General features: G+C 32.2%; 8 protein-coding genes across 10 annotated transcripts in view; 4 read left to right on the forward strand and 4 right to left on the reverse strand.

Annotated features, from left to right (window-relative positions):
• Positions 1–234: 234 nt before the first annotated feature.
• On the forward strand, positions 235–3168 carry LOC108914653 (nucleolar protein 56). Its single transcript, XM_018720500.2, has 5 exons — positions 235–494; positions 600–972; positions 1063–1261; positions 1501–1958; positions 2382–3168. Exons 1-5 carry the CDS (start codon positions 492–494, stop codon positions 2888–2890), a joined length of 1542 nt encoding a protein of 513 aa, XP_018576016.1. The 5' UTR covers positions 235–491; the 3' UTR covers positions 2891–3168.
• Positions 3169–10998: 7830 nt separating this feature from the next.
• LOC108914665 (clathrin interactor 1) lies at positions 10999–26757 on the reverse strand. 2 transcript variants are annotated; one of them, XM_018720515.1, is made up of 5 exons: positions 26589–26757; positions 26224–26425; positions 25902–26172; positions 23620–24564; positions 10999–12381 (listed from the first exon to the last, which is right to left on the reverse strand). In XM_018720515.1, the coding sequence occupies exons 1-5, from the start codon at positions 26636–26638 to the stop codon at positions 12041–12043; spliced, it is 1809 nt and encodes a 602-aa protein (XP_018576031.1). In that variant the 5' UTR covers positions 26639–26757; the 3' UTR covers positions 10999–12040. The 2 variants fall into 2 exon arrangements, with proteins under 2 accessions (XP_018576031.1, XP_018576030.1); XM_018720514.2 differs by lacking the exon at positions 10999–12381 and adding an exon at positions 16517–19337.
• Positions 26758–27364: 607 nt separating this feature from the next.
• Positions 27365–29490, forward strand: LOC108914656 (transmembrane protein 115). Its single transcript, XM_018720503.2, has 3 exons — positions 27365–28132; positions 28645–28818; positions 29176–29490. The coding sequence occupies exons 1-3, from the start codon at positions 27426–27428 to the stop codon at positions 29384–29386; spliced, it is 1092 nt and encodes a 363-aa protein (XP_018576019.1). The 5' UTR covers positions 27365–27425; the 3' UTR covers positions 29387–29490.
• A 3537-nt stretch (positions 29491–33027) lies between these two features.
• On the reverse strand, positions 33028–37752 carry LOC108914651 (protein aurora borealis). Its single transcript, XM_023455916.1, has 4 exons — positions 37559–37752; positions 37205–37491; positions 36711–37151; positions 33028–33401 (listed from the first exon to the last, which is right to left on the reverse strand). The coding sequence occupies exons 1-4, from the start codon at positions 37750–37752 to the stop codon at positions 33028–33030; spliced, it is 1296 nt and encodes a 431-aa protein (XP_023311684.1).
• Positions 37753–38254: 502 nt separating this feature from the next.
• LOC108914658 (E3 ubiquitin-protein ligase Hakai) lies at positions 38255–43339 on the forward strand. The gene is made up of 3 exons (XM_018720504.1): positions 38255–38573; positions 38630–38817; positions 42522–43339. The coding sequence occupies exons 1-3, from the start codon at positions 38357–38359 to the stop codon at positions 43215–43217; spliced, it is 1101 nt and encodes a 366-aa protein (XP_018576020.1). The 5' UTR covers positions 38255–38356; the 3' UTR covers positions 43218–43339.
• A 1301-nt stretch (positions 43340–44640) lies between these two features.
• Positions 44641–46801, forward strand: LOC108914661 (cytoplasmic tRNA 2-thiolation protein 2). The gene is made up of 6 exons (XM_018720508.1): positions 44641–44781; positions 44837–45114; positions 45170–45416; positions 45480–45615; positions 46007–46279; positions 46563–46801. Exons 1-6 carry the CDS (start codon positions 44708–44710, stop codon positions 46761–46763), a joined length of 1209 nt encoding a protein of 402 aa, XP_018576024.1. The 5' UTR covers positions 44641–44707; the 3' UTR covers positions 46764–46801.
• Positions 46802–47391: 590 nt separating this feature from the next.
• Positions 47392–49740, reverse strand: LOC108914663 (ATP-binding cassette sub-family B member 10, mitochondrial). The gene has a single exon (XM_018720511.1). It carries the CDS (start codon positions 49475–49477, stop codon positions 47459–47461), a length of 2019 nt encoding a protein of 672 aa, XP_018576027.1. The 5' UTR covers positions 49478–49740; the 3' UTR covers positions 47392–47458.
• Positions 49741–50480: 740 nt separating this feature from the next.
• LOC108914664 (serine/threonine-protein kinase STK11) overlaps positions 50481–59738 on the reverse strand; it is a 23428-nt gene continuing 14170 nt past the window's right edge. Inside the window, exons 3-6 of one of the 2 annotated variants that reach the window (XM_018720512.2) lie at positions 56613–56749; positions 56004–56189; positions 54192–54361; positions 50481–50907 (exon numbers count right to left, since the gene is read on the reverse strand). In XM_018720512.2, the coding sequence (XP_018576028.1) occupies positions 50768–50907; positions 54192–54361; positions 56004–56189; positions 56613–56749 (633 nt within the window). In that variant the 3' untranslated portion in view covers positions 50481–50767. Of the gene's footprint in view, positions 50908–54132; positions 54362–56003; positions 56190–56612; positions 56750–59738 lie in introns of both variants that reach the window. The other variant, XM_018720513.1, reaches the window with a different exon arrangement.

Genomic DNA, 59738 nt, shown 5'->3' on the forward strand with positions numbered 1-59738 from the left:
GTTTTTTTTTTTTAGCTACGCTTATAAGTAATATATGACTAATACAAACATATTTGTGCGCCGCTGGGATGAAAACGACCAATATCTCGTATCTCGAGTGATCACTCGATTATTAGAAGTACTCGATTACCGATAACTCGATTATCAAAATTGGTCGATTATGCCCATCACTAATTCGAATAATACGATCCGGATAAAAGATCCGTCTGTGGTAGATGATAGCGACATCTAGACTACAACTTAAATCTAGGTTAATTTTGTTTTACGGCGTGAGAAATATTTTTCATCTATAATTTATAATACTGATATTATAAATACAACAGAGATGTAACTTTTTCTCACTTACAATTTTATTTTATATTTTCTGTCCAGCATCTATATTTACTGTGAACTTTGAACCACAAATTTCTCCAATCTTTTCGTCCAGACGCGTGGCGCGTGGATGCATTCACTCTTTTTGCACGTGCCATTATTGGATGAATTAAATTAAAATGGTAAGTAAATACTTAATTTATTGAAAGAAGTTGCTTTAAAATTGAAAAAGTTAAATAATCTTAAATCATTGTTTGTCAACATAACCTCATTTTCGCATATTTTAGACGAAGTTGTACGTTTTGTTTGAACATGCAGCCGGGTATGCCGTATTCAAAGTTGAGGAATTTGAGGAAGTTGGCATGTTATTACCCCAACTAGAAGCTGCCGTACACGATCTGGGTCGTTTTAATAGTATTGTAAAACTCGTCGGGTTTTCTCCCTTTAAAACTGCTGTGGCAGCTCTAGAAAATGTAAATGCCATTTCTGAGGGAATTCTACCAGAAGATTTGCAACAATTTTTGGACATAACGATTCCTAAGGGTGGGAAAAAGAACAAAGTCACTTTAGGAGTTAGTGATCCTAAACTGTCTGCTGCTATAACTGAAGGTCTGGGTTTAAATTGTACACATGTTGGTGCTGTACCTGAAGTCATTAGAGGTATGTATTTCAACTTTGAATAAATTGAGGCATTTACAACTTTTAGTAAATAAAACATTAGTAAATGTAAATTGATTGAATGCTTTGCAGGTATTCGTCATCATTTCCATAATCTTGTAAAAGGTTTTACTGCGAAAAGTTCTGCTGTTGCACAATTGGGTTTAGGTCATTCATATTCTCGTGCTAAGATAAAGTTCAATGTACACAGAGTCGACAATATGATTATCCAATCTATTGCGCTTTTGGATCAATTAGATAAGGATATTAATACATTCTCTATGAGAATCCGGTAAGTAAATTACATGAATTTTTTTAAAATTTTGAAAGTATCGTAAAGGATATGTCGCTATAGATAAAAATTTAGCAGTTAAGTTGAGTTTTTTTAGGAGTCGACATTTCAACTTCAATCGTTTAATGATCTTAAATCAATGCGCGAGAAGCTTTTTGTTAAATGATGTTCACAAATTTGACTAATTTAGTCCTAAAGATGACAAATAATGCATAAATCTGTAACCCTTATATTTCCAGTGAATGGTATTCGTATCATTTCCCAGAATTGGTAAAAATAGTGCCAGAAAACTACACATACGCGAAACTCGCCAAGTTTATAAAAAATCGTAAGGAACTTAGTGAAGAATCTTTAGACGGACTTGAAGAAATTACAATGGATTCTGGAAAGGCTAGGGCTATTCTAGACGCGTCCAGATCCAGCATGGGGATGGATATCAGTGTGGTCGACCTACTAAATATCGAAATGTTTGCCGTGAGAGTGATTTCATTAGCGGATTACAGGAAACAATTGGCGGAATATCTCAGTACGAAAATGGGTGACGTCGCGCCAAATTTGGCTACTTTGATCGGCGATCAGGTCGGTGCCAGGCTCATAGCTCATGCGGGGTCTTTGACGAACCTCGCTAAATACCCTGCCTCCACCGTTCAGATCTTGGGAGCTGAAAAGGCATTGTTCAGGGCACTAAAAACGAGAGGTGAGTAACTCTAAGTGGAGATTAGGTTTTTTAGGCTGTTTCCGTCCAACATTTCGCATATTAAGCTCTTATAATATCTTTATTATTGAACCAATTTTACAAGCTTTCGTATTCGGTACTTACAGCTCGGGATAATCCATCTGATTTCGTCTTCTCGCAACAACATCGTTTTCTACTGACAAAAAGTAGGCTCCGACCATATCAACTCTGAATAAGAAAAATGGATAGTACTATTAGAAATTTATTTTAATCATTCGTTTAATCGTTCATTACTTGTGAAATGCTCCTACACCTTTATTATTTGCCATTTGGATTTATTTGACGATTAACGGATTGTAGGTACATTTTCTAAGTAACGGGAATGGGAATGTCACAAAAAATGTTCATAAATCACCGTATACTTACACATTTCTACGGTTTCAGGAAATACTCCTAAATACGGGTTAATTTACCACTCGACTTTCATCGGCAGAGCGGGATCCAAGAACAAAGGCCGCATTTCCAGATACCTCGCTAACAAATGTTCCATAGCCTCCAGGATCGACTGTTTCGCAGAAACACCCTCGCATATATTTGGGGAAAAGTTACGACAGCAAGTTGAGGACAGACTTAAATTTTACGAAACCGGCGACGTCCCAAAGAAGAATGTCGAGGTGATGAAGGAGGCCATGGAGGAATTCCAACAGGAGTTGCAGGTGCAGTCCGAGAAGAAGAAGAAGAAGAAAAAGAAGCGAAAGGCAGAAGCGTTAGCCGCCACGGCTGAAGACGAGGTTAACGGGGAAATAGACACCGAGCCTCCCAAGAAGAAAAAGAAGAAGAATAATCCCGAGGTTTCAGAGGAAGTTCCCGAGGTTAATGGAAGTGTCGAGGGAGGGGAACAGTCTCCAAAAAAAAAGAAAAAGAAGAAGAAGAAGGTTGCCGAGAACGAGTAGTTTTTTTGGTAACGATTATGAGATAACAATTTTTATTATTATTTTTTTTATTTCAAATAACTATAATTTTATGCGTATGTGAATTAAACATATAATAGGTACAGCCGTGAACGGAGGATTGAGGAAATATTTGTTTTACTATACAGGGTGTCTTGTGAAGGAGTGCACAAATTTTAAGGCTAAAAACAAGCAAAACATTTATATAGACGTAGATCCTGAAATGTATCGTTTTTCAAATATGATCCTTCAGATTTAAAAAAATATATATTTTAAGAATATGTAAAGATTTTTATTGAAACAGAACATATTTGAGACTAGAAATTTTTCCTGCAACATTTTCGTGTTCTTTGACTTTGGACTAATTTCATAAAAATGATTAACTTTTATTTTAGAATACAGAAACTGCAAAGAACAAAATAAGTAACGGATTAACAGCAAAATTTGTATTTTACGAATAAATTTAAAAAAAACTTCAGACTTTTGTGTCCAATCTTTTAATCAATAACATTTTTAGGGGTTTGAGCAAATACAGGGTGTTTCTAAATATCATGTATATAAGGGAGGAGGTAATTCTTTGGCTTATTTCACGACAAAAAATTCATACGAACATAGGTCCGCAAATGCTTCGTTACCGATCTACAGGGCGTTGAAATTTTAAGATTCTTTTAGTTTTTTCTCCATAGCTCCCACAATTTTTGAGATATTTAGCTCAAATTTGGAATATAGTTTGCGCTGTAGGACTTACATCGTTGGGCGTGCCAAATGGTCGTGATATTCTACAGAGCGATATTTTTTCGGGGGTCATAACCCCTTTTCTTCCCCTGAAATTTTGTGCGGTGCACCGCTGGTACATTCTAAATTCAAAATTGAATTTTATGTTTTGTTGAGAAACTTTTTGTCTCTTATGATTTTTTCGTATCTGCGAACGTTATCGAAAAAAAAAATAAAAAATGATTTGTGTACATTTAATTTATAAACATTCAAACCCAAGTTACGATTTCAAATACGAGATTATGCAAATAAATCCAGGACCTACTGGACCATTTTAAGAATTTCAATTACGAATTACACAAAATCATTTTTAATTTTTTTTTTTCTCGATAAGGGTCACAAATACGAAAAAAATCATAAGGTACCAAAAAGTTTCTCAACAAAACATAAAATTCAATTTTGATTTTAGAATATACCAGCAGGGCACTATAAAAGTTCAGGGGAAGAAAAAGGGGCATGACCCCCGAAAAAATATCACGACCATTTGGTATGCCCAATGATGTAAGCCCTACAGCGTAACCTATATTCTAAATTTGAGCTAAATATCTCAAAATCTGTGGGAGCTATGGAGAAAAAACTAAAAAAATCTTAAAATTTTAACGCCCTGTAGATCGGTAACGAAGCGTTTGCGGACCTATATTTATATGAATTTTTAGTCATGAAATAAACCAAAGAATTACTCCCTCCCTTATGTACATGATATTTAGGAACACCCTGTATAAATTGGTGTTTGGTGGAACTTTATCATAAATTATGCTTTCAATAATGATTTCATATTCGAATAGTTACTTCAATATTTATTCGAATTATTTGAATAATACAAATAATGCTCGAAATTAGGTGGCGTGTAGTCAAATATTCAAATAATCCAGAAAATTCAGATATTACACTATTATAAAATGTAATCCGAGGTCCAAATTTCTCAATTGACTCTGGTTTTCGAGATATCCTAACCTGAAAGTACAAAAACCGCGATTTTTTGACATATTTGAGGTTATGTTACAAAAATCGCATTTTTTTTTATTGGTATTTAAAATAATAACGAAGATGTAGAAGTAGTTACTGAAATAAGTGAAAACAAAGGTTACAATAAACGTTCAAAATTACGACAGCATTAATACACAATGTTAGTCTTCTCGTTAGTTCGACATTACAGGCTCTTAATAATGTGTCACGATCTAAAGCCGTCATAACTGCATAAATTTTATTGTACAAATCTGCCATGTCTTCTATAGGGTCCTGATATACAGTGTTTTTTAAATGACCTCATAGAAAAAAATCCAATGGGGTCAAATCTGGTGAACGAGCCGGCCACCCTATAACTCCGTTAGTTCCTAACCACTTTCCCGGAAACCCCTGATTTAAGTATTCTCCATCCTGTCAGAACCATAAATCATTTGTTTTTTTTTTATAATTTATTGTTAATTAGTATGCGGTGTGAATAAAGCCATTACAACAATATTTTAAAAGAAATCGAAGAAGTCGAAATATTTCGACGCTTTAGTACGAAAACATGCTAGCTCAGATCTTTAAGTAAAAACATGCTATCTCAGTTTGATTAGAAATTTAAGTTGGCACATTGAATGATTGAAACCGTGCATTTATAATAAACTTATATAATATATTTTTCAAAAAGTAAGGAATATTTATGTTCAGGTACACTGTTTATTTTATTTTTTTTATTCAACATTTTTCAATTAATTTTAATTAAGTTACTGTTATAAACGACAAAATTGTTAATTAAAAAAATAGAATAATATGCAGTATGCTGCAACATGTACATTACTCGACGTTTTTTGAAATAACAAATTATAAAAAACATATATGAAAATGTTTGTTATTACTAAAAATTATTCGATTTTTTTCATACAAGTTTGCTTTGATATAAAAATTAATAGGGCACTCTTACCTGATTTATAGTCACTACTCTTACTTTTATTAATAAAGTTAACATAATAATCAGAATATAAATATAATGTATAAAGTTGAATGATATGTATATATCGATGTGAAGGGCGCGTATGATATGCACGTGCACATTTCCGCGGTTCTTTATGCACACATGTTTATCATTAGCAGATCATAAAGTACCGGTAATAAAAGTGTCGCATACCTGCATTTCATTTCCAAAGTCTATGCAAGGACGCGGCTACCCTGTTTTTATTGAGGTGCAGTAAAAACGATTCGGCTCCGGAGTTTGGGGCCTAGCCTGGTCCACTATATAATTATTTTTATTGCAGTCTGCATTAGACACACAAAATTATTTTCAGAATAAATTCTGCAGAAAAATAAGTATCAAGAGTAGCGACTATAAATCAGATAAGAGTAAGCTATTAATTTTGATATCAAACCAAACTTGTATGAAAAAAATCGAATAATTTTTAGTAATAACAAACATTTTTATATATTAAGGTATACTCTATTTTTTTATGTTATTTCAAAAAACGTCGAGAAATGTACCTGTTGCAGGATACTGCATATTATTCTATTTTTTAATTAACAATTTTATCGTTTATGATGGTAACGATAGCATGTTTTTACTTAAAGATCTGAGATAGCATGTTTTCGTACTAAAGCGTCGATTTTGTCTCAGTGTGATTTAAATAAAATAATAGATTTTCCTGTTACATCATACATTGCATATTGAAGTCGACATGTCTCGAAAACAAGTAAATACTGGGAAAAACTTTATATTACAAAAATTACTCAAAATTTAACGATCGTTCAGACGGATTGTATTTTCACGTTCCAGCGAAAAAAAATTTTGTAGTATCGCCACGCCATCTATACAGAAAGATTTGAACTAACAATTAAACAATTCTAACTGAAATTTGAAGCTATTCGAGGGACCTAACGACCCCAGTTCCCGGAACTAAAATAAATTTCTTCATTTCGGAGATGGGAGTGTCAAATAGCACACCCTGTATACTTAATTTTTTTTTGTACATCATGGTGTTAGGATTTATTGTTTTCGATTTATCTGTACTTTTGCTCTCGATGCGTACCAAGTGCAAAAATGCCATTAGTTATTTCTTATAAAAATTCTTTTGAAAAACTGAAACGGAAAGGGTTATCTAATTAATTCCAACGTATTTTCCTCAAAAGACTTTTATGTCGTTGACGGTACATTTCTGATGTTTTATATAAACTTTCGTTTGCTTGTATTTACCAAATCGATTTAAAATTTGAGCTCGTTCTTTGCCGAACGTCGTGTGTGGTATATTTTGACTTTAACAATACGATCTACTTAAAACTGTTAAGAATTGACAAAATATATATATACAAGGTAATAAAAGATAATTCTTTTCACAATAGTTTATTTTTTTTTAAATATCTACAACAAATCTGCAGAATGTTGCGTGTATAACTTTTCTAATAACATTTCTTTCGTTCCTTTCATAAGGCACAACGGTTCCTTAATTTTCTACGCAGAATTAACAAAAAAAAAAAAGAAAAACAGAATTGAAGTTATTTTTTTATTCTTTATAAGAAAAACTTAATAACAATAATAAAATATTGCTCTATATCGTTTGTTTAAGAACTTATAATAGGGAAGCGTCTATAATAGTAAAATTTACAACCCTCTACCGACTGTACAAGTAGCCCACATAAATAATAAAAAGTACAAATCTAATCAATAATCAAATACTAACAGTGTTTAAATACTTAAATATAAAATGTTCCGACCCAGCACCCTGCGATGAGCATTGTTGTTACTTTTATACAAAAAAATATATATGTGCAATAATTCAAAAGTGGACGATTAGACTAGGCGGTATCTGTTTTGGTTTGTGTGAATCGTATATCCACGGAGATTTCTGGCTTTTTGGCTTTCAAATATCACTAGAAATGAAAATTTTTCTATGCGCATAAAAAAAAACGTGGGCTTAACTTTTGACGGCGCATTATGTTAAAAAAATTTGAAAAATGTCATATTTTTCTTCCTCTTTAATTACGTATCTCTTCAAGAGTTGATTTTAGGCAAAAATGGAAGAGGAAAAAAATGTTTGTAATTAAATTTTACAAAATTTCACTAGTTACAAATCGAATGAATCATGATTATTATTGTAAAAATCGAAAAAATCGACAAAAATGGGGTTAAAAACATAACTTTTTAGGGAAATTTTTTGGGGCATTTAAGTTGGGTATAGCACGTTCATACTTGGCTCAAGAAAAGTTCATGTTATGTGGAATCATCTCACCAAATTTCAGCAAAATCGTTCGATATATTTTGCATAATAATTTTGCAATCCAGATTTTGAAAAAAAAATTGCAAATTTTCAAAATTTTGCACAGCAAAAACCAAGACCCTTCGATACTTGAAAATTTGATCACATATAGAAGGGCTCTCAAGCTTTCAAACGCTTTTTGAAAAATTCGAATCCCTCAATTAGGAGAGCTCTGGCGCTTGTTTAAACATTGGTCGAATTTTTGTACTTACAAACAATTAGAATAACTTTGTGAATACTCAATCAAATCAAATTTTTTAAAGCAGGTTTAAAAAGTTATTGGAAAGACTCTTATTTAAAAAAAAACAGATCGATTGGTCAATTAGTTACATAGTTATAACAGGTCTAAGTTTGCAATATTGTTCTTCATTGGCAACCTACTTTAAAACACTTTTAAAGTTATTTATGCAAGCAAGAAACTCAAGAAAATCGTACGGGTGGTGGTGGTGGGGGAAGCAGAGAGCGCGGCCGCTTCGGCCTGCTCGAAATTGAATCGGCGAGTTCAAAACCGCGACGCCCTTAAAAATTTTTAATGTCTCAGCTTCTAGAGGTCCAATTTTGACGACTTTTTTTAAATCGATGTCTCGCGATTTAAAATAATTGTATTTTCAAATGCTTATCATTAAAAATTATTGGTCTTTCAACAGTCCGATAATTATTTATCTTTAAACTTCCTTTAATTATCAATTTTATTTTTTTATTGTATGAAAGGTAAGTACATAAACTTATATACTGTTTATCAAACATCAAAAATAAATTTATTTAAATATTCTAAAATTGTTTAACCAACAATTATTTTCAAAATATGTCGAAAATTAGCAATTAATTAATTAATTATTATTTAATCATCATTTCATTTTTTTTGTGATTAAAGTATAATTCAAATATTATTTACTTTTTCAAATATAAGCAAATGAGAAATTCACTCATTATATTACAAAAATACAAAATTATAGTACAAAGTTCGACCAATGTTTAAACAAGTGCCCCTAATTGAGGGATTCGAATTTTTCAAAAAGCATTTGAAAGCTTGAGAGCCCTTCTATATGTGATTAAATTTTCAAGTATCTAAGGGCCTTGGTTTTTGCTGTGCAAAATTTCAAAAATTTGCAAATTTTTTTTCAAAATCTGTATTGCAAAATTATTATGCAAAATCTATCAAACCAATTTTGATGAAATTTGGCGAGATGATTCTACATAGCATGAACTTTTCTTGAGCCAAGTATGAAGGTCCTATACCCAACCTAAAGACCCCAAAAATATTTCCTAAAAAGTAATGTTTTTTAAACCCATTTTTGGCGATTTCTTTGATTTTTACAATAATAATAATGATTCATTTGATTTGTAACTAGTCATATTTTGTAAAATGTAATTACAAACATTTTTTTCCTCTTCCATTTTCGCCTAAAATCAACTCTTAAAAAGATACATAATTAAATAGGAAGAAAAATACGACATTTTTCGAATTTTTTTAACATATTGTGCCGCCGAAAACTAAGTCTACGTTTTTTTTATGCGCATAGAAAAATGTTCATTTCTAGTGATATTTGAAAGCCAAAAAGCCAAAAATCTCTGTGGATATACAATTCACCCAAATATGGAATCTTTGAAACAGATACCGTCTGGACTAAATTCAGCTTGAGAAAAATAATACATCTTTGGAATTTCTGTGATTCACACAAAGTAATTAAATAAAAATTATTAAATTATCATAAAAATTTATTATACAAGCTCAACCCATACAAAAAACATTACGAGGATGGAAATAATTCTAATATTGGAGGCTGTTCCTTTTTTTTTGTCTTACATTTAAAATTTGGCCTTTTATACCTTAGTCACCGTTTAAAAAATTAGGATCGCTTATTAGTAGGGCTAATAACTAAGTTCACAGTGCAGTGTATCATCCTTAACTTATTTATTGATGAGTAGTCGGGTACCCTGGACATTTTTCAAAAATAGTTACCGAGAAAATGTTTCGATTCTCAGTATAATTACGGTGTGATTAAAACCTAATCCTTATAAAATAGGAATTTTACTGCCATCAAAGTACGATTTCGGTTAATGGAAATTTAAAGCGTTAGTGATTTTCGGTGGCGGTCGATAAAAATTATAGTGGTCGTAGTGTGGGAGCCAAACTGGTTTTTAAGCGACGATTTCTAAAGCGACTGTATTTTTCGTGTGCTTGCACCATCTAATCATGTAAACTATAAAACAGGCAACACTTTTATTTACGATTTAAAAAAAAATATTTTTAGTAATTTTTACTTGTCTCAATACCAAATAAAGGTAGATAGAATATGAGGTGTTTGGTTAAGGAAAAAATTACAGTAAGTGTGATGGGGTAAATTAGAATCATTTTTAATTCAGTATAAACATTTATCTTCGACTCCTACTACTTTTGGTTGTTATGCCATCATCAGGCAAAAACAACAATGACAATAATTGGAAAGGAATTAGCTGCATAAAATTACTAATAATTGACATAATTATTGTGTAAAAATGAAAATATGTCATTTATTTGTAGTTTTATGCAGCTAATTCTTTTCCCATTATTGTCAATTTTCTTTTTTGTCTGATAATGGCATAATGGCGAAACTAGTAGGAAAAGCAAAAAAAAGTTCACACTGAATTAAAATTGTCTCTAATTTACATAATCACACTTACCGCCACTCAATATTGCAATGGATTTTCATACACAAAAAATTACATTGTTTTAAATTAGCTAAAATGAAAAAAAAAAAAAATACATTTTACATAAAACTTGTGGAATATGTGGTACAAAATCATCAAATATTATTTTGGACAAATTATTAGAAACTCGTAAAGTTGTATTCTAATTAAAATGTGTGTAAGGAGCTGAATTTAATAATAAAAACATCACCGTTAAAAAATTTAAAAAAAAAAGATTTTTTTAATCTTGACTTATATTTTTAATTTTGGCCGAATAACAACCTCATTTTCTACTAAATTAAAAATTGACCAATATATTTAGGTTACGCTGTGCATAATTGTAGTCCGACTGAAAAAGAACCATTCGGATATAATTTTTTGCATTGTTTTCTCCGGCATAGTTAGATTCTTTTTTTTAAATCAACATTTTTGTGAAAATAGTGCTACAATGCATTTTCCAAAAAAAAGAAATAATCACTATACAATTTTTAAAAAATTTAAAAATTTTTTCAATTGGTCTGCAAATATCGAAGCTGTTGGATTTTTCTGATTACGATAATGTCATAAACGGTTTGTTTTTTGTTTCAGAGTGCTTTAAAAACAAAACATCCAAATCCAAACAAAATTTTGACAGTTCAGTTAAAATTTCATTGATGTCAAAGTATATAAAACTGAAAAGTAGCTTTCGCTTGAAGAAAAGTGAAATATGTTGCAAACTTATTAATTTATTCGATCCGACTTTTTTTCACTTTTTTTTCATATGTGCTAAACTTAGACGTTAACGAAACTTTAACTAAGCTGTCAAAATTTTATTTACATTAGATTTCAGTGGATGTTTTGCTTTCTAAGCACTCTTTCTAAGAATGAATAATTTGGTATTTCGACGAAAACAAAAGAACTATATCATATGACATGTCATTGTGATTAGAAAAATGAACCGTTCTCAAAAATATGCAAATCAAATACAATGTCGCCCGTAATAAAAACAAAAGTTGAATGTTAATGTTTCAGTTTAAAAGTCAATCTCTTTCCGGTTTCGATTAAAAAAAATCAAAACGAGAAGCAAAATTTCCACTTTTCACTGCTGAAAATTTTCGACTTGTTACTTACCATCTAATTTCACGACTTAGCCCTAATCTGATCGACTTTGTATTCCTTAATATAACCGAGATCCTCATGATCCAGTTCGAAAAATAGACACCCAGTATACGTGCAACCCTTTTCGAGAGGGTCAGCAATCCCTATTTAATTTTTTTTCACGCTTTTCGTAAAAAAATCCTCAGTTCGGGCATAGCATTCACAAATCCGACGCTTCATTATTATCAAACCGTGACCGCTCGAATTCCCACCAACCGCCGCCGCAGACTTTATACAGAAACCTACTAAAATCACTAAGACGATAAAACATGAGTATTGCCTAGCTTACTTGGTGATGTGTATGGGTTAGCCAGTCTAAGTTAATGCAAATTTAAACATGCGATCATTTGAAACTCGCAAAGAATTGGTTGTTGTGTTGCATGTTTTGCATGTTGTTAAAGTTTAATTGAGTACCGAATCCGGGGGACATCACGCCCTGACTGACCGGCTTGGGTTGGTTCACGGGCGATGTCGGATTGCTCGCTAGTTGGTTCATACTGGGAGACGGTCCCGTTTTCGGTTTACCACCTAATAAATTGTCTAAGTCTATGTTTATGCTCCCGGAATTTTTCCACGTCGAACCCACGGCAAGATTCTTGTTTGTCGTTTGCTTTTCTGTGTTATTGTTTGTGATGGAAGACATCGGCTGGAGGGGTTGGAGTGAAGTAGGGGTCAGCACCGAACCTAGAAATGTAAACGGAAAGAATACACATACATGACATTACAACAAGCTTATTAGTCCAATAGAATTAGATTTTTACGTGCCAAAATTTAGTTCAGTAACCAGACACGTATAAATTAAGAAAAAAAAGATTCTGTGATTTCTAAATAAAAATTGAATGAACTACTTGAGTGTTAGGGCTTCGTTTTCAAAATGGCGTCTAAAGTTTGTAAAAAAGTTTTTCTTTCATTAAAAAACTAAACATTTTAGAAAAAAATGTTTTGGGTAAAAATTGTATAACAAAAATTTTGGGCGCAGCCCAATGTCATCTGAACAAATTATTGCAAAAAAATGGTTAAAAAACGCATTTTTTAAAACTTCAATATCTAAACCGAAAAAAGATGTTTTCGAAACTTTTGGAATATGTCGTAGTCCTTGACAAGTAGTGCATTTTTGTAAAATTGCAAAATATTTGATAGTAATTTTTGCAAAAATTGAGTTTTTCGAAAAAAAAAACATTTTTTTCAAGTTTCAATAAATCATACAATAATGCACTTACGTGACCCATTTTGGGCTTAAAATTTTTTTTAAGAGTTGTACTTTCCTGTGCAAATTGTGTACGTATTGCAAAATTATTGGAAATATGCGAAAGATATACCGAAATTTTAACTTCTCTTTTCGTGTCAAAAAAATGTAGATCTTTTTCTTATCGTTGAAAGAGTGACCGCAAAAATCGCCTGTGTTTTCACAATTCACAGAGAACTAAAGAAAATAGACAAAACTGTGTTTTTGGTCTCAAATTACTCGTCGTAAAAAATTAAGATGAGCATAACTTTTAGTTTTTTGAAAATTTTCAAAAATCACTCCTATTTAAGGGTTGAAAAGACGCCCAAAATGAAGAATTGAATATTGCCAATAAATATAAAAACTATTAGCATGTGAATTTTTCTAACGAATGATTCTTGATACAAAGAAAGATTTATTCTCACGACTGAAATAATAAGCATGTTGAATTAGAAAATCCACCCTTAAGCGCGCTCAGGGGGTGGAATCATCCCCAAAAATAGAGAATATCAGAAATAATTGTAAAAATTCCAAAAAAAATATAATTCACATGCTAATAGTTTTTATATCAACTGGTAATATTCAAATTCTTCATTTTTGACATTTTTTCAACACCTAAGTAGGGGCGATTTTTAAAATTTTCAAAATACTAAAAGCTATGCTCATTTCAGTTTTTTACAAGTAATTTGCGACCAAAAACATATTTTTGTGTATTTTTTTTTATTCTCTACGAATTGTGAAAAAACGGGTGAAAATCACAGGTTTTTGCAGTCACTCTTTAATTAGAATGGCAAACGTTCTACAAACAACAGGAGCCAAGAAATTTTTTTTAAAATCGCTACGACCTCATTTATTAATATTAAGGTCTGAAATTTACACAATCATGTCGTTGAATATTTTTACTTCAATATAAAAAATAGTCCACAATGTTGACCCCCTTTTTTACAGTAAACTTAATTTTGTTGGGCCCCGTTAAATGCTTGCTCCGCTCTTGACAGTTTCTTTGGAATACTGAGGTACAAAAAAAATCCTTAGTATGTTCAGTATTTGTAAATAAAAGAAAAAACAAGAATCAAAATGATCATCAGAGCAGGACTAGAGGTTCTGATAGTGGCTTCATCCCCATAGAACCTAGCCCGAGAACAACAAGGGCAGGTTAAAGATTCCCAGCTAAGACTAAGTAAGCCGGCAGCGATCAGGTACACAGACCGTGGCATAATAACCGAAAAAAATTACATAGGTACTTTATAATTGTTTTTAGAATCTTATTACATTTTCAATTGATAAACAAATTTTCGAATTCCTCTTAATCCCCAATTAATTTGCATCATTTGTAACCAGTAATGTGTCTGTTTAATATACAGGGTGTCTTGTAGGACCATATAATCATATTTTCATAAAAAATTATGGCTTTTTTGGCAAGAAATTTATTTATACATTCTTGCGACCATTTTTCTAACATTTAGATATTTTTTACATTAAATGATGCTGAAACATAATTCCCACAACCCATATCAATTGTGAAAACTCTATTATTATGCGGTTAGCCATATTTTAATTTAGAAATATAGCAATGAAAAATATGAAAAATGCGATTATCTTGCAAATTATAAGAAACAGACCCCAAATAAAATCGAAAAGAAATAAAATTTTGCATCTCTCCATTAAATTTAATATACGGTTCCATTTAAAAAAAAATCAAAATATCTGTGATTGAAGGCTTTGAATCTCTAAGATTCGTAATTACTATTTTTCTACTTGAAATAATGTATCAAGTCAATAATGTATAATAGTTTTTAAGTCATAAAATCCAAATTGTTCTATTATTGAAATTACCAGAGCTATGAGTATAGTTGTTACGATATCAATTGGAACCTGTAAATCTTAAAGCACAGAACCGTCTGCATTTCTCCTGAAATTTCTTCCTATGCTTTGACCATGATGTGTCTCTTAATTTATACTCAAATAGCAATTCGACGAGTCCGGTATTGGTAAACTAGTTCGCTGATGTAGAATTGACGGCGGGGCGATGGTTGTCAAAGCAAACTTGCATTGGTCCACTAGATCGTAAATAATTTTTTTGTATGGTACACGGGTTCACTTGGCTTTGCCAATGCAATGCAGAGCATTGCTTGGCGTGATATGTTGTTGGTATAATACGTATTATTATTTGTTCATATCCTAACCAGTAAAGGGTAATAGTTATTAAAATAAATATTACATGTAATAATTATCTAGTAATTTACCATAGCTCTCTGGGGTGGTATTCTGTAACATGGTACGGACTACAAAATGGACTACAAGAGATAACCTTGAACTTTTATTATTTTTTTTAGAAACTGTCGTTAATAATATAACAAAAAGTATTTATCAGATTTACTTAAAATATCACAAAAAATCTAAATGTTTCTGTAAAAGTTACGCTTTATCTTGCGATATTTTTTATAGCACTATAAGAAAGTTACAGAATACGGCTACTGGAGACTCTTTGAAGCGGAGGATAACGAAATAACTCGGGAAAATCCCCAAATAGTGGAACTGGTTTTTGTCGAAAGCATCGAAACAAACTCAAAAGTTTAAAAACAAAGATTTACATGTACGAAGTCCAACGTATTATTTTAAATATATATGAATGTTTGAAAATAGAGAATAGTGAACAATGTGATAAAAAAGTTAGGAAACGGATTAGCGAATTAACTAAAATATCAAAAACGACAATTTATAGCGTAATTAAAAAAGGAGACGTTATTGATCACGGTACAAAGAAGAAACGGAAAAATACAAAGTTAAAGAATATTAACAATTTTACCATAGATGTAATATGACGCACAATTTATAACATGTATAAAGAAAATAAAGTTCCTACTTTAAACATGATTCGAAATAAATTAAGCGATTATCCTGATTATAATTATAAATCTTTAGATATTTTACAAGCTTTATTACAATGCAATAAGAAACTTGACAATCATATGGTAATATAGCTCGGAGTAGTATATCTAGATGAGTCGGCAAAATTTTTCTGGACGCCTATGGATACCGTAGAATTTATGAGTTAAGTGTTTTTATATGGTTCCAATTGAGATCGTAACAACTATAATATGAAATCAATTTTAACTTGAAAACTGTTAGGCTTTTTAATATTCAACTAGTGTAACGTTTTTAGTATCTCCTCTACCAGTAAGCACAAAATGAATATTAATTCTGAAATTCTTGTAGTAAGAAACATGATTTCTCACATTTTCCGTTTGACAGTTAAAACGGTTTTCAAAATACTGAAAATTCAAACTGTTTTTTAACTTTGACCCCCTGTAGATTTAAAAGAAGCAAATTTTGGCTAAAACATTCTCATTCTTAATAAAACATCCTGTATACTTCATTTAAAAAAACAATTATATATTCACTATTAAATGTATTAGGGTCAACCTATTTCAATAAACAGATGTATTATTATTATTTAAATCAGAATTGGAAAGAATTCAATTCAAGCTCTATCACTTAAAAAATAGTAAAGCATTTCTATTAGAAAATTGTGCGTTAATCATATCGAATTTAATAAAAGAACACTTTGTTATACTGTACTAAATTTTATTAGAAAGCATAACACATTTTTCATACAAAAATCTAAATTACAAACTTAAATTTTAATTTTCATCGACATCAACTTTAAGGATATTTTCTATAAGAACCATGGCGCACCCGGCTAAATTTCTACACTCCGAATTAGGTTCTCCTCTGGCTGGGTTTAGCAAATCGCCCAACCACAACCGTATCTCCAGCAGCTCGTTAATAAAATCTTGCAGTAAAATACTCTGCGGAACGTTCAGAATGGCACTAGAAATAAGACTTAATATCCCCATCCTAACTTTAACGTCGACATGGAACCGTAAATACCACGAAAAATGGAAAATTTCCTTGCCCATCCTGGGAGCTACCGGACAATTTTTTGCCGACCACATCAACACAGCCAAAGTTTCCACGAAGTGTATCAACAGAATATAATCGCAATCTTCCTTCGTCGACTGACAAAGCATTTTATTCTGGTTGAAGCCGTACAAGAGCGGGAAAAAGAAATACCCCGCCACTTCAGCGAATTTGTTCGGTTTTTCCAATCGGGAATACTTGTGTTTTTTGAAATACCTGGTTTTGCTTTCCAATCTTTTTCGTATGACTTCCTCCGCGCTACTTAATTCTCTGGTTCTCTTGGTAACGTTACCCTGCGGTTCGTCAGGCTTTAAATTCGAAAGGCTTCCAGCCGCTCGTCTCAGAACGTCCAACATAAAAATGCGACGAGCTATCGAATACGTGCCTAAGTCCGCGTGGATCTGTTTACACAGATATTCGGCATAAAAGGCGGGGTAAACGCACGTGATTGCAACACAACTTTGAAAAACTAAACCATCAAAGTTATCTACGTAGAATCTGGGCTCCAAGGAAATCAATATTTCCAAAATTTCTAAACCGATAGCAGCGTCGTCGTCGGGTAACTGTGTAACAATCAGGTTCTCGCAGTTTTCCAAACTCAGCGCAAACGTTTCATGATCCTCGGTTTCTAATAATCCGTCTCGTAAGTCTCTTAAGTAGGCGGGAGGGTTTTTCTTCGCTACTTTAACATCGTTTGATAAGTCGTAAGGCTCCAAGTCATCGTCGGAGTCTAATTCGAAATCGGTATTGTCTATTATTTTAATACCACGATTCGGTTTAAGAGATTCAGACAATACAACTTCGTTTTGCGGTTCCAACGCTTTCCTACTCCTAAATTTACGTTCCGGGGGAATATATTCGAAGTTTTGATCATCACTTGCTGTAAGTTTTGTTATTAGTTCATCTACCGTTGTATTAAAGTCACATTTTTGTTTAAAATATTGTTGCATATCCTCGTCGATTATATTTTGCAAGTTGGTGACGATATTTTTACTCTCCTCTTTTAAAGTATCGTAATCGAATTTTAATTCCATCTCTGACCTATTTTCCGATTCTTTATACAAAAAGTTTATCACTATTTCTCCGGTTTTCATTCCAGAACTTCTAACTAGGTCTACCGTAGATTCCAGGTGCACCGAAATGCCAGAGAAAATTAATTTTTGAATTTTTGACCTATCGTGATCGTTCAAACCGATATTTTGCAGGGAGTTTATAATATACACGATAGTTTTGGAAATAAATATATGCTGCTCGACGCTAGTATGGCTTATAGACGATCTATCTGCCCAAATCGTCAGTAAATTTATTAGCAAGTTTACTAAATGGAATTCGGAAGAAGAACTGAGATAAACGACTAAATTTATAACCAAGTTGGAGTAATCTTTTTCGAAACAAGTCAGAAGAGGTATCTTGGTGCATAAAACGAATTTCCAATTATCGTTTTTTATTAATTGTTTCCCCCAAATTTCCGTAATAGTATATTTTTCCGGATTTACATTCAACAGAAACAATTTCGCCGCAATTTCCACTGCGGGTTTATCGAAACACTTGAAAATGTTTTGAAATATTTTTTTATACAAATGTGTTTTGTTCGTTACTTTATTAGTTAATACAGCTGCAATTTCTGTAAATACTATTAGCACTTCAGAATTCAATCTTTCATTGAAATTTACAAAAACTTTACTTAATATGTTGGAGATATTTTGAAAACTTACGCAAGATTCGTACTTCGGGTCCAACTTTATACATTCCGATACAAATTCTATTAGTTGTAGGATGTTTGTAATTAAAAATTTTGTGAAGTTCTTCGGAACGAAAAAATTTGGTACGTCACCCTCCAAAATATTAGCGACCCTATTGGGTAAAGAAATTAACATCTTTAAGATATTATTAAAAGACGTCAGTCTGTCCTCTTCAATAAAATTATCGTTTATATTGATATCAGATATGTGATGAAAAACGCAGGCAAAAAATCCTTCGGATTGCAATGAAATTTGTAACAAAGACACAATTACGTTGGCTACTTTTTTCCGATCTGCCCGTAAATGTTTCATAAGACATTCAAAGTTTTCTCTAAAAATCGTACGGTCTTCAACGCAAAATAAATTTTTGACGGATTCATACAATTGACCTCCCCTAAACGGAAAATTATTATCGAAAAGATTAACGAGTGTGTCTATAAATACGACGTAACAGTTTTCAGCGTAAGATGCAGCACAAGATAACTCATCGACATTGATTAATTTCTGAACCGTTAAAGGTCCCGGTAAAAATTCCAACAACAAATCGATTAGTGACAGAACGTTCTCGATGTCACTCTGTGACGTCAATTTCTCGAAGCTTTCCAGAGACTTAATGCCGTTGTATGTCAGTTCCTCCAATTTTTTTTGGGACGGCGTTTTCTTTGTCATTCTCACTTCCCTTCTTGAAACTTCACTCACGCACTTACTTATCAAACTCAAAGTGACCCGCGCCTCGTCTTTATTGGTATCTGTAATGGGGAAAGCTCTATGAGTTTCCCGATTTGATAACATAGTCTTTTTATTCAGTAAACTAAACACTGAATACGTAAATATAGTGCGTGGAAGAAAAATATGAAATAAATTCGTTATTTGAGATAAAGTTTCATGACGTTTTCTCGAAATTTGGGTATCGTCATCATGTATAAACAGTTTAACACGGGTACATGAAAAATTTAATATGTAAATCGTCATGTTACAGAGAACATCATCAAACCGCATTGTTCCTGATATAATAAGTTTATTTCATACTTATCTTCCACAATGTATAGTTTAAAAATAATTAATTTTTTTATCTAAAGCTTGTTGTAAGCATAAGTAAATCACTAAATCTAGTTACGGTGTACAACTTTTTAAGAAATATTATGTACTTATTCCTTGGAATGTAATCATTAATAATCGTAATCATTTTGTAGTTTAAAATTGTACAATGTTACTCATTTCAAATGGAAACACCCTTGTACAGATATAAAAATTTTGTTGAAATAAAAGTTGTAGTGATTTTTATGAAGTTTCTGTTTGTAGCAACAAAAAAACAATTCAAATTTAAATGTCGATGTGACAGATACAACTTATTATTTTAATGAAGCACCCTGTAAATTATTACATTTTTAGATGGGAAATTTTATTCTGAACAAACGTATATAACATATGTGGCACTTATTTTTAACAGTTTTATTATAAAATATGGGGAAACGAAAACAGAAAAACAAACAGTAGTTCCAACAAATAAAATTACAGAAACAGTATGAATATTAACAGAACAAGAAAAACATACATTATTTTAATAATAATTGTTCTATGTGAACCTCACTCCTCTGGACGAATAATGATTATTGATGTGATCCCATTTTCTAATAACATCGGGATTATTATCGATATTCGCAATTTCATTTCAGCCCTGTTTGAGGTGGTATTGAAAAGTGATGAACTTTTTGCCCTCTATCGAATGTCATAATTAATTTTTATATGTAATGTTTCATCTCTCCAGGACCATTATCAACTTAATTTTTTAACCCTAGAAATTTTATTACATCTTTTTGCAAGCCTTTATCACCCCCAATACTGTACTGCCACAACCCGAACCAGATTCAGACGTTTTGTCTCAAAAAATTCATCTTCAGTGTATTCGTTCCTTTATCTAATTTTTTTTTAGATTTCTATGTTTATTGAATATACACTCTAAGTATCATTAGACCCTGTGAAATCCACTTAGTTATTTAAAATATCACTAATAAAAAATTTAGATAAATTTGGAACGAATACATTGGGATAAATTTTTCGAGACAAAATGTCTGAGTCTGCTCGGGCTGAGGGGTATTAGTATTAGGGGTCGTGAAGGCTTGCAAAAAATGTTATAAAATTTCCAGGGTCATATTAAAAAAAAATTAAGTTGATGATGGCCCTGAAGAGACGAAACGTTACATATAAAAATTGATTATGCCATTCGATAGAGAGCAAAAAGTTGTCACACGACAGTGTCTTTCTTTTTTCAATATTACCTCAAACAAGACAGAAATGAAACTAAACGATTTCCAAAATTTAATTTTTTTTCAAATATTTCGAAAACTAATCATGTTAGCCTTGATTTTTTAGAGGCATAATGTTAAATTATGCAACTTTGCCCCATTTAAGCTACTTCGTATCTCTTACCGTTTCCGAGATCCCTGTAGAGAGAAGCGAATTTGTAACAGCCTGTATAGCTGTTTTTCCTAATAAATATGCCGGCTGTTGTGAATGTTGCCTCATCCGTCCAAAATTTTTGGGCGGGTATTACTTTAAAGGGTTTTAAATTATCCTTTTTCAGAACTCTGAATGCATGATTTAGAAATACCAAAATCTTATGGAAAATCTAGGATTTTCTTGGAAATAAAAAAGAATATTTAACTCCATTTTTTGATTATTATTATTATTTCTAGTCCGCTTTTTGTCTTCCAATTGATGAAAATGTCCGAACTTACGTGCCATATTCAAGAAAGTTTTTCTTGAAGGGGTGTGCCTATCAGGATACTTATTTCAGTAATCTCTGACAGCGGTGCTAGCATTATTGTTGTTATTGAAATATACTTTGACGATATTCCTACGTTCTTTGGTATAATGTATATTTTTCACTTTAATTTAACGAAAATTAATTCACAACTACTGTTTATTGTTATTTTAATTGTCATAAACCTCAAAATAATTATTGGAAACAAAATATCAATAAAATCATGGCAATCTTGAATATGCAATATGGCGGAAACATTTTTACGGTTAAATGCAAATAAAACAAAAACTAACTGTCAAAAATAAGTGCCACATATGTTATATGCTTTTGTTCAGAACAAAATTACATCGAAAAATGTAATAATTTACAGGGGGTTTTATCTGTCACATCGATATTTAAATTTGAATTGTTTTGCTACAACAGAAACCATAAAAAACTACAACTTTTATTTCAACAAAATTTTTATATCTTCAAAACTAACCGAGACAAGTGGGGTGGGAAAATTAAGTGGGACACCCTATACAAGAGGTATTTTTGACCGACTTATTCACATTTTTTTATTTAAAAGATTGAGCTTAAAAAATTGTATGAAGAACATAAATTAATTTTGTAATAGACAATGAATATTTTTTCACTAAATTTGGTATATACCACATTGAGGAGGTGCAGAATCCAGTGGCATAGTCAGATTTTAAATAAAAAATTAACTAGCCGATTTTTGTCAAATTTGATAAAAAAAAAATAATTAAAAAATTGGTTTTCAAAAAAGTTCCATTGTAGAAATTTTTCAGGATGATTTTTGCAGTAAAATCGCATTTTCTAAATGTACTTTCAGCTTTTTAACAAAATTGATTTAATTAAAAAAATCAGTGTGGTGCAGATAAAATGATTATTTTTCCAAATTTCAGGTGATTTTTGCAATAGAAAGTATGCTTGAGCTTTTCTTGTTTCCGAATAAGATGTAACGAGCGTTCAAATAAAAACGTGGTCAAGTTGGTTCTGAAAATTTGGACGTAGGGCGTAGCGTATAGCAAATGAACTTAAACGTCATCTGTCAAAGCGCTGTATCGCCGCTTTGTTATTGAAATTGACAGCTGCTATACAGCTCGTTGAGAAATGAGGTTAAGTTGGTCGCTATAAGCTACGCCCTACGTCCAATGTGTCAGAGCCAACTTCGACCACGTTTTTATTTGAACGCTCGTTATTTATTAAAAAAGTTTCATTGTTAATAGCCATGTTTAAAAGAAATTAATAAAAATATGACTTAGACACAGCAATTATTTATCAAAGTAGGGCTTAAAATCACATCGAAATTAAAAAATGTCATAATTTTTGAAAAAATAAAAGTTAAGTGTCATCGTAAGAACAAATAGAAGAGAAAATAATTTTAAAACGCACAAAAACTTACTCGAGATCAATTTTTATGACAAAATGAGAAGAGATTTTGAAAAAATGATTATAAACATTTCAAACAAAGTTTGTAGAATTTTGAATGACAAATGATTTGACATTCACCAGCGCGTTCCATTTAATATTCTCAAGTTGACTTTGGTTTGATCTTGGAGCTTAAAATTAAAGTCAAATCCAAGGTCATCAACGGTTTCTTTTCTCAATCCTGAAATGTTATTGGGGCATTCAGGACTTTTTGGGACACCCTATACAGGGTTTTCAAAAAGTTTGGAACCCCCCCCTCTATCTCCGAAAATACTGCTCAAATAAAAAAATTATTAGGACAAAAGTTGCAGGGTTTTGAGTGAGCAATCCAACGGTGACCTTGACTATGACCTTGAAGGTCAATTAGAGGTCAAGTTGAAAATTTTAAATGGAACCGTATACTTTCGACCCCAGAAATGGTAAGAGCGAAAAATTTTACGTTCGAACGTGACTGGCCATGACCTTCAAAGTCGTTTACAGGTCAAATCGATTTTTAATAAATGACCCGATATTCCTCGCTCTTTTCATTTCCGGGATCAAAGGTATACGGTTCCATTTAAAATTTTCAACTTGACCTCTAAATGACCTTCAAGGTCACCGTTGAATTGCTCACTCAAAACCCTGCAACTTTTGTTCTAATTTCTAATTTCTGATACAGAGGGGGGTTTCAAACTTTTTGAAAAACCCGTATATCAATCAATATTTATTCAAAGATCGTTCAATGACTATAAACGATGGAAAGTATTTACTCATTACAAAGCTTCGTTTACCAACGGCCAAAAAAAATTTACGCTTTCACTACTACAGTTAAACGAATATGTTTTGGAACTTACCCGACCCTAATCCGTCCAAGAGATCATTATTTGAGCTGCCAAGTAACCCTAAATTATTATTCGCCGGCGTCGAAATCGCCGACTGAGGCTGAATACTCAAACTGCCGAAATCCGACAGGTCCCCTAACAAATCGTTGCTGTTGCCCTTCTGGGGTTGTTGGGCCGGTAGCTTGGCCGCGTTTACAAAACTATTCCCTAGAAGGTTTTGGCTCTGAGCGGGACTACCTACTTGCGGCGCGCCTCCGATATAATTATTGCCGGCGATATTCGGGTGAGTACCGCCTCCCACGTTCAAGAACAGATTAGGAACGTTCGCAGTCGTATTCGGTGGCGGTATCACGTTCGGCACCACATTCGGCGTAGGGCCTAGTAAGTTAGGCAAGGCGGAGAATTGCTGGTTGCTTTGAGCTACGTTGTGTGAGAAGGCCGAGCTGAAGTCGGCGAAACCGTCGTCTTGCTTATGTGCGGCGACAGCAGCAGCGGTGTTGTGCTCGAAGGCAGTCTCGAAATCTCCGAATTCCGATGCGGACTTGGACTCTTCTTGCGCTTCGCTGGCTCTCGGGTTGAAATCATCGTTTAGTAAATCTCTATCGCCCTGGGGCATCGGGCTTTGACTAGTCGCTCTACCGAAATTAGCTGCTGCCCCTAAATCGACTTTTTTCAGCGGTTTGTTTATTTTTTTGGGGGAATTCGTTAAAGAAGTGTTTATGTTGATATTGACGCGCTTTTCCACATGCGTTGGGCTATTGGGCTGTTCGGTATCTTTGTATTTCTTTATGTTGTTTGCATAATTGTTTTGCTTCGTCTCTGTATCGCTATCTTCTTTGTCTACGTCGTATTCTTCGTCGAAAGTACGATCTCTGTAACGATTCGTGGAATTGTCGTCCCAATCCTCGTATCCCTCTTTATTGTAAGACTTATCGTCCCAAGTTTCCCGACCTGACCCTAAAATGCACATCTACTTTATTAATTAAATAAAACTTTGTTTTTTTTGTTAAAACCGTGTATAAAAACAAATCTATTATGCAACACTTCTCACTGAATTAAAAAAAACTTACTTTGGATAATTTTGTAATGTCTATTATTCAAAAAACAAGTTTTATTAACGAAATCCATACCCACGGTTCTGTTTTAGTTGCTAAATTATTTTATTGAGGAGTTAAGTAAGTTTTAACAATTTTACGGTTTGATAAAAAAATGACAGGAAGTGTGCAAAGTGATGACTATCTACCCATACAATTATCCTTCGCATTTAATTTGCACGATAATATCAGACCCAATTGTAATTGGAATTGTACCTGTATAGCTAAATTGTTGCTACTTATTTACAATATTTATTTAACAATAAATTTAGTTATTCCTTCAAGTAATATAGAAATTTTAATTAGTGGTTTCAAATTAAATACTAATCGTAAATGCTGTAATTGCAAGTTAATATACTGATAAATATGAAATTACCAGCCATTATATGAATTATTATTTAATGAGGTACTGTTTTTGGGAAAGTATATTAAATGGTCTGTATTGAGAAATCGACAAGGTCGAATTCCGTTCAATAAAAATTGCCCCACAGCCGTTTGCATGCAACAGAAATTATTTTAAAAATTACACATACTTAGGTGTTATTATAATTAATATGAAGTATCGGCAATAGTACATATAGCCACTACATTTTTCTGAGAACTATTAATTGTGATAATAAACGTAAAAGCAAAAAAATATCACCATACACGACCATTTGAAAGAAAATTAATAAGAGCATAAATCAAAAACACGATTAGTGAAATAATTACCAAACAAGTCCCTTTTCTTTTCAATCTGTTCAATGAAACAAATTCTTTTATATTCCATTTTAGTGAAATAATTAAAAAAAACATCAATAATTGAATATTAAGAGATGGGACATTTTTTAAAAAGAATATGCAAATTATTACTATGAATTGCATATCTAAATGAAATGTGATATACATAAATACATATTTATTGCAGATTGAAGGTTGAATTTCATTTATATCAGGTAATTTAGGATAATCTATACAAGTATTAAATATTATATATTAAATCATTAATTTTTAATGGCAGAAATCAACTTTCTTTTTCAATACAAAGCCATAAACAGGTTCAATGAAACCAATACCTTCAAATATATTTTTTAAACATAATTTGCATACTTTAAGCATAAAAAATATTTGTGTAAATATTCTTTTCAATGCCATTTAAAAAAAAAACAGTAAACTTTAAATAAAAACCGCCACCAAATTTTTTACTTAAATAGAACTTACCAAATCTCATTCCAATCGTGTCTGAACTCATGCCAATATATTTGTCTTTATTTTTCTTAGCTTTCTTGCGTTCCTCCCTCAGTCTGTCATCATCCTGTATGAAGTCTATGAGTTCTTTCACCTTATGTCTTATATTAACACCCTGGTCTTTTCCTATTTCATCGATATATGTATAATTTTCTAAGGACCTTAAATCATAGATATGTTCTCTAGCCGAGGTCACCACTCGTTCTGATCCATTTTTAATTAAATAATTTAGTACCAAAAGTGACTAAAAAAAGATTGGTATTAAATAAAATATTAAACAATAGAAATTTTGTACTTTGTATGTTCTTCGCCAGTGTTGCTTGTTATCTTGGAGCATTCTTTTCCACAGCATTGACATCACTTCTGGGAAATGTTCATATGTGAAAGTAGAATGAGCTAATTCTTGCATTATTTGTCCGGTGGGGCCCCACGCTTCGTCGTTTGTGGCCTCCCTGACTTTTGCCTCGATCTCGGTATAATTCATAACAACATTTGTCCTAAAACAGAAATAGACTAGTAAACTATAATGTCCAAGTTCCACAAATTAAAATTGTAGTAAGTACTTCTACTGTGTTAAACAAAGTAAATAGTCGAATGACAAGTATATTAAAAGAAAAAAAGATAAACATCTGTTTTTATCATTATTTTTAATTTACTTACACCTTATCTGCGAGTTCTCGCACTTTCCACATACTAAAAAGATTTTCCATTTTCAAATTTTTGAGATCTAAATATTTATAACATATATATTTCCTACTTCACTTATAAAAAAAAATAGTACACTGCCTAAAGTTTGCAAAAACGGTGACTTGGCCAGCTTTCAGCCATATTAACTTTAATTACTACGTCATGAAAAGACTGCCAATGTTATAAAACAAAATATGAATTGGAAATAATATTATTTGAATATTATGGCGGATCTGTAAATCTTTCGAATTCTTTTTTATATCTCTAGCACATATTCGAGTAAGTGATGGATTTTTTCAAGAATTGTGATTAGCCAATGATCCACAATTTCAAAATGAAATAGTTAATTCATTTACAAAATACATAATTCCCGGAATTATGTTTTTTTTTTCTTCCAGTTTTTATACTTTTCAAGCAATTCATTTCCTTCCAATGTGGAAATTACTTTTTTGCTTTTTATTTAATCAGTTTATTTATTTGCGTTAGTGTAAGTTGGTGTAAAGTGTAGAGACACCAAGTACACTTTTCTCTAGGGAAGAAATAAGAATACCTATAAAAATCATCTTCAAATATTAATATTCTGCTGCTTCCTTTTTTTCCACAATGTTGATAATTCAAAATTATACTTTACATACTTAGTTATCAACTTATAACACAATTTTAGTTCCTTGTGAGCACTATTCACTAATTAGTGATTTTCACTATTTGTGTGATGTGATTTTTCTGTGTGGTGGCCATAGTGTCACAAAAATCACTTGTCACCTGTCACTCCTGTCATTTACACAAAAACATAACCTAAATGATTTGACAATGGCTATGTTTAGGGCCCTAGGTAGAAATATTCCATATTTAAAGCAACAGTTTGGTGCTCTCTTGGGCAATACAAGCACCTCTGTAAAATTTATCTGTGGTGTAGTTCTATTAAGTTATGGACTGTCATATTCCGATGAAGCTGTGAGAGTCATATCAGTAACTCCTGGATATCTTATGCCGCCTTCCTTTTGGCTGTGGACAGCATTCACATTCTGCTTCTTAGAAATACATTTTTGGGAAGTGTTAGTAGACATTATCACAGTTGGTTTGTGTGGCAAATTAATCGAGCCGCTATGGGGACAAATGGAAATGTTGACATATTTCGCCATTGTTAATTTTGGTGTGGCAGTTATAACGACTGCATTCTACTTTATTTTGTACTGTTGCACTTTTGATGCGGAATTTTTGTTTACAGTACACATACATGGGTTGGCTGGATATATTGCAGGGGTATCAGTAGCTGTGAAACAAATAATGCCTGATCTAGTAATAATTAAAACACCACTTGGAAAACTAAGCAATAGAAATATACCTTTGACTGTATTCTTCCTTTCTGTCATATTTAAACTTGTAGGATTAGTGGATGGTACTTACCCGACTATGTTTTTTAGTGGTTTAATTGTAAGTTGGATTTATCTACGGTTTTATCAAAAGCACACGAATGGCTCGAGAGGTGATATGGCCGATTATTTCACATTTGCAAGGTACATATCTTATATTAAACAATTGTTAGTATGTTTCTGTGTAATAATTAGTTAATTTATTGATTTTGAAATATATTATTCAAAATAAAGACAGAGTTTTAAGTGTTAAAAACAACTTATACAGTATCAATCCGATTTCCTGTACTTACAACTTTAGCAATAAATTGGGCTGTATCTTTACATGGATAATTATTCAACATGAAAAAAAAAGTAATTGGGTGTGTAAAATTATTTGGATTGGAGTATAGATCTTTCTCATTTGAATTTAAATAGTTTTAAATCGCCAAACAAGATTTAACTTCAATTCCTATTCCTTTAAACATAATGATAAACACTATGCAGAAATAGACATTTTAATTTATAATTTGTGTTAAATACTTGGTGTTTTTTAATTTTTTTGTATTCAAAAGGAATTTCATATCTTAGCAGAATGAATAGAATAGATAATTGCTGAAGTTGTGTTTGAATTTTGGAGTTAGAGTGTGTAAATAGTTACCTTGATCTCTTTTTAGTTTCTTTCCTAACGTTATACAACCTCCAATCGCCATAATAAGTAACAGCGTTCATAGCGGCTTGGTGAGGATCGGAATATGTAGAAAAGTTGTCAGAAAATTTGACATGTCAAATCCAACGGGTGTTACCATATCTCTACCCGGCACGGATCAGCACGATATGGAGAGAAGAAGGTAAACCCTCATTTTAAGCATAATTTTTTAAAACATATATTTTATAAATTTTTCACAAGTTTAAACTTGGAAAATACGTTACTTTAATTAAAAAAAAAATACAAGTGAAATAAAAATAATTTAAATATTTGAAGTTTTAAAATCAAGGTATATATTTTTGCCAAACAAAAAAGGCGGTGCATAAATAGAATCTGTTATAAATGAAAATTAATAAACCTTATCTTATCAAAAACAATAACGGTAATTTAATTCATCCTACAATATAAGTTTTACGACATATGATAAATACAGAAATTCATATTTAATTAATAGAAACTTAGACCAACTTTTTGAACTAAATAATATTTTTCATTTCAGACAAATCGCTTTGAAAGCATTGAGCGAACGGCTCTCAAAGTCATACAGTGACAAACAGCCGCTGATTCCGCCGAAAACGCACCCGAAATCGTTATTGCCTTCGAATAAACTACAAGAACCTTCTTCGTCGCAACAACCTCAAACTTCACCTGCACAGCATTTAAAAATCGACATACCTCCATCAAATTTACCCTCCAAATCTGATACGTAATACGTTGACCCTTAATCATAGTTATTTAACTTATATACATAGATATTATATGATTGTTACTTTATTTTGTAATATATGTCAAAAAGAAATTAATAAATATTTAATTTATAGTTTCGATATAAAGACCTCGACTTTTCAGAAACTAATTTACTCCCTTTAATAATTCTACAGGGGGTTTTATATGTCGATGCCTTCAAGAGGTTGTTCCTGACTACCATATTGTTGGTTTAAACTTATTTACGTTTCAAGAGACAAGTGCTCACTGCTGCAAAAGAAACTATATCAGGATTTCTTTTAAACAAGACAAAAACCTTTATTTTGGATGTAACCGTTTCATTTTTTAAATGGCACTTAAATTATTGTCTACGCCGTCACTGGGCAGCTTCCAAATTCAGTTGTTAGACCAGGAAAGGAAACATTTTGAAATTTATTAATTACTAACAATTATATACAAATAAAAAAAATAATTTTTTTAACTAGACGATACTTGGTCTCCCTTCGAAGAAAATGTGCCCAAAAAGAATGTTTTAGTCATAATCCTGCCCCCGGAATAGTCATTTGAAAATGGGCCTTTTTTGCAAAAATGGGATAATCAAATGGAATTTTGCAAAAACTATTGGACCGATCGAGCCCATCTTTTGCACATCTCCTAAGGATATAAAAACTCATATTTTGGGAAAGTTTGGTAAGATTTTATTAATTATTTAAAGTTATTAACAATTAAAGAAAAAGCACTTTATCTGTTTAATTTTGCAATAAATTTTTTGTTTATAAAACAATTTTAACTTATAAAGTCTCATTTTAAAGATGAGTTTCTCTAGATCAAATTGTCTGTTGAACATTTTCTAAGATTAATAGTTGTTTCACATAACGCGTAGAACGATAAATGATGAATTTTTGGCCTATTTGTCGATAAAAAACAATGACACTATACTTTTTTATGACCCACGAGATGAGACGCCTCTTATATTATCATTCCCAAAACTTTCCAACAATAAAATCACGTCTAGTAATTTTCACGATTTCTCGATAATTTTTCACCTTTATTTCTCGGTCTATGTATGTTTATGCTTAAGAATCAGAGTTGCCTGTTTGTTAATCTTTTTAAAAAAAAGCCATATTTTTTTTATGTCAATACAGTTAAAAATCCGAACATTAAAAAGATTTATTTTGGACAGTTTGTTAAATATTAACTAATTTGTTTTAAAACAATTATTATTGTTGTTTCACAAAACAGACAATAAAAATACAAATACTAATCTGATAGTTCTGATATGTTTTTAAAATAATTTCAAGTTTTTAATAAAAAGCACGTTACTATTTTTTTTTAAAGCACTATGTTTAGGTTGTGAATCTCGGTGTCAATGATCTCCAATGTTGATCTAATTTATGTGAACTACATAATATCAATCCACCTGTGATATGACAATGGCGGACAAAAAATAAATGGCCTATGTTAATTCGGTGAAATGAGAATAGCCGAATATATCACCAATTTATGAAAAAAATTTGTTTTCACAATGGAATTTTAAAAAACAAAATTATGACTTCAGAGTTAGACGTATATCTTTAAGTAATATTTTTATTTACGCTATATTTATGATAAAAGATATCAACAACGCCGTTCGTGTTAATAACTACTAATAAGTTTGGTCATTTGGCTAAATATTTCCTGATTTTGTGGTATTGTACATTGGGCAAAGTGCATAACGTTAAAAAAATACTACAAACCTAAGCATACATTTTATTAAAATTGCACATCGTTAAATTACATAATGAAACCATTACGAGATTTGTCCTTAAAACTTGAGAGACTTCCATCTCTAATCACTTTATATCTACAATATCAGTACAAATTCTTTGCAGAAGTATACAATAATCAATATTTTTATTTTATAAATATGTGTATATAAAAACCATAACTATAAACTAAAAATTAAAAAAAATCAGTTATTGAAAAGTTATTATCTCTTCGTTTCATTCTAGACTTCAAGAACTATAAGTAGAAGTATAGAATTGGCAGTGATTAAATCAGTACGTAAGAGTACTACGAGATCTAATAAATATAAGAATCCCATGCATTTCACAAAAACCCATCGATATAAAAGTTACTTAAATTTTAAAATATAATCAATTTTATTTACATATAAATATTAAAATTGTTACTTTTCGTGTGGATTATTTAGGAAGAGATAAAATTTAATTTGCATTTACAATACCGAGATTTACGTTTCCAATTATCCTTTATGGACCAAACTTAAAATTTGAATTGGGGTGGTCAAAATAGTGAAGAAAGTCCGGGGAAGTATTGTCCAAAAATTATTTTTCTAGATCCAGAGTTGGAATTTGAAAAAAATCACGTATGTAGTCCGAAATACCTCTGAAGATGACTGATGTACAGTGATGAGACTTAGGCTAATTATTTTTCTAATTGGGGTGGTCAAAATAGTGATAAAGTCCGGGGAGGTATTGTCCAAAAATGTTTTGTTTTCTAGATCCGGAGTTGAAATTTGAAAAAAAATCATGTAGTCCGAAATACCTCTGAAGATGACTGGCGTACAGTGATGAGACTTAGGCTAATTATTTTTCTAATTCAAGATAGAAATTTCCTGAATTATGATACAAATGCGTTAACCAGTGGCGAAGATATTTTAGAAATTATTGTTTATAAATCGTAGAGGTACTTCAGAGGAAAAGCATCTCTTCTATTTAAGTTAAGAAAAAAATGCAAATCTATGCCAAAAATTTCTTTGGATCCATGATTACATTTTTTAAATCGTTTATCATCATATTAGAAAAAAAATTTCTGCAATTTTGTTTGGGAAACGGGAAACTTAATAAAGTTAAAAGGAATAATAATTTGAAAATGGCCTATTTTTCGAATAAAATATATCTTTTTTGATTGAATTTACAAAATATCTAGGACCGTTGATTTTCAGAAATTTTTAGTGATAGCTGCTCCCAGTAATTTCGCTGCTGGTAGGTATATTTATATCCAGATTTTGTTTTATTTATAGTCTAAAAAAAAATGCAAATTTTCTATGCCAAATTTTTTTGCACTTTCTATAATTGCATTCGAATAAAATGGAAGATTTTTTTTCTTGGAAATGCCACTATAAATCACAAGTAATGACTGAATTTCAAAAACATCCAGTAGCATCGATTTTCAAGAATTTTCCAAACCAACCCTGTATCTCGCGACAACAAAGTATTTACAGACATTTCTCCAAACGATTTTCCTTTTTTTCACCACCCGAATTTAAATTTTAAGTTTGGCCCCTTAATCCTGATACGACATACAAAAAAAAGTATTACGAAAATTATTTCTAACAAATCTAAAATTTTTTCTCCTGTTAGACAAACGTTGTGATACAATACAGAGAATATATGTTTTATTCCTACCGTTTACTCGATAATTGTCAATTTATTGAGATTTGTTACAATTGACTTTACACCTTGTAATTTTACGATATTCAAGCAACCTTAAGTAGTACGAATTTTTATTTTACAAGATTTCGTACCAGTCGCAACTAATAAATCTTGTTTGATCCAGAACATCAGCGATCAACAGAAATGTCCCAAAGATATATATTATTATGTTAACAGGGTATCGCTTATTTAAATAGCCCACACGAAAAAATTCACTTTCTCTTGCTCGGCGTGGACGCGAAAACGTGCCCACCGAACATGGAGGACTCTTCGTACGTACCAACTTCGGTGTGATACCCTGCATCGGTCACGTCATTCCTGAACAATTTTCTGTTGTGCCTTATGTATTCTTCCTGCGGCTTGTTTTCTTTATTGTCTTCGTCTTCCTCGTACTTAAAACTATCGCTTAGTCTTTTTCTCTGACTAGTAAATATTTTCGAATGAGGGGTGTGGGTATTGAACAAGTCCATTTTTTCGGAACTTTGACTACTGTTGGACGACAACAGGGACACGTGTTTGTATTCCATGTCCCAGTTTACTGTAGAATCGCTCAACAGTTCAACCGGTTGAGGCAAATGATCGTCTTCTGCAAAAACGGAGAGGCCGTTAAAAATTTAATGCAATTAGAGAAAATAAAATTCCGGGGAAAAACCGATTGCAGAAAAAACTTTTTTTTTCAGAAAAACTGGAAAAATCGAACTTTTGTTAAAATCTGACATATAATTAATTGCATTTTCGGATTCTACGTGAAAGACTGACCGCAAAAAAGCCATTTTGTCACCTGTTTTTGAGACTTTGACAGAGGCGACGGGGAAAATCCTAAAGATATTCTAAAAATATCCAAATAATCGTCATGAAAAATGAAAATGGGAATCACTTTCAGTTTTTCGAAAATCACCCTTATTTAGGGGTTGAAAATACAAAAAAGTGAACAAATTAAGAATCATCAACAGTTGTAAAACCCCAAATATTTCTATGTTATCAAAATTAATAATATTATGAACGTGAAAATATCTAATTTCGTATTTGATCTGGTCTTCTCCAAATTGAAAATCAACCCATAATATCTCTAAAGGGGGAAATCATCCCCTAAACGCCTAAAAATGCAAAAAACATATTAAAAGTTATAATGTTTTTCTTTTTCTTTTATACGTGATAATTGAACCATTATAACCCAGAATCACTAGATCCGAAGGAAAATATCCCTAAATGAGGGTAAAACCACCCCTAAGTTCAACCATCAGCTTCAAAGTACTTAAAATAATTATAATGCATGAAAAAAATAATGTTTCGAAATACATTACACACAAGTACTCACATAATATATTTTTTGCATTTTTAGGATTTAGGGAATGATTTCACTCCTTTAGGGATATTAAGGGTTGATTTTCAATCAGGAGAAGACCGTATCAAATACGAAATTAGATATTTTCACGTTCATAATATTATTTTGATAACAACATAGAAATATTTGGGGTTTTACAACTGTTGATGATTATTATTTTGTTCACTTTTTTGTCTTTTCAACCCCTAAATAAGGGTGATAAACTGAAAGTGATGCTCATTTTCATTTTTCATGACGAGTTTTTGGATATTTTTAGAATATTTTTAGGATTTTCCCTGTCGCCTCTGTCAAAGACTCAAAAACAGGCGGATTTTGCGGTCACTCTTTGAGGGTCACATTATTAAATATTCCCTATATCTAGGAGTTATAGGTTTTGAGATATTAATTTTTAAAGAAAAAATTTGACAGATGCTAGGGTCGACGGAGATGCTAGTAACTCTTTTCAAGAGCGTGATATCAAGTGGATTTTTGGTAGGTACCTCTAAAGGGCATAGATAACACCAAATTATGGTGTACCAACAAATTCAAACATTTAATACTAGGTGTTTCAATTTTGTTGTTACATTTTGATAACTTCAAACAGCTATAACTTTGTTAACTTACATGAAACACCCTGTATTTTTTGCACCGTTGTATGCAGATTGAAATTTCCTTTCAGGTTGTATAAGCATTGTTAGGGTTGTCGTTACTACTTTTAGAAATATTTGCAATTTTCTATTTTTTGGAGTTTTTCTCGTATCAGACCTGATATCTAATTAGCCATGACCAGAACAGAAACATTCCAATAACAATTGAAATAACTTGACATTTGTCGAGTTATTTGCTAAATTATTGTTGTCTGTAATAGTTTTTGCCGAAAATTTAAATAAAAATGCCTGGGGATCATTTAAATTATCGTAATGAGGATTATTTTAATTTCTTTGTTATTTATGGATAATGTGACAAAGTAATTTCATGAACACGTAGAGAATTTGCTGCATTGTACATTGTCCATAAATAACAAACAAATTAAAATTATTCTCATTAGTATAATTTAAACGGTCCCTAGGCATTTGTATTTAAATTTTCAACAAAAACTATTATAGACACATTAATAATTTGACAACTATCTTGACAAATGTCAAATTATTTTAATTGTTTTTAGAATACTTCTTATCATGGCCAATTTGATAACAGGTCCGATATGAGAAAAATTGTCCAAAAAAATAGAAAATTGCAAATATCTCTAAAAGTAGTAACGGCAGCCCTAACAATGCTTATATGGCTTGAAAGGAAATTTCAATCTGCATACGACAGATTAAAAATACGGGGTGTACCGTTTAAGTTAACAAAGTTATAGCTGTTTGAAGATATCAATATGTAACAGAAAAAATGAAATGCCTAGTATTAAATGTTTTAATTTGTTGGTATACCGTGATTTAGCCTATGGTACCTATGCCCTTCACAGGTACCAAAAATCTACATTATATCACACTCCTGAAAAAAGTTACAAGCATCTCCACGGACCATTGCATCTGTCAAATTTTTTCTTTAAAAATTAATATCTCAAAATCTATAACTCCTAGGTATAGGGAATATTTAATAAAGTGACCCTCAAATTTCATGTAGAATCCAAAAATGCTATAATATATAGGGCGTCCCATTTAAAATATGAAAGTTAATGTCAGCTTCCAGTATAACCAGAAGTGCCTAAACATTTTAGTGGTGTTGGCCCTACTGCCTTTGCTAGGTTGCCAAATTTTCAGATTTATCGGATCAGCACTTTCCGAGATATCGATAGTGGCGATTCCTGGTGGGACACTCCGTATATATTTATCTATCTTGTCCAAGAATGTTATACAAGCTGTCTCAAATAGACTCGAACCTCCCCAGTATTTTGTCAGTATTTAATTCTATCAAAATAAGTTTCAGATTATCAATTGCTAGCATAAAAAATAGGGCGTTTCATTTAATATTTTCAAGTTGACCTTGGACTGACCTTAACACTTAAGGTCAAGGTCAAATCTAAGATAACAGAATTTAACTTGATCTGTAACTTTTTTAATAAGATCCGATGCTGATATTATCAGTTTTTTAGTCCTGAGGATGTCAAGATTGATAGTGACGAAACGCCGACAAGAAAAAATTTGTCTTTTTAATTTGGTTAAAAAAATACTTTTAATTGTTGTTTTTTTTTTTAAGTTACGGACAACTGAAATTCTGTTTATTTTTATTAATTACTCATCAAAATTAAGAATTGTTTATTTTTGGTCTTTTAAATAAAATATGTGCCTTTTATTAATTTGTGCTTGAGGTGGATATTATTTTCATACTAATTTAATAGGTTTATTCTAGCAAAACATTTAAAAAATGTATATTTTAGAAAGTATTTTTTCGTATTCCTATTCCGAGTTTCCAGTTTTCCCAAGATTTTTACTTTGAAAAAAATAAAACAGAAAAAAATACAATTTTTCTCAAATTTTTTCATTTTTTTCTAATCTTTAAATCTCTAGATGCGCCATAATTCAGAATATTACAATTTATATGTCATTAATTAATAGTGAGGATTACCTATGAACACACTCTGGGTGGACATTTGATTAGCGATATCTGGTACGACGCTAGCGTCGATACTCATTTTGCTGGAAAAATTCAATCTGCACGCCGATCTCGATTCGCTAGGAGATTTTCTACCTATCGGAGAGAGATTGCAATCCCTCAATTCAGGCATGTCATAAGGATTGTCTAAACTTTTCTCTAAAGAATTTAATGGAGACAGGTGCAGTGGAGACAAACCAGTAGAGTGAGCCGGTGAAGACTGGTTTGATTCAGTGTCACTAGGTGATTTAGGCTCCTGATCAAACTCGAAGAGCTGACGATAAAGAGAGTTATTTTTAATATCACTTTCACCAGACATCTGCTGATCTTGCGTGTATGTAAAATATGGCTTGAGAGCTTTCTCTAAGTGATCGGGGAGTATTGGCGGTAATGTTAATATAGTTTGTGCCGCACCTGCAACAAAAACTACAACTGAAACAATATTTTTAAGTTTAGATAAAACTGACCTTCTGAATAGTGTTTTTCTTTGACAGCGCTGATTGGAGTGTCAGTCTCAATAACAAGAGGAACTCTAAAAGCTTCAGTCATAGGACTAGGAACTATAACTTTTTCATTAAAAAATGTGTCTATTTTTTGTTGCACTAATGATTCAACTTGAGGATCTTCTTCAAAAACGTGTTGGCTAATTGTAGCTTCGTCTATATCTGCTGGTTTTAAGCTCGAAATATCATCTATAGTCCATTTAAATTTTTCATCAGTCTTAGGAGTTGAAACTTTAGCGAACACCGATGGACTAGAATGTCAGGTAATTAAAAATATTTGCTATACGTTGTAAATAATAATAATAATAATACACTTACCTGAACGTTGGAAGATGCAAACTGTCGATTATATGTTGTTCGAATGGATTTACAATTTTCGTAAATCTTGATGGGGGAGTGGAGAAATTTGGAAGAACTCCAAAGGGACTATCACAGCTTACAGTATTTGACAATATCTTATTCAGTTTTGAATTTGGAGTTTTGTTTCTATCATTTATGTATTTAAAATCCATGTTACTTTGATTAAAAAAATGTTTTCCTTATTTTTATATTTGCTTCTTAATCCTTAGATTCATTATTTTATCACAAATGTTTAAGTTAATCTTAAATCCAGTACTTAATTAATACGAATCTAACGACAAAACCCGCACAGCCACAACCGTTGCATCCCAAATTTTAAATACAAATAAAAATTGACCGTTTGCTTTACTGATTTTCCGCTCAAACCGATCATTTGAAGTAAATAATAAAAATCCCTAAGTAGAGCACGTTCCCCAATTGGAATTTAAATTTTTTTTTATTACTGGTACCTTGTGCTATTGTTTTGAATAACCTAATTTGAAATTAGTATGTAAAATGTAGAAATCAAATGACTATATTGTATACAAATTTAAACTCATTGCTGGAGAAAATATATTATATAAAAATTAATACATTTTATAGGGAACGTACTCTTTAGAATCGAAAGCTATGTTGCCAGTGTTGCCAAGCCTATATGTCATTTAAATACTAGTCCTAACCTCAGTTTTTGTCAAGCATCATTAATGTTTTAGTTATCTAAAGCATACATATATCCAATATATGTATAAAGATATTAATATTAGTCACCAGAAATAAATGAAATCAAAAATGGAGGATGCACCTAAAAGGGGTCGTGGTCGAGGCAGGGGCGGAAGAGGACGAGGACGTGGAAGGGGCCGAGGCCGTGGAAGAGGAAAAAAAGCTGCCAAAGTGATTGAAAGTGATGAAGAAGTTGAAACTCAACCGGCGGAAGTTGTCGTCGAGGAACCACCAACAGAAACTGATAGTAATGAAAATACCGCTCCACCACCAAGTAAACGTTACTGAAATAGCTGTGATGTTTTGTGTTTATTTTAATACTGTTTTTAGTTGATCTGGAAGCCGATATTTCCCAGTTAGAGGCCCCCACATTTACGACAATTAATAGAGGACCACCAGAACCTATGCTGCGCTTGAATTGGGCTCACAAAGTAAACTTGATTGGAGAGAAAGTTTTGAATCCAATGATACATTGTTGCGACAAGTGTCTGAAGCCAATTTTGATATACGGTCGAATGGTAGGTATATTATTGTGTGAGATAGACATACTTATTCCAAATGTGTTTACGATTATCTATTTCGTTCTATATATTTATCATTTTATGACAATTCAGAAAACAAAAATCTTTCTTGTTCTGACATCACTCTTGATAAAAACCAAAATGTAAAAATACAAAATCAAATACTGAGAATTATTCTCAAAATATTTAACGATTTGTTTTTGTTTTTAATTAATGCCAAAAATTTGAATACTTATCATAGGTTCTTATGGGAAATGTTATGATGCATACCCTTACAATTGAATTACAGGTGAACAAATGCAAATGTAAAAAAAATATATACATTTACTTGAATCATTAATTAATAGATGAGAGAAAGAAAAAAAGTAGGTTACTGCACATTTCATAGAGAAATAAATTATCAAACATAAAAAGCTTTGACTTGTCCATCAAGTAATAAACGCGAAGGAGTAACGGCAATAGTGCAGCAGAGTATGAATGAGGATAGGTGGCGGGAAATTTATATAAACGTTTCGATACACAGATTAGTCATTAGAAATGGATTACATTCAATTTGTGTTTATTTGTGTAATTCAATTGAAATAATAAAATAATGGGAAAGTTTCAAATGAAGTATGTTTTTTGAAATCTTTTTTAATGTACGATAAGCTTTCAATACAAGAAGTAAAGAATACACAACACATAAACAATGAAATATTTATACTTCACTGCATTGTACTATACTGCGTCACAGCGCATATAAAGATCATATGCATTTTGATAAATTAGGAAATTTTTAATATCATTTTTCATTTTAAAATTAACATTTTAATAATTGTAGTATATTTTTTAGAATATTTTTGGCTGCAATAACATCGTATCACAGTATACAGTGAGCGGCAAAAGTATGGAATATATTTACTTAAAAATCAGATGTTCGTTATTTGAAAAATCACTCGGACCCGTCGAATTATATTTTTAGTTGCGCATTTTCTGAAGCAATTTTCATTTATACAGGGTGGCCCAAAAAAAGTTATGAAATTAAGGCCAACTTTTTTAAATGGAAACCTCTCTTTTTTGCATTTTTATTCAATTCTCCATGGAATTCTAATCATTTTTTATGCAACATAACTTATACCTATCTTTAACCGTTTTCGAGATAATGGCGTCTGAATATAGAATATGGAAAATTTAAAAAAATTACTCTCGATACATAAGGACTGTAACGTTAAAGTCAGTACTTTCTGCTAAATACATTTTGTGTTTTTGTATTTTGTGTTTACAAAAAAACATGAAACGGTGCTGAAAATTTGCAAAATAACCTGACTCGTAATTTAAATAGTGACATTTGAGTCTTCTAGTATCAAAACCCCTTAAATCCATTTTTGATGAAAAATGAGATATACGCATCAAAATATTCCTACTAAAATTCCCTATTGATGTGTTCATTCGAATGATTGCAAAAGTTACCTAATATGTGTAAAAATGCACTCTAAAAAGTGTGTTTAGATTCAAAGCCACGAAATCCATTTGAGCTAACGTTCACACCCCACTAAATCCACAATAGCCAATCATAGAAGGCTAACGTGACAACACGTGGTCGGCGGCGCTGTACAAATTTAATTTATGCAGTATTAGATCAGTCATTGTTGTGCTAGTATTATTGTTTTTAGTTTAGTCTTGTATTCGTTAACAAGTGCCAATAAAATAATGTCCGATATTACAACACAAATTGAAATTGTAACACCAGATAAAGGTAGAAAGAAGTAGAAGATGTTCCAGACCTGAGTGTTTAATTTTATTTTTTATTATTATTTTAGTTTTTTAGTTTTTCATTAGTTTATTATTCATTTTTACTTGTTTTATTAATTATTAATAGTAATTCATAATTACATTATTAGTTTGTCTTTAGTAAAAATGTGTGCCACCTACATTTTTTTTGTCATTTTCATTTGTTCTTTGTCAAAACCCATTAAATCCACTTTACTGATATTCAAAATCCATTAAATCCTATAGTTGGTTTCAAATGCCACTAACTCCATTTTTGTTTTCAAATTTGTGAGTTTATTATAAACAATTTTGTTGTGTTTGTTGCAATTTGTTGTCCAGTTAGTGTTAAAATTTCACAAAACAAAATTTCATTACGGAATCGCTATCAGAAGTTGGTTAAACAGTTTTTCTTCATTTATGCAAATTTCACTAAAGTGGATTTAAGGGGTTTTGATACTAGAGGATTCATTTAACAAAGTCATATTTTATACAATAAAATTATGCGTTTTTAATTAAATTATACCTAAATACCTCACTTATATTTTTTACATTCAAGTCATTGTGTCCTAATGATCAAAATAAATCACCGAACCACTTATTTCTTATGGATTTTTCTGATTTGAAGCAACTTTCTGTGAACCACACAAATCTAAGATGGAGAAGTAAACGTGGTTTTATTTTAAAAGTAGCAGGCTAAATCTCAGGGTAATTTAGACCCCATTATCTCGAAAACGGTTAAAGATAGGTATAGGTTATATTACATAAAAAATGATCGGAATTTCATGGAGAATTGAATAAAAATACAAAAAAGTGGGGTTTCCATTTAAAAAAGTTGGCCTTGATTTCATAACTTTTTTTTGGGCCACCCTGTATAAATAAAAATTGCTTCAGAAAATGCGCAACTAAAAATATAATTAGACGGATCCGAGCGATTTTTCAAATAACGAACATCTGATTTTTAAATAAATATACTTCATACTTTTGCTGCTCATTGTATATATCAAATTGTATTATACTTTTATAAATGCAATCGCTTTAAACCCTTGTCTTCTAAGGAACATTTGTATTAACAGAAGTACATCATAGTAGTATGCTACTTATGCATGTAACTAAATCATATTTAAACTTTTCCATGTGAATCACTTCATGATCACACTTTGTAGATAATCTAAAATACGTAAAAGTTCTTTGCAAAAAGAGCAGTGCATGTTTTGTGCCATGTACTCTACGTCGATTAATTGATGCCCTCGAACGGTGTGCGGAGGTACTGGCTCCACAATCTTCTCTTCAACAGCTTTTTTCCTGCTTTTGCTGTTTTCTGTTCTAATTCTCAAACAATCATACTTTCTTTTGGTCACAAATTTTCCTTTCTACCGACTCTGTTCTTCATCCTACATTTTATAGGTTAAAGCAGTCAGCTGTGCGAGCGGTCACATAGCATAATGTATACATGACAATGAATGCCAATTTACAAATAATAAACTCGGCACACTCGTGTGCTGTTACCAAGCTTTTATTACAACTTTTGTCATTTATTTATGCATATTGGGTAAAAAATAATAATTGAGGAATGGAAATATATAATTTTAAGTATTTTAAACTCTTTTTTATTCAGTGTCTACAAGCAACTATATCAGTCTACTTACTTTCTAGTCTTAAAGAATACTTTGTTTTGATGAATGAATGATTTTATAACACGGAAAGTATAAGGCCCCCGCGTCCCGCTTCACCCCACCGAAGAAGCACCCGATCCTCCTTAATATCAAAAATAAGGAAAACAAATATAATCCTCACCCAAGTTCAGGTTTTACATATATTTTATTGCATTCAAATAATGTCAATTGCTTTGCACAGAAGATAGATTTAAAAATGTATATATCCCCGTTTTTTTGTTGCTTTCGAGGGAAATACTCTTTTGTGAGAACGACACGCTTAAAAATTTTGTGTTCCAGATTCCCTGCAAACACGTATTTTGTCTGGCTTGCGGAAAGAAGGAGCAGAAGCAGTGCCCCCGCTGCTTAGACAAAGTGACAAGAGTGGAACAAACAGGTCTGGGAACCGTTTTTATGTGCACTCACGGAGGTACAAGGTACGGGCAAAAGGGCTGTCGTAGGACTTACCTCTCTCAGCGTGACCTACAAGCCCACATTAATCACCGTCACGTTTCAAACGTAAATCAGCAACCGATGGAAGTGGTGGAACCAGAAAGGGCTCCGCCTATCGTGCGACCTAAAACCGCCAACGACCCGAGATCGAACATCGTGCCGACTAGCATCAGGCAGAGACCCCCGTTGGTACAGTCTTCGGGTGTGAGAACTAACTTAATAACAGTGCCTATACAAGACTCTGCCCCGACAGTGCACGAAGCCATTCCGACTACTCAGAATTACTACAGCCAGTACCCCCCGACTGCGAGTTATAGCCAGCCGTTGCCTCCCATGCACATACCACCTCCCCAACAGCCGCAATATTATACTGCCCCTCCCGCTTACAGCCCCGCGCAAAGTTATCCGCCTTACGCGGGAACGACGGCGCCCCCTACTGCTCAGTACGCAACACCTACTCCGACCCAGGCCAGGCCTGCGCCTCAGTACGATTACAGTGCGGCTACTCCCCAGTGGACTAACAGCCAGCAATACTATAGATAAGGGATATGTACTGTGTATTCAAATTGATATAGAGCGTTATTTATTAAAGTTTTTTTTTATTATAAACTTTAACTTAAATATTGAGATTGTGTAATTAGTGTAAGAATATAATAAAAAAAAATAACAAAAAGACTATCTATTATTTTTTCTGTACAATTGTTTCCTGTGATTGACTCATACTGGTTAAACTACAAAACACCACTAAACTGAGTGAATTACACCTAATTACAGGGTTTTTTATTTGGTTTATTAAAATTAAACTCATCAGCGCACTTACTGACGTAGTGACGTGTTTCTGTACTAATACACAGCTGTTACGAGTAGCAGAATGAGGCGCGCCGCGCGCCATTATTCCATGACTAGAATGGCCTCAATGATTTGGGATCGAGAGGGATTATCCCTCTTTATCCTGCCTCATCTTGTGTAGGCCTGGACAGCCTTCGTAGGTGGGCCCCACATACTTCTATCCTATACTGATCCATTACCTATAGTTTCAATGGATGACCTTGTTTCCAAAAAGGGGGGGCGAGACGTACTCCGTGTGTTTTGCGCATGTTCCATAATTAGGCGCGGTTGCATTCAAATTTAAAAGATTGTCACGGCATGCTCTGTACTATAGCCGATTATATACATATAAGATATTATAAATAACGTAAGTATCTGCATAACCTATTTAATATTTTGCAGGCGCAAATAAAATAAAACAGAATACAAATTTATATGCTTTTAAAACTATATACATATGCATGTTCGTAATTTTGGACATTTTTTAAATGACATTGGTGTATTTATTAATTACAAAAAATCGCCACTATTCGCTAAAGCCGGGCACAACTGACAATCTTTTTTTTATAAAAAAAGTTCATTATATATTTATTATAATGGTTTCTGCAGTTTATTTGATAATATAAAAAAACATGCTATAAAATATCTGTAAGAGACCAATCCGATAATAATGTCCACGATTAAGGTGGCCATATCCCTGGCCGAGAAATGGTGAAATTTCTGGCATATTTAGGTACTGAAATCTTGAAAAGTAAAACGTGTAGAACAAAAGTAAGCACAAAAATAAAATCCTTGATGTTTTATTTATTCATTGTTACCATTTAAATTTACCCAAATAAAATAATAACNATTGGCCTCAATGATTTGGGATCGAGGGGGATTATCCCTCTTTATCCTGCCTCATCTCGTGTAGGCCTGGACAGCCTTCGTAGGTGGGCCCCATCCGTCGTCTACCCCGACCGCAAATGCGGCCGGTGTAGGCGCTTTGTGGGACCTCCTTTTGTCCTGGCTGGGCCCCGCCGGCTAGGGCCCTTTCTTCTGGCATGAGAATGAGGCAGCCATTGTTGTGTATCAAAGGTGGACATGTTTTGAGTTAAGAAGAAGAAGAAAAATAAAAAATAACCTAACTTTCTTGCACAGTTGTTGGAAGTGTTGGAACGTTTTTGTAAATACATTTATTTACATTTGTAAAAAAATACATTAAAATGTGTAATGTTGGAGATGACAATTTTGAAAATGATGTTGCTAACGTAATGGTTCAAAAGGATATTGTAAAATTGTAAGGAAAGAATATATAGGTTTCAAATCAACTTTCAATAATTTTATAATTTCAGGTCAAATTCAAGTACATGCAACAAATGCAGGTTGGAAAAAGCTTGTGTCGTTTTAAGACATAAAGATGCTTACTGTAAAAGCTGTTTCCTTGCGGGCGCAGTTCACAAATTTAAAGCTTTACTTGGGAAATCTAGATTAATTCACATAAATGACCAGGTTTTGATTTATCACAAGATTGGGCATCCTAGTACTGCTCTTCTACATTTTCTAAGAACTGGTCTAGATTTGAATACTCATAAGAAGCTAAGATTCAAGCCAATTGTTCTGTTTGTCGAAGGTGAGTTGTTGTATATGTTATATACTTAAATTTTTGTGAGAATACTTCATTTTAGATCAAATACAACTAAATCGTGAACAAAGAAAAGAAATTTTGAAACAAGTAGAGAAAGAAGTCACTTCTTTTGGATTTAAATTTTACTGTGTATCGTTTGTTGATTATGTGTTAAATCCTAGTTCAGTTCAAGAAAACATTTGTTCTAATAAAGTAAATATTACTGAAAATGATAAACAAAAACTTCAATCAGTATTAGACAAGAAAACCTCAAAAACTAACAGTAATGATTTAATTAAATTATTCAAGTAAGTATACCTACCAGGAAAGGACAGGATTAATATTAATGTTAATTAAATTTAACTGTTTAGGAGACAGCTATTGGTAGATGCTGCTAAAAGTCTTGACTGCAAATTCGTATTCACTCCAGAAATATCGGTAGACATCGCCTCCAATTTATTAACAAATATATCACTTGGCAGAGGATGTCATGTACCTATAGATACTGTAAGTAAAAATATGCTAAAATTTAAAAACACCTTTAGCATGGGACAGATATAACCCGTAAATTATATGTCGTTTCTTAAATGTCATTGCTAATCAATGCCTACTAGCAGAAAGCACTACTTTATGACAGTAGGCATTGAATAGCAATGATGTGATTTTGTAGGTTATATCTCACCCACACTAAAAACATGTTGGCAGATAGACATACAAGTACCTAAATTGTTTGTTGTTTAGTGATGCTAATGATTAATGATTTTAAATCTTAGTAATTTATAGCTATTGGGTAGTGTAATAATTCATTGCTGGAAGGGGCACGTAGCTCGCAAAGCAATTTTTTTCCACTAGTTAAACCATTTTTACTATATTGTAATTGTATTTAACTGTATTTTAGGGTTTTTGTGATGATAGGGATGACGTGAAACTGCTTAGGCCTTTGAGATTATTCGATATGAAGGAATTGGCTTTGTATAATAAATTTAATGGTCTGGAACCACTTTCCATTCCTTATTTTGAAGTAAATCCATATGCATCGGTACAGGATTTAATGATAAAATTTGTCAATGATTTACAGCAAAATTTTCCCGCTACAATAACGACAATTATGAAAACTGGAGATAAATTAAGCTTAGATAAGGGAATTACAGATATATGTACATTGTGTAAGGTAAGATAAGAGTTTATTTAATCTATAAAATCTATTTTTTATACTGAAACATATTATTGGTACGATTGATAAAAAGCAATTATTTCTTCTTAATTTTCTGGTATCGAAAAACATTGTTGACTTCATTTGATGATTGTTAGAAAAAAAAATTTAGCTCAATATCTTTAAATAAAGTAACAAAATAAAACGGTCACATTTTTGGCACCCTTTTTATTCAAATTTAACAGAATGTATCAAAATTGCTCCCCAAAAATACCAAATTTTTAATGGACCTCAATTTTAGGGTGCGTTGCCTAAAAAATCTTCAGAGCTTACATCGGAAGAATCCACCAGTTTTTCCCGTATAGTCTCTACTAAGACTCTAGACTATACGCATTCAAGGCAAGAAAGATATCAAGATATTTTGGGAGATTATGAAAGTCAAAAAGTCAGTGAGAATGGTTACTGTTATGCTTGTACGAAAATAAAACCATATATTTTATAAACTTGACAAAATACTTAAATATAGACGTTATAAAAGAATTTTAATATTTATTGTCTTTTAGCTACTAATTATGAAAAAAATATTTATACAGGGTGTTCCAATTAAAACTTCCCACCTGGAAAATATTGGAATTAAAAAAAAAACAAAAAAAGCTTGAGTCGTCGATTTTCTTTTCAAAGGGGATACACGATGGCGTAAGTTTTGATGTCTTGGAAGCTGCCCCTTAAGCAGAGGTGCAAACAAAACTTACGCCATCATGTGTCCCCCTTGAAAAGAAAATCGACTTACATTTTTTTTGCTTATTTTTTAATTTCGATATTCTCGTTTTAATTGGAATACCCTGTATACAGGTTTACAGCTGTCTTGATTTTATTAGTCAGTCATGACTTGATAAAATTTCTAGACAGTTATTGACATAACTAATACTCTTGTAGTAACATTAATCCATAGTGTTATCTTATTCTCTATGATCGTCTTATATCTTAATAAATAAAAAAAAAAACAATGACATTAATTTTACTTCCTTATCTTTAGCCGAAGTAAAGTAAACTGAACAAATAAAATTCCTGAATAAATTTTGTTATACATTATGAACAACAGGTAAGGTATATGTACTAACACAAAACTGTAACGTCAATAAATTTATTAAAAAAAATTTGAACAAAATATTGATCTAAATATAACTAAGTACATTGTCAAAATTCCTTGAAAGTCTGATGTTTTATCAAATCTCTAAAGACCCCGGAATCACGGGTACACAACTCTTCATAGTTTCCTTTCTCTACGATTTGTCCGTTTTGTAGTACGGCTATAAGATCGGCATTCTGTATCGTTGACAACCTGTGGGCTATCGTTAACACAGTCCTGCCTTTCATTACTCTGTCAAGAGCTTCTTGGACTAAAAACTCGGACTGCGCGTCTAACGCACTAGTGGCTTCGTCGAGCAGCAATATTTTTGGATCTTTTATAAGGGCTCTGGCAATGGCGACCCTCTGCTTCTGGCCTCCGCTCAACATAACCCCCCTTTCTCCAACAACAGTGTTAAAACCGTCGGGTAGTTGCTGGATAAATTCGTAAACGTTTGCTTCCTTACAAACTCTGATAAGTTCGTCTTCTGTCACCTTCTCCGGATCATCGGCCCCGTACAAAATGTTGTCTTTAATCGAACAAGAAAACAAGATAGGTTCTTGGCTCACCGTTCCGATTTGCTTCTTTAACCATGCGGGATTGAGGTCTTTGATGTTCTGACCGTCAATGTAAATGGCTCCATCTAATGGATCGTATAGCCTCAGCAACAGAGCGGCTAAGGTACTTTTTCCAGAACCGCTAGGCCCCACCACCGCTACGGTTTGCCCTGGAGCAATGTCCAAATTTAAATTATTGAAAATCTCGACATCCGCTCTTGACGGATAACTAAACTTAGTATCTTTAAATTCTATACGACCTTCCGGATGTGACATCGGCACTGATCCTTCTTGAATAGGAAGTAGAGGCGTCCTGTCTATAATTTCCCATATCCTAGTTGCCGCTCCCAAAGACTTGTTCAAGTCGGAATAAAAACTTGACAACCCACCCACCGATATGCCTATATAAGCGGCGTAAAGTAAAAACGACGACAGGTGTCCTACAGTTAAAGTGTGTGAAGTTACCATTACCCCACCGTAGTAAAGCACAGATATTATTATTATATGCCCGCTAAAACCCGTCATGGCGTAAAAGAATGCTCTCGCCTTGGCTTCTCTGTAGCATAATTTCAGAACATCTTTAATTGAATTACTGTAACTATCCATCTCTCTAGGTTCTTGGGCAAACATTTTAACTGTACGTACGTTTGATATTCGCTCTTCCGCAACTTTTGTAGATTCAGCTAGGGAGTCTTGTAACTGTCTGGAAATATTACGAACGAATCGTCCGTAAACTACTGCTATACCTGCAATAGGTGGAACTATGGCAAGACCTACAAGGGCTAATTCAGCAGACATGTAAAACATCATCCCGGTGCCGGCGCACACCATGACTAGAGAACGCAATCCATCGGAGATATTCATTGATAGAGCCGTTCCGACGATTTGTGTGTCAGCGGATAGGCGGTTAATCAATTCGCCCGTTGGTCTCTTATCGAACCAGCCTTGTTCCTGTTTCAATATCGAATTAAAAACTTTTGTTCTAAGGGCATTCGTCATTCTGTATCCTGCTGTCGACATAAAATAAATCCTTCCGAAATTACAAATGGCTCCTAACACGAAAATACACAGGAGGACTCCAGCTACTTTGTTGAGTCGCGCTTTCGTTTCATTTGAATCTTGGTTAACATAAATAATGTCCAACACTTTTCCTAAACTAAACGGTATAACCATTGTCACAGTACTGGATACTAATAAAAAGCCGATGGCACAGAGCAGTTTTGCTTTTTCTGGTTTTGCCAGCGAGAACAATCTCTTCAATTCCGATGTACTTGGGCCTTTTGATTCTTTTACGTTCTTGGTCGTCGAGAAATTTCTTTTGATTAATTTCAAAAAACCTCTTCTTGTTGCGTGATTTGCATTTTCAGGCACATGCACGGCTATATAGGTGCTCTCTTTGTTAATTTTTTCTGCCATGTTACTGTTTGGCTTCTTGAATATGAACTTCTTTGTGTGAATGTTGTTGACATATTTTATATATTTTAATGACTTTGAAAGATAATGATTCGTTATCAGTGAGTAAACATTCATTTTGAAACTGTAATTGTTTAGGACTGTAAATCTCTTCTATTTTTATGAATGCAAACCACATCTTAAAAATTAATACCTTGTATGATAAAGAAGCTTATTGTGATCATTACTATCCCATAAATTACGTCAAAAACACCAGACATTTGGAAAACGAGGAACTTTTTTCGAATCCGTAGTTAAACAGTAGCATGATGTAACAGTTTTACTTTTATCAATACATTACAAATCAAATTTCCAATTAGCTGTTAAATTTTTTAGGTTAATTGTTAATCACATTTTCTTCTTCTTCATCTACGGCATAGAATATTTAGGAAAGGAATCAAACTGCATTCAAAAACATAGAACTAGGGCGATAGTGGCGCAATAGGTTGTCAGGTAGAGTACTACGTTTCGCGCGAAAACTTCAGTTTCAAAATAATTATGAAACTTTGTCTACACATTTTACTTACCTAATATTTTTTACATAAAACTTATGCTCATATTGCAAGAAATATTCAAGAGATATATGTTTTAAAATACATGTTAAAATATTGGTGTTTCGTAAATGTTACTTGCCAAAATCTCGCTGTGAGTACATACGCCTTGTAATTAATTATAAAAACCCTTTAATTATTTGTAAACTGGCAATTAATTTTCATAGTGATAATTCTTTTCTGATACTCAGACTGTGAAGAAGCCAGCTGAGCCCATTTAACTACAAAAACCTAGTAAATTTGTGTCAGACTAGTTTTGATATCATTTTCATTTTTTCAAGACTTTTAAACCATTTGGGGATATTAGTTCCAAAAATTTGGATAATTCCCATACAATTTTGAAAAATGTTTCCTGCAAATATTCAAAAACTTTTGTTTGAAAGTTAATGTGCGAATTACATCCACGTTAATCAAAATTATTACTCGTTTTTCCTACGAATTGGACAAAAACATCACTTTGGTGCTTATCTTCTACGTAAAGCTCTGAAATTCCATGTTTATCGTATAGGTGTATTTCAAAGAAACAGGAAACCAGTCAACATAATTTATTATTCAAATATTATTTAGATATGGCACTCCTGATGCTTCTTTATTTATAGAAATCTTACAAAATGAAACAGCCAGCCATATTAAATACATTTGTTACAATATTAATAATTATTATTCTTACGATTCAAACACAACAAAAAAAATAAAACTTATTTGAGGGTACAACAATATAAATTTTTAAACAACATTAACAAAGTATTTAATATGCGCTCTGTTAATTATTTATTACAAATACGATAATAACAAAAATATAAATACACAAGATTTGTCACGATTGCTTGCAGCCGGGTAAATTCCTAACCGTTATACAGGAAATGGGTTTCTTCCACCTCCCTCCCCGTTTCGAACTTTGGTTTGATTGAGTACTTCCGTTGGACTGTTCCGGGGCGTGCTGTTTCTTTTCCGCCTCTATAACATTGCAACACAAATTTCACAAATTTAGACGGGATAAAAAAATATTAGTACACAGTGGTCCTTACGTATGTTTCAATAATAAAAGAGATGATTCTTTTGATAATTTTAAGAAAAACGTTTTTTAGGGAATTTCTGCTGTTAGGCCTAGTTTTTGAGATACTGAGTGTGAAAATTTTTATAAAAGATTACGTCTATGTAAATATCTTGATATTTTATATAGTTTAATTAAACTCAATCCTGTGAATTAAATAATAATACATCAAAGGTGTCACAATCATGAGTATATTAAACAGTGGCGGAAATACTTAGAGATGTTGTCACTATTTAAAAATATATATTTTTTTTATACTTACAGGGTGTTATTTAAGTATGTGACCAAACCTCAAGAGTTGATTCTTTGAGTGGTTCTAAGTCGAAATGTTTATATAAACATTGGTTTGGTAATGCTTCGTTTTCAAGATAGTCAAACTTTTTTTAAAAAATTGTTTTTCCTAAAAATCGTAATAATATTTAGCCAATTTTGTTGAAATTTTACAGTGTTATTTGTGGTAGAAAGGGGCTAATGTAGCCCTAACTAGATTTAAATTATTAAGTCATCACGTTCCGGGGGGGCACCTTAACTTTTATAATTTTTTTCACATTAACCAAGGAAACATATAACTTTTTTGTCTGAAATTTTTTTCATTTCTTGCTTCCTTTTTGGAGAAAAAAAAAATAAAACTCAATTTATTGCATGCCATTCTATCTTGGGAATAAAGAAGCGTAGATGAAAAAGAGCGAATTCCCGAGCAGCTTTTGTCTGAACCTGGGACAATTTGTTTATGATGCTGTTTTGCACATTCTACTTTGTTAGTTGTAAAGGGCAACTTAATTTCAACTTTTTGAAATTTTTCTTTTTCGATACGTTTCTTTGGATCAATTGGAACCTATATCTACAAAACTAACTTCTAAAATTTAAGTTTAGTAATTAAACAATTAGTTGCAAAAAAGGGACGGAATTAATTAACAAATAGTTGGAAAAACAATGTCAAGGTCAATCGAATCGGCCTTTAACACACATGTTGGTCTTTGGATTGACCGTCTTTTCCATAAAATCCTTTTCGCACTAATAATTTTTTAAAACTAATTTTTCCGCATTCAACCTTTATTCAACAAATTGGTGAAATATGACTTTAGATACCTTAAAATGTAGGTAATTTAATTGCCTACAACATAAAATGACTAATTCTCCGATAGATAGTCTAGACTTTTGTGGGCAGTAAAAAAAGTGAAAAAACACGTAAATTTGCTACTTATTGGCAATTTGCCACCTTAGCGTCACTTCTTTCGAGTTACTTTTTTGATGTTGTCACTCTATACAGGGTGTCCCGAAATTCATGCAACAAAATTGGTCACAGATTCTTAGGACAAATTTAGGGGACCCGTATTTTTTATTTTTGCCAAGTGGACCCCTCTTTAGGAGTTACAGTCCCCTGAAGTCCGCCCCTAAGAATAATCTTTTTTTTATCTCAGAACCCTGTTGTACGAGAATCACTAAATTTGGTACACAGGGGTTTTATGACATGCGGAATCTGATGGTGCAACGTTTTTTGGCGGGGAACCCCCTTAAGACAATTTTTCGTGGGCCCCCTTGTCTTTGGAGCCAAAAAATTTTGGTCGCATATTTAAATTTCTTAAAAATTATCAGTCAACTAGAAAGCCATTAAATTTAGAAACTCTTTGCCTCTTTATACTTTTTTCGTAAAACGCAATGTTTTCGAGAAAAATGTCATTATGTGATCGAATGCATATCGTGGTACGCCATTTTCCTCAAAACCATTGCGTTTTATGAAACAAATATCAAGAGACAAAAAAGTTTCTAAATTCAATGGCTTTCTAGCTAACTAATAATTAAAAAAAAAAATCAAATTTGCCGCCAATTTTTTCTAGTTCCAAAGACAAGGGGGGCCACAAAAAAGTGTCTTAAGGGGGTTTCTTGCCAAAAAGCGTAGCATTGTGAGATTCCACATATCATAAAACCCCTGTGTACCAAATTTAGTGATTCTCATTAAACATGGTTTTGAGACATAAAAAAGACTTCTTAGGGGCAGATTTTAGGGGGCTGTAACTCCGAAAGAGGGGGCCAGTTGGCAAAAAGAAAAAATACGGGTCCCCTAAATTTGTCTTAAGAATCTATGACCAAATTTTGTTGCATAAATTTTGAGACACCCTGTATACCCTTCCCCGTCAAGTGCAATAAAATGTCTAGTAATAATATTTTCACGTTCAAACTCCAATTCGACTGGAGTATAAAAAAAATAAATAGATATCGAATAAGTATAACTAAAAAATTATTTAGTTACTAACAAAAAATATTGTTATAAAACAAAACAAATATTCCATTTTTTCTTTTTCATCCGTTCATCCGTATCAGGTAGATATGTTCCGTAATCCGTACCAGACAAAATGCATGTGCATGCAAAATAATCTGAACATTTACAACACTAGTGTGAACTAGTCATAATTTCATGATACCTGCAGATTAATAGATTTCACCAATAGTTTCAAAGTAGTTCTTTGTACCAGTAGGTACAAAGTAATGTTTTGTGCCAGTAGGCATTGTGTGGCAATGACATTTAAAATACAACACATACTACATAGGACACATACTATTTCGAGATATTTGCGTACAAGTGATATTTTGCAAAATTTAACACCCTGTATTTCGAAAATTAAGCCATTTAGGACACAGAACATTTCCTCCACGAAGTGATCAAGTTCTTTATCACTGAAACATATTTAAGGACCACCAAGGTCACAAATGATGCAATTCTTATTTTTCATTCATTTTGTTCTTTTCTTCAAAGCGGGCAGCACGATAGGCAAATAGAAAATTAGGTTAGAACACGTTTTACAAAGCTTTTGAAAAAAAAAATGATTATGACAAAACTGCAAAACTGATTGGAGACCAGGCTGAATATTGAAGAGTTTTCACATATAAAATGTAATGTTGTTCTAGGAAATTTCAGCCGTTCGTATTTTACGAACAAATTTTAGTTAGAACCGTTCGGGAGTCATGCAATCATCTGGACTCCAATCGTAACACAAAACCAACAGGCAACAGTAGCGTCCGCATACGATTAGACACTTTGAACATATCAAGTAACACATAATCGGAAAATCCGAGCACACACCATCACGATAACAAAGAAATGCCGTTTTTAAATGCTACAGACTTACATATATATAAAAACTACTCGTGACAAAACTGGATAATTATAGAAACAAGTGGTCATTACCATTTAGCTCGTGCTCGGTAAAATACTGGGTCCCGTTAACCTCCTCGTTGGGATCGTCGTAATAGTGATCGACTAAATAAGGCAACACAGTCATATTGTGCCATTCGTCGCCGCGTAGGGGAGGAATCGGCACTTGGATTTCCACCTGTGGCGGCTTTCTCGTGAACCACCTGGAACAAATAAGACAACGCGTTTTAAGAGAGATATTCAAAGTATTCGAAAATGTGGACATATTTTGATGAATAGTTTTTGTCACTCAGTTCAACTTTTTAGGCAGGTTTGAGTTGGATAAAACATTGGAACAGGAAATGAAGAAATTTAAAATTAGAAGTATTTATTCAAATATTATGATTGGGGTGAAAAAAAAAATCTGAAAAATCTGGAAAAAATCTATAATTTCCTGAATGTTTTTCAGGTGCTGAATCTGAATGTAACCCTTGAATTGTTTCAGGTCAGGTTTTTCAGTTATCGTTGTCTAAATATGTGAAAAACTAGTTTTCTACGTTATATTTGAGATTATGTTACATCACGAGGAAATTTTTCTAAAAAAAACCCATTATGGCATCTGAAAGTACTAGTCTTCTGCAAAATTCATTTCGAATTATGCAAACACTTTATTCCCCTCCCAAAAATCGTATCTTGAAATTGGTTAATTTGGTTTATCATCGATATTCGGAAATTGAGTAGCGAAAATTCAAAAAGAGAGTAGAATCAAATTACAAACACCAAAATTCTCGCTAGTTCTTCAGGTTTGGGGTCGCTGATTACGAATTTGAAGTCAAAATTACAAAATTCAAAATGGCGGAACCAATATGGCGGATGGAATAAGAAAAGAAAAGAGTAGAAAACCAGAAGAACCAGTGGGAATTAAAATTTTTGAAATTTGATTTTTCTCTCTCTTTCAGTCTTCATCTAATGCTACTCCGTGATATTGCAAAATCAATGGCAACAGACGATTTGTCGGAGAGGAAAGAAAATATTAGAACTATTCAAAATGATTTTTCAAGGAAAAAATATTACCGCAAATGTAACGAAAAATCGTGTTTTTCACAGATTTATGATAATTCTGAGGTCCGATTTGAATTCAGCGCATCAAAAACGTACGGAAAAGTATAAATTTTGTCGGACTTTGAATTTATAATTGCAATCGGTCGCCAAAGTCTAATATGATTCTTTTTTTTTTACTGAATTTAAATTTTCTTAGGCAAATACATATTAGAAAAAAAATTAAAAAATGTTACTTGCCTTTGTTTAATTGTGGTGCTTTTGTTTTTAACAAATTTTGGTATATATAAACTTCGTTTTTGAAATATGTACATAGAAAAAAAAGTTATATCTCTAAATTTCGTCTGAAATTTTGTGTGCACAATATGTAAATAAAACGGCATTCAAAATGAAAAAATTAAGTTTCAACTCGAACCAGTGGCGTAGATATGAAGAAAATATGTCATTATCCAACAAATTACTGCCTGAAATCGCACCATAAGTTCAAAGTTAGGCGCAAAATTAATTCCAGATTTCTTTCTAATTGTGATTCACATGTCTGCCATCTTAAACGATCCCTAATGAGGTTTTTCACAAAAAAATGTTATAGAAAAGCAGGTAATATAAAAAATTTTGTGTAATCAGTTAATCATCATCTGCCGACTCCACAACAATACTCTCTCTCCGAAATGGAGAGATCTGGATAATAGAGAGAAATCCGGATCATCGAGGTACAAGACCACCACCCTTTGCTTTATCGTCTTATTAACCGTAAAATAAATCATTAGGGGTATTACTTAACGAATAGGGTTATTTTCTAATACTCACGGGTGTTGCCTGACTTGCTGTAGAGTAAATCTCGTATGAGGGTCCTTCCGTAACATTCCCAAGAGCAAGTTCCTAAGAGGGTCTTCTATCTCATCGGGCACAGTAAATTCTCCCCTTCCTATATTTTCAAATAGTCTATAAATGTTGTCGCCCTCGAAAGGATATCGCCCGGTTGTAAGGTTATATCTATCAAAAAATAATAACAGTACTTTAGTGATTCGTTTTATAAGCTAAGCTACACTATAAATCGACCTTAGAATAATTTCGCTTCCTTAAAGAGTTATCGGCTTTAAAAAAAAATTTATATTTCATTTTTTGGGATAAAGCCTGCATCTCAGTAAAAATTGACATTCTAATAAAGATACGTCGGTTCAAATCGCCAAAATTTAACAAATTTATTAGAATACAACAAATAAAATTCAAGTATTTCTGATATTTTTAGCGATATCTATGTTTTAAGTAAAAAATAAGCTGTCGTTCATATTCGGCTCCCCTCCCAATATCAAATTTCATTAAAGTATCTTAAAAAGTGCTAAGAGTTACTTTAAAAATAAGTGAAGAGAAATTTTTTTAAGGAAGCTACTATTGAAATGACAGTAGCGCACTTACAATGTCACCCCGCTACTCCAAATATCGACTTTAAATCCTGGGAAGTACTCCAGACCGTTGGCAATTTCGGGAGGTTGAAAGGCAGGTGATCCTTGACCAATGAAGCAGGTGTCATCCTTGGCAAACAAATCGATGGTCTAAAATAGAAGCTATGATTAATACAACAATTTTTAGCTCGTAACAACGCTCAACACATAGATACAAATACATACATACAAAATAATTAGAAAATATTACAGCGAGTTTCACTTTGAGGATAAACCAATTTATACCTGGCCTTGTCTATTGCAAATGATTTAAAGTAACTCGGGCGCAATGAAATTATGTCTATTTTCTATCACCAATTGCATGGGCCTTTGTCTGCGCCAAAAATTTTATATACCATTTAGAAATAGAAGAAAATCGTAAAAATATTCTTTGTTACCTTAATTTACTACATATATTTTTCATAGAAATGTTAGGGTGTATTATTTTAATTTAAATCATAAAGACATCAGATTTTTTATTGATTATTTTAATATAATCTACCAGAAGTTACAAAATATATTTAAAGTGATATTTATTGTTTTTCTTCAAAAAGGAAGCAATTTACGAAAAAATTCAAGAGACAAAAAAGTTGTATTTTTAGTTGCTTAATGCGGAAAAAATTATAAAAGTTTTTAAAAAGTCAGTGGCGCACATTTTTGTTGTCGAAAATATCAGTTAAGGTGCTTCTCGGGACAGCACTGGACTTAATAATTTTAATCTAGTTAGGGCTAAATTAGCACCTTTCTACCATAAATAACACCGCCAAATTACAACAAAATCGGCTTATTATTTCTTATCGGATTATTAAGATTTTTACGAAAAAACTTTTTTTTTAAGTTTGACACCCTGTATCTTGCAATTGTATTTTAAATCTCTACATATTGAAATGAAAATCATGCGCAGTCAGCTGTGCATCTTTTTACGCTAAAATAAATCTGCCGAATAAAAACGGTAGAAAACGAGAATTTTATTTTTAGGGAGTGACTTTTTGTTGAAAGATACTCAAGTTACGTAAACAAAAACATTCCCATCCTTAGATACTAATGTCTACTTTTGATGTGTTTATATTTCTCAAGCCCAACGGCCCTTGCTCATAAAATAAAATGCTTATAAACATACGGAGGTATATTGGAGCATTAAGCTTAAGAGAGAATTTTAGTTTTTAATCTGATTTGATACAGAATAGATGTGCTATCTGAATAAGTGAAAAAACAATATCTTTCAATTATTAAAGTGTTTTAGTTCTACCCATAATACCAACACTTTTATACCAACCCCCGAAGTGACACCTACCAAGAAAATACAGTTTAATCATTTCTTAGTTAGCTGTTATATGTATATAAAAATTACGGAAGGGTCACATTGGTGGAACATATAGTTAAAAAAAAAATAAAATCAATATCAACTATTCATATACAAAGTATAGATATAACTACAAAATATAACAATTATTTAGAATCGGACCTTAATCACCATCACTATTTTCTTCAGTAGTTAACAGTTGTAGTTACATAAGTTTAATCAAAAATGTAGATTAATATTTCAGTTCCTTTTAAGATTTTTTCGATTTGTTTTGTATAACGGGCATGTGACAAATAACTGCCGCTATATGGGAACAACGGTCCACGATTATACAGGGTGTTTCAGAAACACCTCCCGTAAATACAGGGGGTCATAGTACGACAAAAAGTAAGAATTTTTTGACTTATGAATTATACAGAGTGACCCATTTGAAAGCGGGCCACCCTCATAACATTTTTATTTATGAAGTGATTTTGACGATTTTTTTTTTAAATGTAGAGGGGGCAAAGATGTATTTTGGGGCCAAGCGGCATCCAGTTCGTTTTTAAACTAAGGCCTACTAGATCGCATTCAGAGGCTGAAAAATCCAGAATCCATATTAGCGACTTTTTTAGAAAAAATCTGCGTACGCCACTGGATTCGGCGTCCCCTGAAATAGATCTGTACCAAATTTCATGAAAAAATATTCACCATTAACGATTCTATGGCTAAATTGTTGTCAAATTGTTTATTATGCATTAAGAAGCTTTTTATCTAGTAACCCATGCGATTACAAATCAATCACAACAAATGTTTAATAACACATTCCTTATATCAAAATACAATGAAACAAACAGAAAAATAAATGAGACATTAACATAAAATTTACAAAAAACGCAGTAAAATAAAATTAAATTAACACACATAAATTAACTTTAAATTCTAGATTTTTCAACCAAATCTCCATTTAATCGAATGCATTTATTGTATCGTCTTTGAGTGCGTGCTATAACATTAGACAACTGATGTGTTGTAATTCTTTGGACGAGTGTAGTAAACTTTTTCTTTAATGAACCCCCAAAGAAAAAATCTAGGGGAGCTAAGTCGGGAGCCCTGGGAGGAAAGTCCATTAATCTACTACTTCGCCCTATCCACCGATTAGGAAAATTTTCTTCATATTATTGTTTCTTCCTTATGGTTTCCCGTGGTAATTGTAGGTCCAAACTAGCAATTCTTAAACTTTTTTTCGGATTTTCGGTGAAATAATTTTGAATTTGTTCATTGCTTCTTCTTGGCTGTTGTACATTAATATTTTTTTAAATGTGCTTAGATACAGCTCCGTATTCATTAAACATATTGCTCACTCGCCCAATGGTAGACTTGCTAATATTTTGAATTTCTGGATGTCTATCACTAAAAATTCGAGATACTTCCCTTTTGGATCTGTTTCTGTCACCACAAAGTTTTACTATTTCAATTTTATGTTGTAACGTTAAATTACAGAGTCATACTTTTGACAGCGCACTTAAGGAACAATACGTAAATTTCACTATTGAGGTAATAAATTTGACATATTCGTCTTTTGTTCAGTCATCTGCGACTTAAGTAATTGCAAAGCCTGCTATTAGGAATATTGTTCATCACTATGGAGCTGTATTATTAAAGCATGTTTAAATAAAACAAAGATTGCCACTATTATGAATAACTATGGGATCGACATTATTTATTTAATTTTTTTAGTGACGAGGCAACATTTACAAAAATATTCGTTCAATTAAATGGAGATTTAGTTGAAAAATCCAGAATTTAAAGTTAATT

Source organism: Anoplophora glabripennis, unplaced genomic scaffold (assembly GCF_000390285.2).
Source record: "Anoplophora glabripennis isolate ALB-LARVAE unplaced genomic scaffold, Agla_2.0 scaffold902, whole genome shotgun sequence".
Lineage (NCBI taxonomy): Eukaryota > Metazoa > Arthropoda > Insecta > Coleoptera > Cerambycidae > Anoplophora > Anoplophora glabripennis.

Excerpts from the sequence above, each read along its gene's own strand:
- LOC108914665 (XM_018720514.2), bottom strand. The coding sequence starts at position 26,638 with ATGGAAAATCTTTTTAGTATGTGGAAAGTGCGAGAACTCGCAGATAAG. Across the intron at positions 26,173-26,223 it reads ACTGGCGAAGAACATACAAA|TCACTTTTGGTACTAAATTA; the intron begins GTACAAAATTTC and ends ATCTTTTTTTAG. Across the intron at positions 24,565-25,901 it reads CACGATTGGAATGAGATTTG|GGTCAGGTCGGGAAACTTGG; the intron begins GTAAGTTCTATT and ends TGTGCATTTTAG.
- LOC108914658 (XM_018720504.1), top strand. The coding sequence starts at position 38,357 with ATGAAATCAAAAATGGAGGATGCACCTAAAAGGGGTCGTGGTCGAGGC. Across the intron at positions 38,574-38,629 it reads AAATACCGCTCCACCACCAA|TTGATCTGGAAGCCGATATT; the intron begins GTAAACGTTACT and ends TACTGTTTTTAG. Across the intron at positions 38,818-42,521 it reads TTTTGATATACGGTCGAATG|ATTCCCTGCAAACACGTATT; the intron begins GTAGGTATATTA and ends TTTGTGTTCCAG.
- LOC108914656 (XM_018720503.2), top strand. The coding sequence starts at position 27,426 with ATGGCTATGTTTAGGGCCCTAGGTAGAAATATTCCATATTTAAAGCAA. Across the intron at positions 28,133-28,644 it reads GATTATTTCACATTTGCAAG|TTTCTTTCCTAACGTTATAC; the intron begins GTACATATCTTA and ends ATCTCTTTTTAG. Across the intron at positions 28,819-29,175 it reads CACGATATGGAGAGAAGAAG|ACAAATCGCTTTGAAAGCAT; the intron begins GTAAACCCTCAT and ends TTTTCATTTCAG.
- LOC108914651 (XM_023455916.1), bottom strand. The coding sequence starts at position 37,752 with ATGGATTTTAAATACATAAATGATAGAAACAAAACTCCAAATTCAAAA. Across the intron at positions 37,152-37,204 it reads AGAAAAACACTATTCAGAAG|GTGCGGCACAAACTATATTA; the intron begins GTCAGTTTTATC and ends TTTTTGTTGCAG. Across the intron at positions 33,402-36,710 it reads CACCCAGAGTGTGTTCATAG|AAGACGATCATTTGCCTCAA; the intron begins GTAATCCTCACT and ends CCGTTTTTGCAG.
- LOC108914663 (XM_018720511.1), bottom strand. The coding sequence starts at position 49,477 with ATGAATGTTTACTCACTGATAACGAATCATTATCTTTCAAAGTCATTA.
- LOC108914661 (XM_018720508.1), top strand. The coding sequence starts at position 44,708 with ATGTGTAATGTTGGAGATGACAATTTTGAAAATGATGTTGCTAACGTA. Across the intron at positions 45,115-45,169 it reads AATTGTTCTGTTTGTCGAAG|ATCAAATACAACTAAATCGT; the intron begins GTGAGTTGTTGT and ends ACTTCATTTTAG. Across the intron at positions 45,616-46,006 it reads GTCATGTACCTATAGATACT|GGTTTTTGTGATGATAGGGA; the intron begins GTAAGTAAAAAT and ends ACTGTATTTTAG.
- LOC108914653 (XM_018720500.2), top strand. Across the intron at positions 973-1,062 it reads TGTACCTGAAGTCATTAGAG|GTATTCGTCATCATTTCCAT; the intron begins GTATGTATTTCA and ends AATGCTTTGCAG. Across the intron at positions 1,959-2,381 it reads CAGGGCACTAAAAACGAGAG|GAAATACTCCTAAATACGGG; the intron begins GTGAGTAACTCT and ends CTACGGTTTCAG.